Consider the following 63,699-nt stretch of genomic DNA (forward strand, 5'->3'; position numbering starts at 1 on the left):
GTCCAAGTTCTACACGGCATTAGTTAGGTTCAAACTATTGTGGTCTAGTGTCAAAATTTAGATTTAGGATTTGGGTTAGATCTTGGATCATAAGATCTCAACCTCCGGGAAATATAATCCCAAATTTTTAATAAAACATTCAACTCAAACTAAATCTTCTTTTAATCTAAAATATAAAGTCCAACACTTAGATTAAATTGGGACACTTCTGGATGGTTCTGGAATCTCAAAGTTTCCCCTACTCTTCGTCCCTCAACTATGTTAATAAATGCTCCAATTTGATCTGATCCCACTTGAAATTCAAAAATTCACTTCCTTTGATATCACTCATAAAAAATCTTTAACAAAATTTTTTCACTATTTTAATCAAGAGTTTTCATAGGAGACTGTATCTTCCTACGAGGGCTTGCACTGGTAGGAGATTTAGAATCACATACACCTGATTTTAAAATTGATTTTCAAAACTTAGTTTACATTTCTTTTGGGAAATCTACTTCATAACGTTTGTTATCGTCATAATCATATAATGGCCAACGGATGATATTCTCTTTATTTAAAGAGATTTATCATATGTTAACATCAATTCAAATATGAAGCTAACAATCATCTCCTCTTGGTTATTGTGGTCCGATTTTAGATTGAACCGCTTGATCTTCTCGGGGTCATATGTGGTCTCCCTTTAATCAGGCTACGATAGCCTAGAGAAAATTTATAATTATGGACCTGAACCCATTATGAGATTTTATCTCAGCCTTTTGAGGCAGTATATCATCTATAATAGTCTGTTCGACTTCAGAATTGAAATTTAAACTTAGTTCCAAATTTCCCAAAAGAAAATTTCAAAGCTCAAATTAGCATTCTTTGAAAAAAAATCAACCAACGACAATCGCTATCGTCATGACGAATAATTGTCAAACAATGATATCTTCTTCCTTATGAGAGACATATCATTTGTCCATAAGGTTTTGGGCATGAGATCAACGATAATATACTTAGAATATCATTGCTAGAAATTAGATCGAACTCCATTTTGACCTTTTTAGGTCATATGCGGTTCTATCTCGGATTTGGTTATGATATTCAAGGTAGTATTCGTAATTTAAGATTTGAACCCCATCTAAAGTCTTATTTCCACTTCACGAAGTGGTATGACTCTTCTAATGGGACGTTCTATCTCAAAATTCGAATAAAAAAGTTGATTTTAAATTTTCAAAGAAAACTGATCCTTTTCAAAACCTGTTTTCAAAAATTCCACCAACAAGGTCAACTTAGAGCTATAGGCTTTTGTTTGAGTGGATCTAAAAATGAATATATAGAGTGTAATTTTAATAATAATAGATCTAAAGGGGGAATTGTGACTTTGGGTGATCAAGTCATTAATAAGAGTACATGTTTTATATATCTTGGTCTATTATTCATAGTAATGGTGAAATAGATTGGGATATTATTAGTAGAAATCAAGTTGGATGCTTGAAGTGGAGGAATGCATTGAGCTTGTTGTGCAATAGAAAAGTCCCTTGCAAACTTAAGGAAAAATTCAAAAAGATGGTAGTGAGACCTGCAATGCTTTATGGTGTAGAATGTTGACCATTAAAGGAGAAGCATAATATTAAGTGTTGCAGAGATGATGATGCTCAGGTGGATGAGTGGCTTTACTCTTAGAGACAGAATACAAAATGAGAGAGAGAGAGAGAGCTCTTCGGGGCTTGTTCATCCGTCTCTCATATTACAAAAATTATTATAATCATTGTAAGCGACCTCTACTCTGCATCTTTTTTTCAATATTTTGAGTTTGGTATATTTCTTCCTCCTAAAAGATAAAAATATGATATCTACTATTTTAATAAATTTTCACCACATAATTTTTATAGATATCGATATTCAAAATATTTTACTGGTTTATATAAAAATTTCACAAGGTAAAGTTACTGGTATGATTTTCTGAAATAAATGAATAGTCTTCAATTTTTTCTTGTATTTCATTTAAGCATGAATATGGATATTGAATTACATAGAGAAAATGATAAGACTCATATATGACATTATCATTGATTTAGTGAAAGTCGCCTATTAAAATAAATGATTTATAGAAGTAATCAAAATATATGATTAATCAATGGTTATGGATAGATATGACATATTGAAGGATGAAAACACTATATTAAAAGCTGGACGTTCTAGCTTGTTGAATTCATCATTAATATGCATACATTATAACATACATAATTGCATACATGATATGATAGATATAATATATGATAAATATGATCGATGAAAGATATGATATATGACAAATATGACAGATGATTGATTAGACAAATGATATATGTAACATATGACAGATAAAATAGATAGATTGATTATGGATATAATTGATGATTAATAACTAAGAAGATTAATTATGCATGAGATACGATATATGGTGACTGATTGAAAAATGATATAATTGATTGATTGACATGTAGCTAGACTAAAAGGGTAATGATATAAACATATGATATATGACTGATATGTATATGATAAGATAATATATGAATTATATAATATGTTAATAGCTACATGTTTCTACAATTATACGTGACTATTTTTTCTATTTAATACATTGACTTCAATTGCATATATTGGTTATTTGTTGGACAATGCACTTATTACGAGGTTTTTATATATTTTCATGTAAGGGTAAGGATTTTATAGATTGAGATTATTTTGGGATGTAGGTTAGAGTTTCTTTCTACATCCATTAGTATTTCTCTTTCTTTTTGTAGTCATGATGTATTATTTGCAGTGATATACTATTATTTGTCATATATCATGACTATGGTATATTTCATTTTGGACACTTGGTTAGGGTATAAATATTAACTATAGAAATGTCTTTATGTTTTTCGATGTTTATATTATCTGGATGAAATTTGTAAATTCTGATTGTTGATTGAAAAAATGATAAAATGATGCAATTCTTTTGATTTAGATCATGGGGCATGACACGTATTTGTATCAAGATACAAATTAGTTTTTATTTATATTTAAAGCTTGCAATCTCATGACTAATGTCCTAGGTTTAGAGTTCATAGTGCAAAAGTACACTATAATCCGAGACGAAAATATCACCAAATGTTTATCATCACTAATCTTCAATGATAATCATCGGCTAGTCAAAGACCGCCTTGAAACTTTGCCTCAAAAATATAACCCATGAATGAGAATCAAAGGAGAAGAAGAAACCGCTAAAAATAAGAAGGGCCAAGTAACTTTTTGTTCAAAAGATTGCGTATATGACGGTCAATCATCTTTTAAAATTTTAGTGGGATTTAGTCCAGACAAAACTTTGAACATATGTTTCCAATAAATAAAATAGTGGACGTATTTTTTCCAATTTCAAACATTATGGAGCATATAAACTATAAAGTCAAATTTTCTCTTAAATCATATATCCATTTTAATCTAGATTTCATAAATATCCAGGTTTCATTTCTTTTAATCAGGCTAGAATTAGAAAAATTAAAAATATATGATTGTCACATGGCAACTCCAACGACAATGAGTTATATGCTCTAATTTATTTTCTCATAACATTTTTAATATATATTTTTATACGAGAAGATGTTTAAAAACATTAAAGAAAAAGTTTTATAAATTTGATATCATAAGTATGTTTGAAAGTCATTTTAAATTTTAATGAAATGTAATAAAATATAGTAGAATAATTATAGTAATTTTTAAAGTAATATAAATATTCTTTTAAGTATTATTAATTAATTTAAGAGGAACATATAAATGAATTAGAAGATTCACATCAAAATATTGTCCATTTTATGACTCGTCTTATTTGGTTTTGAATTACATCCTTTTCACTAAACATTTTAAATAAATCTAAGTTATGCATTAGTGATTATGACTTGTATTGCATGGTGTTGATTTACATTAGAATGTTATCCATTTGACCAGACTATATTGATACATTGAATATCTATTAACAATATTTTTTCATGTCTTAACTTTAACTTAGCTCACTAATGACTTCCCCAACCACCATATCAAAGTTATGTAATTTTTCTATTAAAATCTAGAGAGTTTAACTAATAATCATGTTTGTCATATTTAATCCTCACAATCCTTCCCTCACCAAAGAGACCACTCTGTCCTCTCAACTATGATACATAATGTGCGCTTACTATGAATCAAGAAGACCATAAATTGGACCATACTCTTATCAAGCACCGCAAACATGCAATTAAGATGTTGCGCACTAACGACCACGTTCGAATCACAATCCACGACAATATTATGCTTTAGAAATACCACCTCCGAATTATTATCTATTTTGGCATCATTCAGATCCTTGCTTCCATATTCACTGTCTCATCAACTTCTAAGTTTCCATGATCCTATTTTTAACGGTCATGGTAACTTATCCTTTATAATGACATATGGCCATGAAGCCACGTCCCACCATCATAATCCTAGTTTCAAATCACTACTATGTAAATGAGGTCACATGGGGAGCATCGCTGAAAGGAAAGTAATGAGCTCAAGAGCACTTTTAAAGGCAAAAAGACATAGGTACACAAGGACATGAGTCTAAGGAATAGCTACAATTAGATATTAGAAATACATAAGGGTTAAAAGAACTAGGAAGTTATACAAATGAGATACAAACATACATACATTGATGGAAGGATACATAGACCAGTACAATGAAAGATTCATGACATCAAGCTTCTTTGTTATCCCAACGAAAGCTCCTGGACCACCCTTATATATATTTTCTTCCTTCTTATAGGAAGGAACCTTTATAGCCCAAACTATAGGGGCATCTTCTCTCTTACAACTACCCACCCTATAATTAGTTCTCATATAAGTAACAACCTTTATGTTGATCACATAATGGACACAAGGCACTTTATCAAACCATAATAAAAATATCTTGCCCCATTTAGCTTATTATTCTCATCATTTTTTCTCAAATCTTGTTGTTTATATTTTAGCACCGCCCCAAATTTAATAAGTTTCAGTGGGCGTCTCCTCTCTTGAAGTTTATTTCCATTTTTTTAAAAGTAACTTATGCCCCAATTTTAGCTCATCTCAAATAATTTTAGTGGCAATATTGCCAATGTCAATGCTTAATACAACTAATATTATCACCCAATGCTAAAATTCTTATTTGATAATACTTGAAATATAGAATAGTAAAAAATTATAGAATATTATAGAAACATATGGATCTATGAATTCTCTTTTCAACAACATCAAGTACTCCAAAAAACTCAATCACTTGATTATTTAATAAGTTTTTTCTTTACCATAATAATAAAATGCATGAATTGTAGACCAATAATTACTAAATAATAATACTTGGCAAAATTTTCAAATTTTTTTGCCAAATGTCTACACATTCATGAGAACTTTACAAAGAAATTTAAGCTCATTTTGACAAATATGCAAGCCAAAGAAAAGTCCTAAAGTCTTCCATTAACAAAATGATTGATTTTATAAATTTGCAGCCTATGAATTTTCTACCATATCAAATGATATATTTTTAACTCGAAAAATTTTATAAAGGTTGTTGAATATGTTATTTTGACTCAAAAAGCGCAGTCAAAGCGCACAGTCAAAAGCGCAGTCAAAGCGCACAGTCAAAAGCGCAGGTAAAGCGCATGCAAAGTGCAGGTAAAGCGCAGTTAAAGCACAGTCAAAGCGCACCTAAAGCACAGTCAAAGCGCACAGTCAAAAGCAGTTCACGTGACAAGTTTTTATTGGATGTCCAGACTTATTTCTAGTTCAGGTGACCGGACCTAATAATTCCTCACATGGGAGAGCCATGCCTCTCCCTCAAACCCATAGGGAATAGTTGTAGATCGAAATGTGGAGGTGGAGGAAGGAAAGGATAAAACAATTTTTGGAAAATTTTTAAGTTTATTTTGTTATTTTTTTCTTTCTTTTTTAGAGGAATTTAAAAAGGAAATAACTAGTTATTTTAAAAAAAATATTTAGCTCCTAAGAATATTATGTCTGTGAATCATGTGCAATGAATGAAAGAAAGAGCCATATCGTACCATACATTTATCTTTGATGACTTAAGTATATGTGTTGGGACCCTCCAGAGCTTGCTGGTACCATTGTTGATCAGCTATACTATTGGCCTTCCTAGCCTAATCTAAGCCAAATTTGAGCTCAATATTCTACAATTTTTATGTTCCTTGGATTATTATTTTTATATTGTATGCTTAATTTGAAAATTTTGGAGCCCAACAAAGTCTTACGATCAATATTTAGTAATTTTGAAAAGTTTAGAATAAAATTTCTTAGAAAATTTTGATTTGATCAATGAGGTACCTTTATGGAAACTAAAATTGGACAGACTTAAAATGTCAAAAAAAAAAAAGATTTGATTGGGAATAAATACTGATGCGGATTTGAAATATAAATTTCTAAAATAAACTGTACTACCCTATGAACTTCAATTTTGACAAATTTGTAGTCAAGTTGAATATCTCATTAAATGAACCCATGAACAGCTTTGCTTAAATTATTTGAATCCAAATTATCTCAAATCAAGTACTTTAAAAATATTTGAAAACTTTGAGATGCTAATTGAATGATCAAATGATCTCCAAATCTCATATGCTTATAGTCGAACCAAGCTTCTCGATGATATGAATAAAATGAGCTAAAGATCACTTAGTTTTGACATCACTTAAGCACCCAAATGCTGAAAGAATAATATAATATGTGGGCCATCTGATGGAGTTCTTTGGATCTCAGAAATATTTATGTTGAGTGCCACTCTTCAAAATAATAAACCCCCACTTCTTACATGAATGATAGGGAGGGGAGATTATGCTTGAGCTTGGATCTTGATATGATATCAAAGAGAGTTCAATCATCATATCATCACCATCCAACCACTACTATTAGAGTATCATCATCCAACCACCACTGATGGACTACCTCCAACAAATCAATGCCATTTGATCATCATCGAGCCACTTTGCTCCAACTAACCCTATTAGACCATCATTGTCAGGTGACTATAGTGCGATCACCTCCTTTGAATCATAGTCGTTTGACCACTATTTACTTCTACCCTCCTTTATCAACTACAATCATTTGATCACCATCACCAAACTACCATTATACAATAATCATTTCTCGACTATGGCCATCTAAGCAATGTTTCTTAACTATGATTACCCAACCATTATTGTGTGATAACAATCATCTAGCCATCATCTCTTGACTACAAATTTATGTCTGTCATCATCCGACTATGATCCTCTAATCACATTTGCCTTACTATGATCCTCCAACCACTTTCACTCGACTATGATCCACTAACTTCCATTATCCGACTAATACCTCCCAACCACTATCACCCTATTATAGTCTCTTGACCATTGTCTCCAGCTACACCAACACTAGGTAACTTTTTTGTTTGTCATCACCAACAACGTCAACGCACACCATCGCCTATAAAATTAACGTGCATCATCACCATAATGGCTAGCACCCGCCGACTTCACCATAATTAATATTGATGCACGCCATCGCTTATAAGATCAATATATGTCATTGACATTAAATTTGACTCTCAATGTCAGCACCAAATTTATATTAGAGTTCGTAGTCTTTGGTCTCCCATTCTTAAAGGAGAATAATAAAAACATAGAGCAAATAATTAATCTTTTGAAGATAACTCATATACCACAAGGCTTTTACAACTTTCGTTATAGAATCACATATATACATCTTATGTCTATTACATTGTATCAATGACTTTACTAAATTACGAGGAAAGATATCATTCATAATCGATAACATAAATTGATAGAGATATTTCAACTATGCTCATGAATTTTCCTTATTTTTGATATTTCCCATGTAAAAACTAATATTTCTTGCAATCCTTATTTATCAATGTATGGGTGCTAAATATTCATACAAAGCTCAAAATGTCAAATATTTGTTTTTTTTATCATCATAAATTTCTAATGAACAAAAATATTAGTTAAAACTTGGGATGCCATAGTTGAGGGAAGATAATATTAGAGTCCTAATTATGATTATTGTTTTGGAGGCCGGTCCTTATTATGATTTAAATTTTTGTCTTGATAAAGATGATAATATTTGTGCCTCTTCCCTGTTTTACATTCGGAGAAAAATTAGAGAGGTGTTGAGGGGAATGCTAGTGTGCAGGCATTGGCTATTTTGGGTACTTTGTTTAATGGCCTTAATGATCTTTCTCTTGTTCAGTTGCCCGTTCATGTGCAGGGTCTTGTTAGACTGGATCAAATCGGTTTACCTTATATCTTCCATTAATTTTGGTGGTTTTTCTCTGTTATGGTGGCTGTGGGTCTCCTCTTTTTTGTGGGGCTCCCTTGCTAATTTGCTTAGCTATTCTAGTGATTTTCTTGTTATCTGTAGCTGGTTGTGGTTTTATACCTTATGCTTGCTTTGGGGTGTGTGTGCGGCTATCATGCTCACTTCTAGTCTTAGCCTGATCAGCCTGTGGTTTTACTGGTTGGGGCATTCTGTTTCTTCGGGTTCATGTAGTGAGTTTTATTTGGTCTGGTTGATGCTTCTTACTGAGGTTGTTTACCCTGTGGTTTTTGGCTTGTTGCTGAGTTGCTGATTGTGGTGGCTCTCAATTTAGTGGGTTGTGCTCATAATGATTTTGGCTTTTTTACCAACTTCATTTGGTGCTTGCAGCTTTGGTTTATTTGCTGGATCTTGGATTCGAGCACTCATACTACTTGTCGGATGGTTTGTTTGCTGTAGCCTTGGCATTATATTGTTAGTGGGGTTTGTGTTTCTTTGGCGGCTGAGGATTATTTATATAATTGGTATCTGCAGCTTTTTCTTGTGTGGAGTAAGAGTATTTTGTCTTACAAGCTGGCTATGTTGTGGGTTGTTTCTGGGAACCTGTTGGTTATGGTTGCTTCCAACTGTTTATTTAAGCTTCTTTAAGGTTCTAAGAACCTTAATTTGGCCGGTTGGTTGGATTTCCCGTGTACTGCCTTACGGTCTTTATCTGCTCACCCTTCGAGTTGGTGTTTTACTCTCATCCAATGGAGGTTGTCTTACTTTTGCCATCAGAAACTTACTGGTTATATCCTTGGGTTTACAATTTCTTTACTTTTTGCTATTATAGTACTTTTTTCTGTTGTTTGGTGGGTTATCTATTGTTCTTGCAGGTTTTGATTATGCAGGTTTTAAGGCTTATAGGTTTTTTGATGGGAAGCGGATCGTTCAAGCTCGTTTTTCTTTTCTTCCCTCTTTTTAGGTGCTTGCGCTTAAGCACCATAAAATGTACCTAGGTTTTCTTGTACTTTTGTGTAGTAGGGACCTTGTGCTCGTAGGCTTTTTGCCTTTTAATTTTGTAACTCTTTTTAGCAGTAGAGAGCGTGAGGTCCCTTTAAGGATTTTGTACTATTTTTCCTTTAATTAACGCGTAGGCCCCTCCATGGGTTGCCCCTAAAAAAAAGATAATATTAGAATCCTAGTCAAAATTATCTGAAAACAAATTATCAATAAGGTGTTGCACATTTACACGAGATTGATTTGAAGAGATTCACATTTGCCAAAAAGGCGGGCCACATCAATCAAAATTGACAAAGGGAGAATGATTTTTTTTAAATTGTGCCAAGTTGACTAAGATAGAACCAATAACAAGAGGCAAAAATAACCATAGCTTAAGGTCAAAATAAGTAAAATCAATATTTCAATGGCATTAAATAAATCAATCAAACTTGACATTGAATTTTGTTCTTAGTGTTCCCATTTGGTATAAAACCAATCAAAAAAATTCTACTATTGTCGCATTAGATAACACTACTACAATGCTAACAAATATTTTGGCAAATACAACTTTTCTATGCCTTCTCATTTTTGGGAATGAGACAAATAAAGCTTTGTGATGCCTTCTCATTTATCTTGAAGATTGCACAATTCCATAAAATGGTAAAAGTGAATTTGAATAATATATGAATTAGACTAAAAAGTATTTACATGAAGGCACAATTATTATTAGAGAAATAGTGCAATCTTGTGTATCATTGCAGCATTGTTAAGAATTAAGATTTCATTTATCTTTCTTATTGTTTTCTAAAACAATTTTATAGTACAAATATTTCTAGTTCAAGACATTTGTATACTCAAAAGCTATTTTAGAAAACAGTAAGAAAGCTATCACAAACTAAGCCTAAAACTACTACCTTAGTGAGTAGCCAAGTGACATAACTTGGTTCTCACACAACCAATGATGATTATCTATGTGGTTGTTAAAGAGCTCAGTCTAATCAATTCATTAATGGTGCTTGAAATTCACTATAGTCTAATAAAGTTTAATTATGATGAAATATTAGAAGACTCTTTTTATTTTCTTATATATAATACATGATGATTTACCCACAGGGGCTTTCTTATGATTGAAAAAAAAAATCAAAAACTTTATGAGATTTTGTCTTTGATTATAAAATGATCATTCTAAAATTGTGTAGAAGTTAATTTTTGTAATGAATTTTAATATTTACTATTTCATATGATATAGGGTGCTAATTAACATAGAGGTTCCTATGAATATTTTTATATTGCTAGCCTAGATCATTGTGGTCACTAGTGGTCTTATTGATGATTGGAGTAAGAAAGACTAACTTGGGTTTAGCTACTATATGAGCTTGGGAGAATATATTTAAAAAGTATCTCTCATGTATTTGTATAGCCATGCATGCATGATATATGGTGTTATTAAGCTTATTCAAGTTAGAGTTATAATTTGTTTTTTTAATATCTTGTATAGAAATTGGCATTATTTTTATCAAACAATGCACGCATAAATAAGAACTAAAATGTAAAAACTACTTGCCATTTTTCATTCATAAAATCATAAACCATTTCAAGGTTCTAATAATTAAAGAGTTAGTAAGAGTTTCAACATTATACACCCATATTCTTTTGGGGCTAATTAGTCAAATTATTATGAGGGTTTGAATTGAATTTAAGAAGTCTTTGATTTCAAACTACCAACAACTACGAACTTGTGAAGTACAAAATCACCTAAATCCTCAGGTTAGCCAGAACGAATCTGATATAAGTCACCCAAGAGTTAGGTAGGACTCAACCCTCAATTTGACTGTTGAAATGGCCTGCGATGCTCATTCTATCGTCCATTAATCAAGCTAATAAGTCAAAAGAATTCATCAACTCACAAAATGATTAGGGATTTCATAAGGTGAGCCCACTAAGGGTACTTACCCTCAATTTAAAAACTTGCCTAAATATTTCATGAGTGTATGCAGGCTACAAGTATAACTCGTTTACTAAATTGCTAGCTATAACGACTCTATTGTATACAGTTTTTAAATAATTGTAATATGCAACAATTTCTTTAAAATTAACCTTTGTCCTATCACTAGTTAAGCTTGTGCATAAAAAATAAGATCCAAAAAATTTCAAGTAATCACATGAAATCTCACTAGACTTTGTGAAATCTTTTCTCCCAAAATTATCTCTTTGTAGCTAGATTTCTTAAACACTTCTCTATCTCAAGATGGCATAACATAGTGTCCTAAGAAAAGTGCTACAAAGATTCTTCCGCTCAATATCATCCAAAGCATTAAGCTCAACCGACAAATGCTTTCTCCATCTTTATCATGAAAGTTCAACCCACATTGAGATTTATGATTTTAATGTTTGGCTCCTACAAAGGAAAGCCAAACCCTATCAACCCCACCACTTGCTTTGTGTGAAAATTTTCTTAAACAATCAACTCCCTAGCTAACTTCAAGCACCAATTTATATCTCATTTTACAAGCATCAAGAAGTCACTAAAGAACTCGCAGGCTCTCTTGAGTGTGAGATAAGACAAAGGGGAGTTATTATGCATTTTATCCCCTTAGTTCATGTGCAAGATATTAGATGTGCAAAACCTCGAACCATTCATATCTCAACTATCATTTACTCAAGGCCGTTGAAAATGTTCTTTTCACAACACAATTAGCTTGCATTAGCCAAAGATTTTGGCGAAAACACTAGAGTTGGCCAACAATCAAATTAATATAAATGAATAAATTTGCTTGAAATTTGACTTTCAAAAAATTTCATTCCTAAACCTACCAATGAGGGATTCACAACAACATCCCTAGTATTAATGGAGAGATAAATCATAGGAAAAAATGCATCACCAACAACATTATAAAAGATTTCATCCACACAGACAAGATAAGGTCTTATGACCTTTGATCTTTTAAAAAAGGGAAAAGTCACCTACGCATTAGAGGTGCCTAGCCTAAATTATGCCGCCTAGCATGGCTTTGGTTAGAAGTTTAAGTATTCCTTCAAAATGTCTTGAATTTGAAGTTTATATATATATATATATATGAATTTGTTATTTAGATTTTGTTTGTGACAGCTTTTTTATTGCTTTACTTTTTAAATCATAACCATATTTCCTATTTTGTCACTGCTTCTTTTTCAAAATTTTAACTAAAAATCAGTTTTTTACAATAAATTTTAAAAATTACTTTCTCTACATCAATTTTATAAAGCATTAAGGCTTCATTTGCGACGGATTTTTTACTGCTTCTTAAAGCAGCTCTCTAGTACAACTTTTTTTATTTTTTGTACTAAAAAACAACTTTAAGAAGTAATAAGAAATTCGTCCCAAACAAAGCCCAAGAAAGTTGTTCCAAATAAGACCTAAGGATTCATTTGAGACAACTTTCTTTCTGCCTTACTTTTCAAACCGCAAACACAATTTCTATTTGGCCATTATTTTTTATTATTTTTTTAAAATTTTGAATTAGGAAGTTATATTCTATAATAACTTTTAAAAATTATTTTGTCAATAATATCTTTATGAAACAATACAAAAATTGACCTAAAGGAAGTCTTAATTCACTCAAAACCTCAAATTAATTATAATAAAAATTCTATTTTGCGATATTTTTTATAGAAGAAGTTCGAAATATCTTATTTGTTATTTATGAAATGGAATTTAATGCATTGATTGATTTGATTCCGTTATCTTTTTTACAAAATATCCGACAATATTGTTGGGTTGATTTACACCCTGAAAGCTATACGGACGTGGATTTTTTTTTTTTTTCATTTAATATTTATCATAATTCCTTAATAATTTGATCCCCTTAATATTAGAAAAAAAAAATTCCATCTGAAGCAGAACATAATTATAGTAAAATTATAACAACAAATATTGAAAATAATTTGTTTCTTCATTATAATGAATCAATATCTTCTAAAATTATTAAAACATATTAAATATGCAAAATTATTTTATACTCAAAATAATTTTTGTTCAAAATAATATAATTTTTTTTTCTAGAAGTTAGTCTTCATGTCAATTATTGGAGAATATTTCTCAATGTTTTATTTGCAGTTGCTGACTTAAATATTAAATAATCATATTAAGTTTAGAAAAACAATCTGTTGTTTGTTAGATTAATTTAAAAAATAATTAATAAAATTTAATAAATTATATTTATAATTTTTATGTTATTTTACATAATATTTAAAATTTTTAATGTAAAAGAAGGGGCGGCCAAATATATCTTTTGTGGGAGTTTTTAAGGCTTCATTTGAGATATCTTTCTTATGATTTTCTAAATTAATTTTTTAGTACAAAAATTTCTAAGTACAAAAATTTTTAATACTAAAATGTTGTTTAAAAAAGAGTAAAAAAGTTATCCCAAATAAAATCTAAATATAATTTTTTTAAGTTATTTGATCACTCAGAATTGAGAACTCATAATTATAATAAAAAATAATGATAATCTTTGTCATAAAAAAGAGACTCAAGCTTCGTTTGATATTGCTTCTTAAAATATATTTTTAGTACAAAAGTTTTAATTTTTATACTAAAAATTTTATTTAAGAAACAACAAAAAAATCGTCCCAAATGAAGCCTCAATAATCTAAGGAGGCGCCATCACCAAAAGTATCAAACCTACCATGGGAATTTCTTTACCAATATTTTAATCCACCAAATCATTTTTTATTTTTTGAGGACGATATCTTATACTTTGGCCTTGTTTGGTTCCCCCTGACAATTTTTTCATTCTTAAAAGAAGGCATTACCACGGAGAAGCAGTTTTTTTTTTCCTTCTCAGATCGGCGAAAATACGGAGGTGTAGCAAAAGATATTTTAAAAAAGTCGCTTTAAATAACAATAAAATAATAATTTTTTCACCGATTGAAATCGGAAATGAAGGCATTACGACGGAGAAGGCAGTTTTTTTTTTTCCTTCTCAGATCGGCGAAAATACGGAGGTGTAGCAAAAGAAATTTTAAAAAAGTCGCTTTAAATAACAATAAAATAATAATTTTTTCACCGATTGAACTCGGAAATGGAGAACTTACGGCCAGCCAAACGAGGCCTTGATCAACAACCCTTCTACAAATCAAATGGATGCTCCAAAAACTACAAATACTCCACCATCCATTCAATGATTCAAATACATAAATTAATAACTCTCTCACTTTATTACAGCGCGTCACTTACATGAAACACACTATTATTAACACAACATATTAAAGAATTCATGTCATGATTATTTGATAAATTTTATTCAGGTTGTCGACTATCTAACACATCCTTTCATTATTCGCATACAGAGCTTTCAAAATGATAATTATAAAATTTTTACAATATTTTCATAAGTAGAGAATAATCACAATTAAGTTCTACGAAGGCCAATCAATATACCAACTATAAAGTACTACAACAAAAAATCCAATAAATTATTGGTTCTCATGTTTATGTTATTCATTACAATATTTTTTTAAACCAACGGATAACATTAAAATATAATGTCGTCCACTCATAATAATAATAATAATAATAATAATAATAATAATAATAATAATAATAATAATAATAATAATAATAATAATAATAATAATAATAATAATAATAATTTGTTGCAAAAGAGAGAGATTGGTAGAAATAAAGAGAAGAAATTTAATTTGTATATATTCTGATCAATAATTTCTCGTTAACACGAGAGAATACTATATTAAGATATTTTTTATGATTATGAATCAGATAATATAGCATAACTCTATAGCCTGAAAGTCATAATAATTAGTAATGATAAACTATGAGATTAATTGAGCTCACTTTATGCTTATTTTAAGTTATTTATACTTAGATAAGAAATTAAAATATATTTTTATCTTACAATATAAGCTTTAATTTATTGATTGTTGTATAAACCGAGTTATTCTCTCTTAGAGATAGGATACAAAATGAACATACACACTTCAATGGAAGATGAGATTAGAGAGAGTCATATTTAGATAATTTGATCACATAAGAAAAAGGATTCATATAACCAACCCTACATAGTCAGTTAAAGGCTTGATGTTGTCGTATAAACTGATTTATGCAAAAATGATGATATGTCAACGAGCGTGTCTGAGATAGGGCGATAGGAAAGTGGCAATGACAATGATAATAGGGCAATTAGCAATAAGGCAACCAGGCGGGCGTAAAAAGCGTATGAGGCCGAAGAACAATGGATAGGGCAATAAGTTAGTAATAGCTTCATGTTTCATTGAATATGACATGCTTGGAGATGGAGACCCATGGAGACCAATGATATACGGCTAAAAATAATTCTATCTACATTAAATGGTTATCCAAAAAAAAAAAGTTTCTTTTTTATTTACTTATATATATAAACATCTTCAATTAGGCTAATATAAATATCGATGTGTTAAATAATATCAATCAAACTAGCTCAACAAGCCAACGAGCTAAGGCTAGCTCGAACTCAAACTCGTACAACATACGAGCTTGAATTTAAGCTCAAACTCAAGTTTATGGCTCAATATGTTCTACTCATGAATATACGAGCTCGAATTTATGCTCGAACTTGAACTTGTGACTCAACAAATCCGACTCACTACCTTGTCAATGAGTCAATTATGTCTCTCTCTTTCTCAATAAGTTCGGCTCATGAACTTGAGGACCCTCCAAAGAAAAACTAATGCTATCGAAATTATTGTTATGATATATGATATTTTTCTGATTACTATTGCCAGTGTACCTCAAATTTTCAATCCCGTTTCATCATAGGATCAAGTTCTCTTAGTCTTTATTTATTCCATGAATTTCAGAGCCTCCTCCACATGCTTGTGTGCAACAAACACCAAGTTACTTAAAACAGTTAACGGGATATAGATTCACATGCCTTACAGAATAAAATGGTAGAAGCTCCCAATGAAAGATCACTAGTCTTGTTTAGCGTCATCCTGAAGGGACTTACTCTGCTCTGACTCTATCTGTGGGTCTCCTACATGCTGCGAGGTTCAGGAGAAGAAGATCAAATGAGAAGAATAATATTATAAGATCGAGGGTATGAGGCTTATAATGCTGATGTAAATGGCAGAATAAGGATTCGCGGTGAATAAGGCTTTGTTTGGGACGGCTTTTTTATTGCTTCTTAAAATAGCTTCTTAGTTTAAAATTTAAAATTTTTATACTAGAAAACTGCTTTAAGAAGCAGGAAAAAAGCTGCCCAAGCTATTTAATGCAGAATGCCTAAGAAGAACGGCAAGAATAAGAGTTTACTTGGGCACTTTTGTTGCCAGCAGGCTTGTATGGACAAGCTGGAGGGACCCTCTCTGGCGTTTTGTATTCCCATCCGAAGAGTCTGTACACCTTAGCCTGTGATAAAGAAATGTATAAGCACAAATAGGTTTGGCAAGCAGAGAGCTGCGTTGGTTAGTAAAGCAGAATTGTATTTCACTTCGATAATATAAGCTGCCATATTTATATCTTTAAAGAAGTAAACTTTTTATACTGTTTTTATATCGTTTATGTTCTAAAATAACATAAAACCATGTTCAGCACGCTTATAATTTTCTCATCAAGAATTTGTGAGACCGGTCCAGCCGGTCCGGGCGAAACAGGTGAAACGGATCCTGTACGTGCCGTTCGCACCGCCTAAGTCAATTAGGACGGATTTTCGAGTTAGTTTAGGAGGGAAATTGAATGTAGGGATTATTTAGAGGTTTCCTTTTGAATTGTAACTTGTAAGCATTAAATAGTTTATTTTCCTATGGTTATGGCATCTTGAATTTAGATGAAATTTTAGATTTCTTAGATTTAGGTTTTTTTTTGGGCTCTAGCAGCGTCTAGAGATTTGGGAGAGAAAGATACTCTTGAATAGAGGATCAATTGTATCTTGGTATTTTTCGTTTCCCTTTCATCAAATAATCAAATAATACAAATTATCTACTATTTCGTGATTTTGTGTGGATTTTTGTGGAGAATTATCGCTGTTTTCTAAAGATTGATAGGAAATACTTGAGATCTACACGTGTTTCCTACCAGAATCATCAATTGAGAAAATTCAGCTCCAAAGATCAATCATAAGGCGCCCAAAGAGAAAGCCAACAAGCCCGCTTCCCTAATATTATCCTTTCCTAGGCTCCCAGCCCATGTTAATTCCAGCTGTGACCAACCACTGCAATCCTCCCATCAAACACCAACATCAAGAATTCTTCACAAAAATTCACAAAAAAACACGAAACAGTAGATAATTATATAACAAAATAATAATAATAATAAAGAAATCATAAAAGAGTCACATAAACCTTAATTGGAAATAAGGGAGTCACAAATCAAGATAACACAAGCCGGATACATAGGAGTCATCGAGAAGCCATAAATCCCTCAACAAAATAAACAAAATTGCAGCTGACAACATCAGAGAATCAATCAAATAGATGAAAGCTGCAAGTAACCAAAATAGGGGACCATTGCAGGTAGCCAAAACAGGGTATCAACCACAAAAATCAATATTAGGTACTCTTGGCAACGGTAAGAAAGGGATACAGGTACAAATCAAACTTTCATAACAAGGAGACATCTAAAGCATATCCATACAATCCACTACCGAAATTTAAAACAGTAAAATAAACTAAATTTCAACTAAAAGTTCAACTTTTTTATTTACCATCAAAGCTCAAATATTAAGCTTTCAAAGACACTACGCCATATTTGCATACGATGTATTAATGACAATAAAAAATTGCTTGAGCTCATTTGTAAAGATTTCTCATTGGGCGATAGGCAAGGTTCTAAAGTAATTGTTTACCTACATCTTTGGGTGATCTTGGAATACACAATCTCAACCAATGGCGAGTGACTTTATTTGCAAAATTAGCAAACATACTAATAGGAAATACTTGATTTCAAGTATTTCCTATTCACTTTTACAACAAATCTCCAAGCAAACTGCTGTTCACGGCAGGAAAACAGCAAAAACAGAGGGAAATCCAGGAAAATCTGCGAGAAAACTTGAGAAAAAACTTGTATTTTACTGGTAGATGCAAGGAAGATAGCAAAGATACAAGGATCCTCTATTCGAGAGGAGGATCGCACTCTCCCAATCTCTACAATTCGATCTAGAGCCCTAGCCACCAAAGAAGAACAAGAAAACTCTCATCAAAATATGACATAACCCTCATCTATCCTTTTCTCCCTCCTTAATGCATACAATTCAAAAATAACATAAAAGGACCTAATTGCCCTTGCTTCCACTCCTTTTGGCTCCAAGATTCAATTTGAAAAACAAGTGGACCCCACCTTCCTCCCTGTTGTTTCCGTCGGCTTCCTTCTCTCGTAAACGAACTGAGCCGGCCCAATGGATTGGGCCAGCTGGACTGGTCCTCTATGGACCGGTCTAACATTACCGCCCTCCCAAAGAACCACCTTGTCCTCAAGGTGGAAGTCAGGAAACTATCGCTTCATCCGCTCGTATGACTCCCACGTGGCCTCGTAGTCAGGGAGGTTCTTCCATTTGATCAGGACTTCTGTGGCTCCATCTGCTTTCTAACGAACCTCCATGAGCTCCAAAGGTTCCAATATCATTTCCATTTCATCTGTTAATGTCCCTTGTAACTCAGAACTAGTAGCATAATCTCCAATGGCTCTCCTTAGCTGGGATACATGGAAAACCGGATGGATCGTCGCTGTCGGTGGTAACTTCAGACGATATGCTACGGCTCCAATTTTCTCCAGTACTTCATAAGGACCGAAGTACCTTGGAGCAAGCTTCTCATTCCTCCGGTTGGCGATCGTTTTCTATCGATATGGGCGGAGTTTCAAAAATACCTTCTCTCCCACCTCAAACTGAATATCTTTCTGATGCTCATCAGCTTGTTTCTTCATAATCTGTTGAGCCCTCAACATATGTCTTTTTAACTCTTCCAGTGTTTTATCCCTCTCCTCCAAATACTCCTCTACTGAAGACACGGGTGTGCTGCTACTCCCAAAATGCACCAAGTGGGGCGGATCCCTTCCGTACAACACCTTAAATGGGGTCATCTGAGAGGCTGAATGAAAAGAGGTGTTGTACCAATACTCGGCCCATGATAGCCATTTAGCCCATAGCTTGGGTGTTTCTGATGCGAAGCATCTCAGATAAGTTTCCAAGCTCCGATTGACTACTTCTGTTTGGCCATCCATCTGTGGGTGATAAGCCGTACTCCTCTTTAGCACCGTCCCCTGCAGTTTGAACAATTCTTTCCAGAAATGGCTGAGGAACACTTTATCTATGTCTGATACTATCACCTCTGGCACTCTGTGTAGTCTGACTATCTCCCTGATGAAGACTAACGCTACTGTTACTGCGGTGTATGGATGACGTAGAGGAATAAAGTGAGCATATTTGCTCAATCTATCCATTACCACCAAAATCACAGTGAATCCCTCAGAGTGGGGTAGCCCATCAATGAAGTCCATAGATATCTCCTCCCAAACTCGTCCTGGTAACGCCAATGGTTGTATTAACTCCCCTGGTGACATAGCTAGATACTTATTTCTTTGGCACACCTCGCATCTGGATACCATCTCTTCCACATCTCTATGCATACCTTTCCAGTACAGCTCCGCCGCTAGTCTCCTGTAGGTTTTTAGTACTCCTGAATGACCTCCTACTGCAGTTCATGGAACTCCTGGAGCAATTATGGGATGTGTACTAATGTTCTGGGTAACACAAACCTCCCCTGGTACAACAATCTCTCCCCCACCAATGAGTATCCTGAATGGCTGCCCTCTTCCTTCAGTAAGTCAGCTCTGATCTTGCTTAGTTCCTCGTCCTTGGCACTTTCATCCTTTATGGGTTCCCAATCTAGAATCATTGGGACTGACACAGCCACTGTCTGCAGCTCCCCCATGCACCTGGACAAGGCATCTACTACCTTATTTTCTACCCCTGGCCTGTACTGAATCTCAAAATCATACCCGAGCAGTTTGGATAGCCACCTCTGATGCTCCTCTGTCACTATGCACAGCTCCAGCAAATATTTCAGGCTCCGTTGGTCGGTTCTGACGATGAAATGTCTTCCGAGTAAGTAGAGGCGCCACTTATGGATGGCCAAAGCAATTGCCATCAACTCTCTCTCATAGACAAATTTCAACCGGGCTCTGACAGTCAACACCTGACTGAAATATGCAATGGGCCTGTGACTCTACATCAGCACTACTCCTAGTTTGTATCCCGATGCATCTGTCTCCAATATAAAGGCCTGGCAAAATCCGGTAAAGCTAAGACTGGAACTGTGGTCATAGCTTTCTTCAACTGCTCGAATGTTGTCGTAACTGCCTACCCCCATAAGAACCCATCTTTTTTCAACTGCTCGGTGAGTGGCCAATCTATGGTGTTGTATCCCTTCACAAATCTTCTATAGTACCCTGTAAGCCCAAGGAATCCCCTCAGCTCCTTTAGCTTTTTGGGCAGTGGCCACTTAAGCATGGCCTCAATCTTGGACTGATCTGCTACTATTCCTTTCTTGGATACCACATGCCCCAAGTATTCCACACTAGCTTGTGTGAAACAGCACTTCTTCAAGTTAGCCCTCAACTGGTGCTCCTGGAGAACCTCTAACACCTTTAAGTGTCCCCAATGCTCCTCCTCTGTTATGCTATATATTAAGATGTCATCGAAGAATACCAACACAAATCGCCTGAGATACCATTTGAAGATCTTATTCATGAGAGCTCGGAACGTGGCTAGAGCATTGGTGAGGCCAAAAGGCATCACTAGGAACTCATAGTGGCCCTCATGAGTTCTAAAGGCGGTCTTGGGCACATCTTCTTTCTTCATTCGTATATGGTGATATCCTGATTTTAAGTCTATCTTGCTGAAATCACTGTTCCACTCAACTCATCCAGAAGCTCATCAATCACTGATATGGGAAACTTATCAGGTACAGTTTCCTTGTTGAGTGCGCGGTAGTCTACACAGAAACGCCAGCTGCCATCTTTTTTCTTCACCAATAGAATAGGACTAGAGAACGGGCTAGTGTTGGGCCTGATAATCCCTGCTTCCAGCATTTCTCTGATCAACTTTTCTATTTCATCCTTCTGAAACTGAGGGTAACGGTAAGGTCGTACGCTGACAGGTGACACTCTCTCTCTTAAGGTGATGGCATGCTCCTGCTCCCTGGGTGGTGGCAACCCTAGAGGGAGTTGAAAAACCTCCTCGAACTCCTGGATCAAAGGCTGCACAGAGAGAGGTATGTCTCCCCCATCCTCCACACTCACTCCCTCTAATCAGTGTAATTCCACCAAGTAGCCTTCCCCCTCCTCCTGAATTGTTTTGATTAGGGATTTAAGAGAAACCCCTGCCTTGGTCAGCCCTGTATCCCCTTGAATCACCACCCTCTTCCTTCCACCTTTCACCAACTCCATCCGCAGCGTGCCCCAATTGACTTTGGTTTCCCCCAAAGTCTGCAACCACTTCATCCCTAAGATGACATCCGTACTCCCCAATTCTAGAGGAAGGAAGTCTTCCTTCACTTGTATGCTTTGGATCATCAGTACCACCCCCCTACAGGCTCCTCTTCCCATTTCCACCTTCATCGTGCCCATCATCACCCCATAGCCTCCAGTATCTACTAACTTCATCCCCAGCAGCTCCACAATCTGGGTGGAATTGAAATTGTGGGTTGCCCCACTATCAATCAACACCACTACTCCACGGTCAGCTATCTCTCCTTTTACGTTCATAGTGTGACTCGGAGTAAGTCCCACTACGGAGTTGAGAGAGACTTCTGACACATCCAGATGCATCTTTTCCTCCACCTCAGAATCGCTTCCCCCACCCTCTTCGTCTTCCTCGTCTTCACAAACGAGGAGAACTTGAAGAGTTCGATCCTTGCACTTATGCCCTAACATGTATTTTTCATCGCATCGGAAGCACAGCCCTTTTGTTCTTTTCTCCTGCGTTTCTTTCTCAGTGAGTCTCTTGAACTGCCCCCCATTTCCTCCTCATGTGGCTTTCTCCTTCGTTTCTTTCTCCTTCGTTTCTTTCCTCCCCATTTCCTCCTCATGGGGGCTAGGTGGGTAGTCGTCCACCTGTAAGTGCCTCCTGAGCTGCTGCTACTCCTAGCTCCATTCTCCAGGTTCTTTTGATTTTCGACCAACTGTGCAAGCTTCATGGCCTCCCCCAAGTCCCTGGGCATCAGGACCTTCACCGCTGCTCGAACCTCGGCCTTCAACCCCTTCATAAAATTCCCCTCCAGCACCGTCTCGGACAAGCGCTCTACCATGCTGGTCAGATGCTCAAACCTCTCTCGGTAGTCCGCCACAGACCCCTCCTGTACTAGAGCAAAGAACTGCTCATAGAAGTCTCCTCCCCAGTCGGTTTGGAAACGCTCTAACAAACTGTCCTTGAATTCTCCCCAGCTCCGGATAGGTCTCCTCTGATCTCTCCACTGGTACCAAGAGAGTGCATTCCCTTCCAAATACAAGCCCGCTGCCGATAACGATGGATTTCAGAGTTGGTGTTCTTCACCGCTGGCCCTTTAGCATCAGACGCCGCCGATTGGGTTTGAACTTCAACATCTTCTTCATCATATCTCGTAGATCGGCCACTTGCCCCTCCATGGAAGACATTCGTTCCTCCACGGTCTCCTTGATTTGATTTATTTCTCCTTCAATTCTCTCCTCCAAAGCATCCACCTTCTTAGCCGCAATCTCCTACGGCTTGCAAATTATGAGAAGATCTCAGGATTTGAAAAAAATTTCAGCAATTTTCTCCTTCGCCGGTGCAATTTCAGCCGCTGAAATCGGACAAAAACAGCCCACGATTTGTCCCAAGACTTGCTCTGATACCAATTTGATAGGAAATACTTGATTTCAAGTATTTCCTATTCACTTTTACAGCAAATCTCCAAGCAAACTGCTGTTCACAGCAGGAAAACAGCAAAAACAGAAGGAAATCCGGGAAAATCTGCGAGAAAACTAGAGAAAATACTTGTATTTTACTAGCAGATGCAAGGAAGATAGCAAAGATACAAGGATCCTCTATTCGAGAGGAGGATCACACTCTCCCAATCTCTAGAATTCGATCTAGAGCCCTAGGCACCAAAGAAGAACAAGAAAAACTCTCACCAAAATATGATATAACCCTCATCTATCCTTTTCTCCCTCCTTAATGCATACAATTCAAAAATAACATAGAAGGACCTAATTTCCCTTGCTTCCACTCCTTTTGGCTCCAAGATTCAATTTGAAAAACAAGTGGACCCCACCCCATTTCCTCCCTGCTGTTTCCGCCGGCTTCCTCTCATAAACGAACTTTGATTGGGCCGGTTGGACCGGTCCTCTATGGACCGGTCTAACACATACTTATTTTTAATTCATAGAGGTGATGAGGCATATTGTGACTATTGGGGTTTTAGACAGAAATGGGTATTCTTGGACCTAGCGTTTGATCTATTTTGGTTCCGCAGTTGTGCATTTCTAAACTAAGAGAGAGATGTGGGGTGATTAATAGTTATTAGTATTTATAGATGCTTAGATTTTTTGTCCTTTCATGCTGCTGCTTTTGAATTAAATAATGTGAAATCGAATGAGAATGAGTTGATTAAAAATTTGCCTTATTTTTATTCCAAATAATGTCAAGGATAATTTTAAAAGGTATATGAAAAGATATATGGAGCGAATATAAAATATTTTCAGGCTGGTTCATAATCATATTAATTATAATCAAAACAACTCAACCCATATTGATGCAGCATATAAATCACATCAATTCAGACACAAGGAACTAGCCCTCCCCTTTCTCTCTCCCTCCTTTTAGTTCCTTTCCTATTTGTGCATGTAAGATTTTCCAAGAGACCTATTTATATGTTATTTAACTAAATGAATGAAATTATTTCTGATTGAAAAGAAAATTTGGAGTTCTTTCAAATATGTGGAGGCTATACCATGCAAAGAGGAGACTTGCTGGTCTTTGATAGGAAACAAATGCAGAAATTATAGAAATCTTGGCTGAAATTTGAAATTTCAGTTAAGTTTCAAGCAGGATTTTGAGATAAATTCCTAGACAAAACACTAGGGAGCTTGATAATTGATAAAAAACATAGAATAAAACAAACAAGTTATGATGGATCTTCAATTCGAGAGGAAGATCCGGCTCTCCCAATCCCTAGCTGGTGGCTAGAGCCCAAAAACCTAAAGATAAAACTCAAAAATCAGCAAACATATCACATAACCCTAACCCCTTCCCCCCTATTTAGAAAATACAAATAAAAACATAATTTCTAACAGTCCTTCCCTGAATAATTTCCCTCCTAAACCGCCCCCTCCTATTTGAATTTTCCATCAATGCATGGGCCCCACAAGGGGGTTCGCTGATCCCCTATTCTGCCTGGAATAAACCAGAAGTCAACCTTGTTGTTGGGCCGGTTATCAATACCCCCCTCCCAAAGAACCATCTTGTCCTAAAGGTGGAAAGACGGAAATTGGTGTTTCATCCGCTCATACGGCTCCCAAGTAGCGTCATACTCAGGTAGGTTTTTCCACTTAATTAGCACTTCCTTACTTCCTCCCTCCCCCTGTCGTACTCCTACCAACTCCAGCAGTTCCAAAACCACCTCCAAGTCATTTGTCAGCGTCACTCGTAACTCTGTAATTGAGGTGTGATCCCCTATAACTCTCCTCAACAGTGGCACATCGAATATCGGATGTATGGTCGCAGTTGGATCCGTATGGACTCACTATTGTTTGACACAACCAAAACCCGACGCAAATTTGAAAACAAGTCGAAAATTTCAACCCAAACTCAACCTGTCTGGTTTTTAGGTTGACTCGACAACACGAAAGCCATGGGTGGGAGACAGCAACAAAGAGCGTAGCACAGCTGCAACACGAGAGCGGGAGTGTGGGACTTCGGACACCACACAAGGGCGGGCTAGGCCACGTGCTGGACTACACCTGTGCAAGTGCAAGCAGAGGCGCGGGAGTGCGAGACTTCGAGTTTGGCCGTTCAGGCTAGGTCGCTAGGGTTATATGCCCGTTGCATGAATGCAAGTGACGGCGGGCGTGGCAGTGCTGCGCTTAGATCTCCAGATCTCTATTGTGTGTAAATGACTGAATGAGCCGTAGCAATCATCGTGTACCTTAGTGCGAATCAATCGCATCGCGAATGGCAACTATGTGCGGTGCGGGGGCGGGAGTGCCTAAGCAAGGGACTCGTGTAAAATAAAGTTTTCAAGTCAACCCGAACCCGACCCGATTTTACAAATGGGCCGAAAAAAGAAACCTAAACCCGACCTGTAAGGCAAACTGGTTGACCCAAACCGGGTCGGGTTTCGAGATGGGTCAAATATGGACACCCCTAAGCAAAACCATATAATGGGTTGCAAATGAATCTTTATAGTGAAATATTAATTACATGGATCTACAAATAGATACAAGACTCAACTAGTTACAAAAAAATTCACTCAAATATTTGGAATAGGCTATTAAGTAAAATTTGCTCTTGTTGCTAAATTTAACACAATTCAATATTTCCTGTCCATAGCTATAGAACTAGATTATCATCCTCAACAGATTGAGATATTTTGTGATCGAGCACGGCATAAAAAATTTATACTATCTAACTATCCCAAAGGACAAAAAATATTATTTCATTATGAACTCAATAACAAAACTTACAAAGTCACAATTTTAATTTTAACAGAGATTTTTCTTCATTCAATATTTGGTTGAATATAGTTTATTTTATTTTGAGGTACAGATGCCCATAGGGGCAAGCCCTTATAATTAATTACATCTAAAGCATTTGTTACTTGAGAGTTGAGAATACTTTAGATTAAACTAGTAATTTCTTTTTTAGAGTCATCAAAATATTGTCTAATTTTTCATTTTAAAATTTATGAAATTCTTGTTCAAAGATTTGGTTTTTGGAATTTCAAGAAAGATGTGATCAACTCTGAATCAGATTTTAGGAATGAGAGCCAAATAAATGAAATGTAGGAGTACTTGATCCTGAGGAAACTCAAAGGTACTTAAATTATTCTATGTTAGATTTTATATCTTAAAAATTAATTTTTTTATTAAAGTTGACCAATTTGATTTAGAATGTTAGGGCTTACATTCCAACAACATATGTTAAAGAAAATACCCGGAATGTGAGGGCTTATGAAGTGACTGGAAGTCAACAGCAACCTCGGATCCTAAAATTATGATGAGGACTATTGAGGGTAGTGCATCGAACCTAAGTATAATGGAGTGCAGAGGGCTTACGAACCTACACCTCACATGAGACATAAGTCAACCTAACTACAAAATTTACAATCCTACCTATAAAGGGCTAATAACTAAACCCACCTAACTGATTTTAAAATCATATAATTCAGTCTCAATGCATATGAAGATTAGGGATGTTTTTTTATATAGAAAATACGGCTTACAACTTGACTTTTAGACAAAGATGCCTGACTCTATGATTATACATATGATGACTCACTAAAATGCAAATTTTTATTACCGGTCTTTAAGTGAAGGCTTTCTACAAGTGATACACTGGTCATGCATGATCATCTTAATTTTTGAAAACTTTGTTCCTTAGAGTGAGTCATGCAATTTTCTTTTTTATTTAGAAAATTGGTTATCCTATGATTAATTTTAGATTGTTTATATGTTAGTTGATAGAAAAATTAATTTTATTCTAAGAGTCTACCACATAATAAAAGTTCATGCCACGCCCAAACAATGAAAGTGAAGAAACCTAAAAAAGTATGAATTTCTAATGCGCACTCAGTAAACAATCAAAATATGCTTATATGTATAAAATCAATCAAAACTGAAAAGAAAATAATGTCCAAATTATTATAATCATGGTTGTTTGCTAAGTTGACCATCATTATACAACCCAGTAATAATTACATACTTGACCTATAGGGAGTTCGAGCTTTGGCTTTCTATATAGGTCTTGGGCTTCGCTTATGGTAGATTCATCCTTCTAATTCACCCCTCTTGTAATTGTATCCCACTAGCTTAAACATGCATCCTAAGTTTAACAAAAACATTTTGAAATGTAAAAGACAGTCTACAAAATAAAAAGAAGATTAATCTACAAAACAGAAAGAAGATTAGAAGCAGTTTATATGACAGCAATAAACATCACATAATTGCTTGACACTTAAAATGTTAAACCTTGTTTCTATCATATTAATCATGCCTCCTTGGAGGGTTTAAGCAGTGCTTGCAAGCAAACAATGTTAAATAATCATGACTTATTTTTATCCCCTCTTGGACATGACAAGTTGCAAAAAAAGCAAGTATATCTCTATCCTATCCACTTAAAGACAAGTCCCAACAGTGCAGATAATTCAATAGGTATCACACCACAATATCAACCACATGCGCAGAAAAAGAAAAATCATAATCTTAGCATGCCTAAGGGCTATGCACACCTAAGTGTGTGTCAGCTGTGCAGTATGTCATACTACAAATAGTGTCTTGTTTTATTAAGGAATAAAAGATGTTTAATTTTAATCTATGGGTGGTTTCACTTTAAGTTGTTTGTAACTTAAACTTTTATTTGATTTTTATTTATTTCATATTCAGAAGGATTGTGGAGAACCTATAAAGCAGCCACTATTTCTTTAAGGCAAGCTTGCTACTTGTAGAATCCTAAAATTCAATGATGCGGGCATTCCACCTTTTAGGGTGGAATGATTAATCATTGTATTAAAGAAACCTAAATAACTTTTTAATAATTTTGAGATTATCTTGATGTTTGGATAAGAGAGAATTGTCTACCTAATAGGATAAGATAGGTATTTCAAAGGATTTTACTTAGGACTTTGTAAAATTCTCATAAGAGTAGGAAAGCACTTGTTTTATTAAGTGAAAAGATTATTTAGAGATTGGGTCTAAGGTTGGAAATTTTCCTAAGACTTTTAGAGCCCATAGGGAAGAGAAATGACTTGTAACTTTAGAGTTATAAATCATGAAGCAATAATTAAATTTTGTATTCAATGATGCATGATTATTTGTCTAGTTTAGATTAGGAAAATATGAAAGGGTGACATACAAATTTAGGCTACAAGTCACAATGATTTTTTATTGAACTTTCAGGTGTTCATAGAGAGAAGTACACCCTTCCAACTTGGGTTGGAAGGACAAAATAGAAATAGGATTTTAATTCTGATGCTAGAGGTGGATTATTTGTTGATCTTGGTTCAACAAGTAAATGATTTAGTGTGAATTTTCTACAACTTTGAAGTTGAGGGGGGAAAGAGAAGGAACCTATAGCTTTTGGGCTAAAGTGAGAATTTTCTAGGACTTCTGGAGTCCATAGAAAAAACAAGTGACTTATAGTTTTGGCACAACAAGTCAAGAAGCATTCATTGAATTTTGTATTCAATGATGCGTGATTATCTACCTAATGTGGTTTAGCTAGATGTGAGAAGCAATATGCAACCTAGATGTTGCAAATTGGAGGAGTTTCTTAGAAAATTTGGTGTTCAAAGAGAAAATGATCATTCACTTAATTTAGGCTAAATAAATGAAGGAGACTAGGACTTGGATCCCATGTCTAAGGGATTATTTGTTAATTTTATTTTTAACAAGTGAAGTGGAAGAACTTAAAGTTTGGTCTCAAGTTCAAGGGCTTCGTACAATGATATGTTAAAGTCTTCGAATATTTTAAATTATCATGCATGAAAGAGGGAATGATAGTTATTTGTTGATTTTGTATTTAAAAAAATCAAGTAATCTAGGATTTGGCCCTAAGAGTATAGTGTTCATGTAATGATATGTCTGAAGTCTTCAGAAACTTCAAGTCAGCATACATGAGAGAGGAGAAAAGTTCATTTGTTAATTTTGTGTCTCAACAAATGGAGAAGGCATAGAATTTGATCCTAAAATCCAATGAACTTATGGCAGGATATATCTAGGATTTTGGGGAAATCCAAACATCATGCACAAGAGAGGAAAAACTACTAAAAGAGAGCTTTTATATTTCATTTGAGTGTTTTGGACTCATTTGGACAGGGAAGATTCATTTGGATTCCTCTAAATAAATTTTGCAGATCAATTTTGGCATGATCTAAGAGAAACTTAGGAGTGATGCATGAGAATATTTATTACTCTAAAGCTTTAAATTTTGTAAAATGTCACATATGAGTTTGATTGGCCCTCTATATTACAAAATTTTCAACATAAACCTTAGGGGGTATGTAAGAAGTTTCACAATGATTTAGAATTGCTTTAGACCAATTAAATTCACATATGTGCTTTTTCCAAATATTGCAAGGAGCTACAAACTCCAACGTATGCAGGCTTCTACAACCTATATCAACTTTGTCATGATACAAGCATTGGGTGATTTGCATTCTAGAGGATACTCACTACCCTCCTTAACCATTTGAAATAAGAGATGCAAAGCATGCTTAAATAATTTAGAAACATGTGAGGATTTGGTTTATGGGTCCTCGAAAAACCCACATCTACCTCAAATTTGCTCCATATTAAATAAGCATGTTTAGCAGTTCCCCAATGATTATATAAGTGTAAGAACCCTAGAGAAAGAGACCTACAATGTTTTCTAAACTCTTAGTATCATGCAATTTGTTTGATCAAGTGCATAGCCATCAAAATTAAATATGATGACTACGAAGCCTAGGTTTCTCATAGGCGATGGATTGGAAAGCAACACAAATGCTAAAACATGCATTTGGAGGATGTTGGACATCAATCCAACAACCCTACATGCATCGGCATGCTCTTTTGGCTCTCAAATGAGGACAATTCAATGAAAATCACCAGATTTTCATGAATTTGCTAAGGGAGCAGCAAACATGGGATTTATCTTGGGTTTCAAAATTAAATGCAAGGGTTTTCTAGGTTCCTAAGGCTTGGGGAGCATCATACACACATCCATTGGACAATATACCTAGGCTTTGCTAAGTTTTGAGGGATTTTACCTTGCCAGGTCCAATCACCGCGCTAATGAAATGTTATCGCCTTGCAAAAAGCGAGATGGAGGAAGGAGGTCGCTGTCCAAGGAGTTCCGGAAGTCGCTTTCCACGGTCATGAGGCCGGAGTTGGATATATGAGGAAAAGAAGCCTTTAAACTCCTTTGGCTATAGAAATATGGAACTACAATGGTCTAGTCATCCAACAATGAAATTCTTCTAGCCCTTGACTTTAGTTGGACAGCACCGCAAATGAAATCGGAGAACTCAATCACTTTTGCACGCACAGAGAACTCAATCACTTGATTCCCTCTCGATCGAGACTTCCAGTAACGAGCGTGAGAGGAAAAGCATCGATTCCTCCTGCATTCGACTCGACTCGTATACACAAATGCATGGGAGTTACCCCGCTCGGCTTCTACTCTATCCGACTCCAGACACCCAGCCGCCTGATTCATCCAAACTGCACGCATGCGAGAAGGCTCCCGCTCGCTCCCTTCAGCCTCGTAAATCACACGAAGCAACGAACCACTCTGGAAGGGAAGCATGAAGGAAGAACAAAGCCAGAGAAGACTGAATCCCCTCTCTGCCTTGTACACACGAAAACAAAAGGATATCCCGATCGAATCCCCTCTCTCCCGTTCTCTCTCGGCTCGGGACGCACATAGAAGTGAGAAGCCTGAAGAGGAAGCCTGCTCCTCTCGATTTCGTATATCCATAATATTAGATATCCCACTCTATTGCCTACAGGATTTGACGAGAAGCAACGCACGCAGACAACCAAAATCAAGGAGATTGAGGTCGTCGATTTGATTTCCTGATTTATGGAAGGATTTGAATTGATTTGGAAAGTCAATTGGGCTCATATTGAACCAATTGAACTGAAATTGAGCCCAAATCAAACTCAATTTGAATCGATTTGCGTCGATTCTAGTTCGATTTGGCCCGATCAAGTCAATTTGATGAAATTAAACTCGAATCGGCGGCGCTGATTTGAGTCAATTTAGGGTTCGACAAGGCTGATTTGGATTGATCGGGTTCAATCAAATTGATCAGGTCTGATTTGACTCGATTTAAATCGAGTTGAAACGAAAAATGCGTCAACAATGGGGAATGCATTGAAAACCCGTGTGCTTCCCTCATATTTCATGCTACCACACCCCTAGAATTTCTCCTTACCTGTCAACATGTGTTTCCCTCAGATTTCGTGCTACCACACTCCTAGAATCTCCTCCTCACAAATCATTCATTGCTAACATAGTGGCAATGCTATGGGAACCTTGGGATAGTATGTTATTCTCCTCAACTACATTGAAAAGGTTTTGAATCCAATGATAGATCACAAAGTCTCGCATTCTGAGCACTCTATTTTCTCTCCTATGCCTATGAGAAAATTTGGAATTTTTGCAAGACCATGGACAGTTATTCCTGTTAAATGCTTTTTTTTTTTAAGATTTCCAAGATTGTCGACAACTATTCTTGTTAATTGCATTTCCGGTTTTGTTTTCCTTATTAACTATTTTCAGTCAAGCCACATTAATATAATTACTTCTTTGATCTTTACTTATAGCTATGGTAAAAAAAATTCAATTTCTGCTGGTTCTTTTTTTTTGTATAAATATCTCAACTTCCTGCAGTAAAAAACAAGTGGAATGAAAACAGAATTTCTCTCTCTCTCACTAGCTTTATATATGTAATACAAAGTCATATACAAGCACACAAAATCTTACTTTAAATTATTATTTGCAACTTTTGATGAAAATCAAAAATATGAAGGAAATCATTTCAGAACATATTAGAAATGATGCTTAGAAATTCAGGGAAGCACCAACATGAAATCCATGCACTCTTTGAAACCTAGCTTATATCAACTTTGAGTAATATAAAACACGAAATTAATCCACAACAACAACAAGCCTTTATCCCACTGTGGGGTTGGCTACATGAATCTTTTTTCACCATTGTGTCAAATTAAGAGTCAAATTATTATTTAACTATGATAGAAAAAATCATTTTTAAAACTTTCTAACCAAGACTTTTTAGATCTACCTCTATCTTTCTTAACATAAGTCAGATCTAATACATCTACTCTCCTAATAGATTCATTAGAAGGCCAACATTTTATGTTACCAAACCATTTAAGGTGAGTCTCTCTAATTTTATATGAAATTGGAACTGCAACTTTTTTACATATATACTTATTTCACATTCTATCTTTAAGTTTAAAGCCACTCATCCACCTAAACATCCTCATCTCTGCAACATTTAACTTAAATTTATGCTTCTCTTTTAATAAACAACATTCAGCGCCAAAAAACATTGCAGGACTCACCGCCGTTTTATAAAATTTGTCCTTAAGTTTGAGGGGCATTTTTCTATCACACAACAAGTCCGAAGCATTCTTCCACCTCAACCATCAAACTTGAATTCTACTAATAATATCATCATTTATTTCACCATCTCTTTAAATAAAGACCCAATAAAAATATTTAAAATAATGAATTGTAGAGGAAAAGAAGACATTGACAGCAGAAAACTTATGCCTCGTGCATATACAAGGAGAACATCTACTCAAAAATATTCTAAGTAATCTATTTGATTAAGTACTTGACTCTCAAAACTATAATGAATACCACAACCGGTCAGAACTTCATTAAGAATAAAATTGAATAATTTTTTTAGATACCTCAAACCCCTATTTCTTATAACTGGGTTCTTTTCATAATTATTATATCTAATATCATGAATTCACTGAAGAAGCAATTATTAGAAAATGATAACAAACTATGACTTAATTAATTTGACTCCGCCCATCAAATATTGCCTAAATTCTAATGTCAATTAAGTTTTATTGAAAAGATATTCCATACTTGATTACTCACTGATTTTCCAAGCCAAAAGTTATAGAACACAAATAAGTAATAAAATTATGTTTTCTTCCGCAACTACAGTGTCCCAATAAAAGAAAAGGGGAAAGGATTGCATTTGGTGTCAAGAGCTCTTCACTTTCACATGACATGGTCTGGTAGAAGATCCAAATTGAATCCTTTTCTCCTCAAAATTGGGCAATATATTCTCACCTCGACCAGCAAAGTCACGGGAAGAAGCTCACGGATGATATCACACTGACAGGCACAAGAGGAGCAGGATTGTGGAATTGCAAAAGTGATAGGAGCTCACAAGAGAGCAAGCCGGCACAACGAATGTCACGCGAACTGTTAAATTCAACTTCTCCGGGATTTAACTTGGCAGTATAATTTAGATGCTGCAAAAAATTGCTCGGCGATAATTAACCTAAATCCTAGTTAAATCTTCCAAATTAAAATATTATTTTCTGCTAAGGATTTTGGAAATATTTATCAGCTGAAATTACGAATAGGGGGGACAAATATAATTCCCTTTTTTACTATTTCCATGGAGGTCCTCCTGCCCCAGTTCTAAATTCATTGGAAGGAGCAAAGAGAGCACTAAAAAAAAAAAGAAAAGGAAAAAAGAAAAAGAAAAACAAATCTAACATTATTCCCCTCCTTCAGCTATTTATAGTCTAATAGAACTGCAATGGGCCAAATTAAAATGCATCCATCCAATCAAAATTTGCGCTGGGTCAAATATTTGAAAAAGTGAAATAAAAGTTCTGCTTCAGCAGATATTCACTTAAGATCCCCCCAGAATAAACCCTAGAATTGAGAAAATTATTAAAAAAACGGAACTTAAAAAGCTTACCAGGATAAAATTGACAAGCAAAGGCAAGGCGTTCACCACCGGGATAAGGAACAGCGGCAAAAGGCAGGCTAAGCACACCTATAGATTGAAGAAGAACGGGCAAAAGAAAGGTTAATCTATTTTGCAATCGAATTTACAGAGTTTTGATCGTAGTAGAATAGATGAGCCCAAAGATGGAGAAGAAAAATGCAAATTTTAGGAAGAAGAACAAGCGAGGAATTACCATTTTCGAAGGGGTTTTGCTCTCGTTGCTTGACCTCCTGCAACCCTGTTCGTCTAGAGGAATAATCGATCGATACTCGATACCCGACGAGTCGTCTTCCTAATTATGGCTTGGAAATTTAACCAACAGTGGTTGGGAATTTTGATATTGTAGTCGAAAATTCGTAGGTGGTCAAATGTTTTATTTTTTTCTTTTTTTAATAATGAAATATGCTTAAAATTTGCATTCTAAGTTCTAACAAAATTAACCTCCCTATATTTAGAGATTATTTATTAAAATATATTAAAATTTTTTGATTTGATCAAGTTACAAACAATATTTGTATTAAACTTCAAATAAATTTAAAGAATAATTTTTTTTTTAATTGCTTGACCTCCTGCAACCCTGTTCGTCTAGAGGAATAATCGATCGATACTCGATACCCGACGAGTCGTCTTCCTAATTATGGCTTGGAAATTTAACCAACAGTGGTTGGGAATTTTGATATTGTAGTCGAAAATTCGTAGGTGGTCAAATGTTTTTTTTTTTTTTTCTTTTCTTTTTTTAATAATGAAATATGCTTAAATTTTGCATTCTAACAAAATTAACCTCCCAATATTTAGAGATTATTTATTAAAATATATTCAAAAAAATTATTTGAGCAAGTTACAAACAATATTTGGATTAAACTTCAAATAAAATTAAAGAATAAGCTTTTTTAATAATTTCAAAAATAAGCTTAAGGCTTCATTTGGGACAGCTTTAATACTATTTTCTAAAATATTTTTCTAATACAAAAAATTTGGGTTCTAAAAATTTTTATACTATAATATTATTTTAGAAAGCTGTAAGAAAATTACCTCACTCAAAGCCTTAGATTCAAATATATCTAAACAATGTTTAATTAAGATTTGAACAAAATTGAAAATTTATTTGAAAAGTTTGAAAAAGATTAAAAATAATATTTGAATAGGATTCAAATAATATTTGAAAGAATATTCAAATAAGGTTCAAGAAATTCTCGAAAGAAAGTAAAAATAAAATTCAATTAAATTTTAAATCATCCAAATATGATTTGAAGAATATTCAAATATCATTGATAGAAGATTTGAACATCATTTGAACAATTTTCTAATAAAATTTTAATAATTCAAGCATAATGCAAACATGATTCAAACAGCGTTATAATACAATAGAATTTAAGATTAATCTAGTAGAGTGTAATCACATCAACAACATAGTAAAGATTATAAATTAAAATAGCATATTGTAATCATCATAAGTAATAAGAAAATATACTTGTTGGATCCAAATATGTCCATTAATGACACCTGACCTTGGCCAACCTGCAAGTGTGCGACTAGGAACCTGTGTGAAAATTGAGAAAATGGGGGAATGCTCAAAAAGGTTGTAGTAAATACTCAAAATCTCAATAAGTTAGAATACGACTTGGTATCATAAGCTTCAAATATCCAAAAAAAAAAGCGTCAAATGATCCTCATCACCTTTTATTTGCAGTTATAAGGGCAATAGGAAATTTTACACCAAAAAAAGTAAAAAGTACGATGTTACACAGACTACCCAAAACATGTTTCATGTTCTAATTGATTAAGGGAGAGTGGGGATTGTAGAGCTCAGATGATCTATCTCTAAACAAACTCAACAGTGATGAGTATGCCCTATGTGAGCTCTATAGTATGGGCAAGCTTGGTTGTGCTGAGTTGGACTAGTAGATGAGTCAGCTAGCGAGTTTTGAGAAAAGGTGCTTGATGATTGAGTGATGTCTAGGGTTGTTGGTGAATAATGTTGAGCCTTGGATTGCTTGTAAGAGAAGGTGAATGAGCTAAGGGTGGGGAGAAGATAACCACAGTGGTCAGCTGATCACAATAGTGTGAATTGGGGGGCTCTCTATGTAGACACTTTTTTATAGTTAGACCTGGATATAAGAGGATGAAGACTCCAACCTCAAGTGAAGGTGAGTCATTATCATAATGAACTTACTAAAAGATCATCCAACTATTTCTTAGAAATACTGAGGTCAAAATAATTCGTTGTTGTAAGCAACATTGGATGTGAAACCTTAATAAGCTACTATGGAGACTAAATGTGCAAACCATGAAAACGTATGGTGATCCTACCTCACATGGATGGAAGTTAGTGTAATAGAGATTTAATGGGATGAATGATCATTCCATTGGGCTACATTTCATTTAGTTGAGAAAACGTACAATTTTATAGTCTAAGTTAGGAATTGAAACACATTATGCAAGTGGTGAAAAGTCAAGTTTAAATCATATGCTATATCAATAATATGATTTATCATGTGACATCCTACTATTAAATTTATATGATGTCATGACCCAAAATGACACAACCCTTATATTGAACGGGTCATGTTTATGTTGGATGTGCCACAATTAATACCTAATATCTATTTATAATAATTTTTTCATAATAAAACAAAGCCACTAGTATCATTAAAAATATAATAAATAAAACCATTAATATCTTTTTTGTTTATGCACATGACTATAGAATAAAAAATATTTATTTTTAACAATCATGGTACACCTATCTCTATCCATTATCATATAATATCACCATGCTTGCAAAAAAAACATACAATAAACTAAAATTATAAATACTTAAAAAAATGAATCTATCACAGCTATCCCTACTCAACCTATTCCATTTTTTTCTTTTTATGTTCTCAAATTAACATATGTAAATAAAATATGAATGAACATCAACCCTCACTAAGTTACCTAAAAACTACCCAAGTTTCCAATGCACAAAAATAAAGCCTTCTAATATGTTAATAATTATTTAGACCCTTCTCTCTCTCTCTCTCTCTCTCTCTCTCTCTCTCTCTCTCTCTCTCTCTCTCTCTCTCTCTCTCTCTCTCTCTCTCTCTTTCTCTCTCTCTCATATATATATATTTACATAACTCACAAAAACTTATAGATCACATAGTATTTTCTTACATACATGCTTTATAATATATTGATACAACTAAAATGTCATTTACATAAATTTGAGTAATTTGCATAAGTATATGGCATTGTATAATAATTTACAAATAAAAAATAGGAAAATTTACATATTTTACTAATATACAACTTAATGTACATAAATCATAAAACATGATTACATACAATATTTACAACATTCTAAAAGTGCTCTAAGTGCATTTCAAATAATTTTATGCAATTTTAAAAATTTATAAAAATACCCAAAATATCACATAATCTCAAATACATGGTTAAAATTAAAAATAAGTACACATATATACAAAATGACTAGAGTAACAACATAACAAATGTTACACAATAAAAACTTCAAATAATCTGAAGACCCAGCAAATGAAAATATTTATAAAGAATGTTCAATTTAAATGCATTAATTCAAAAAAAATTTAAAAAATTAAAGTTAGGTGAATGAAGCTAGGGGTGTCAATTTTTGACACAAAAATGACCTGAAAGTGACACGAAAAAATCCGGGTTCGGGTCAACCCGAACCCGAAACGGGTCGGGTTCGGGTTGACCCACCTACCCGAAATTGACACAAAAATGACCTGAAAGTGACACGAAAACTCATATTTGACCCGAAAACCTGAGGTTGACCCGTTTTGACCCGATTTTGACTCGATTTTGACCCAAAAATCGAATATTGACCCGATTTTGACCCTAAAACTTCGGGTCATTCGTGTCGGGTCGGGTTCGGGTCAGAAAACCTGACCTGTTTTTAAAAACGGGTCGGGTTCGGGTTGACCCGAACAGTGCCGGGTCAGTTCCGGGTTCGACCCGAACCCAACCCGCTGACCCGAATTGACACCCCTAAATGAAGCCTACCTTTAGTCGAATAAATTTCTCATTTGGCCCAACAAAAGAAAATAGTCTGAAGACCTGAAAAAGACATTCTCTCTGTAAAATATCTCTTTTTTATTGTCCTTTCTCTCGCAAGCCTCTCCAAATTTGGAACGAAGAAAATGACACAAAATTAGTTATATTAGTGGAATTATATATTTATAAGATTTTTTCAACTAATTAAATTAAGAACATAATGGTATTTATTGAAATTATTTAATTTTAAATATAAATTTAAAAAAATGCATTTATAAATCATAATCTTGAGCTCTAAAAATTATGAAAAAAAAATCTATAAAATATAATTGCATTATGTCTAAATACTCTGGTAAAAATAATATGCAAAAATAGTTATAACGGCTCCAAAATATTTTGAATGTTATCGATCAAATATTTTTAAATAAAAAGATAATTGTATTGCTATCTTTTGACATTTTTTATAATTATTTAAATATTCAACACATTTTAAAATATGTTTAAGAGCTATCTTAAGCACTTTATTAATCCAACATGTATTGGTATTGAAAAAAATCAAAACATCAAACATTTAGAGGATATTACTAAAATTTTACTAGATAAAATTGTATTGGCATATATTACATATGATGAGTTTATGGACATAACACTATCTAGAATAGGGCTTCATTTGGGACGGCTTTCTTCATGCTTCTTAAAGCAGTTTTTTAATACAAAATAAAAAAATTTGTACTAGAAAGCTACTTTAAGAAGCATAAAGAAAGTCGTCTCAAACGAAGCCTAAATTGACAACAAATATAACATCGATTTGAGTATTCTTTACATTGCAGTCTGTCACAAGATCAATTTTAATTTCACATGCATAAGCTGCCTAATAAAAGAATTATAGAACTTGAAAAATAATAGATAACATTCATGTTTGGATTGGATGACCTCTTTTCTATTTTTATCTAATATGTCTTCTATGTAATTTATTATTTTCTTCTAAAAATACTTTGTAAATATGAAAATATAGAACCACACTATATATATATATATATTTATCATGTCATAAATACATTATAAATTTTAGATAATAGAAAAACCAGTGCTTTAGTTTATATCTATGTGGTATAACATCAAATCCTGTGTGTAATGATCTAAGGCTCATAGTATACGTTTTCATAGCCCATCCTTTAATGCTAGTTAGCCTCACATTGAATTTAGTATTTAATTGACATTGACATTTTTCAAATATGTACTTCTCTTTCATCTCTCCTCACTTTTCTCTCTAAATTTTTTAAATAGCTCTCTATTGCCTAATATTAAGAGGATGACGAGTATGAGGTTGGTCAAGATTCTTCCGGTTCTATTCATTTTTGTTTTGGTTATTTTTTTGTACTCAAGACAGAGTAGTTATAACATGATTGTATAGATCTTGAGTAGTGTATATGATTTTTAAGAATTGAAAACAGATGTATATATATTGATGTTTTGATTGATAGTTTTATTTATGTTGCTATTCGATATTGATAAACGAAATTAGATAATTTTGGTGGTTGTTTATTAAAAGATAAAAAAATAATTCATCCAATTAGATTTTGGGCATCACATTCTGATCTGATCGCAACGAAGAAATTGACAAGACGAAAAACAAAATGCTATGGAGAGGATAGATATAGTTACCTTAGCCGCAAGCTCCGACCTGTACTTTTGATCTCAATAGTGAAGAAGAAATGGAGTAGACAAAAAACAACCTGTGAAACTGAAGAAGATGCAAATAGTCAGGATAATAGGGGGTTTTCCTTTGCGGCGAGCTCCGCTCTACACTTCCGATCCGATAGCAATGAAGAAAAAGGAGAATATGAAAAACAAACCGTGAAACCGAAGAAGATGCTAGGGGTGGAGCAGATAGGGGTTTTGTCGTCGCGGCGAGCTCCATCCTATACTTATGATCTGATAGCACCGAAGAAGTGAAGAAGTTGATGAGCAAACTTGCTCTCACTACGAAGACGCTACGGATCGGACAGATAGGCTAATGGTGTGATCATTAGATGTATTTGAGTAATTTGGTGGTTGGTATATGAATAATATATTTTGGATGTTATATATATATTCTCTTGAGTTAACTCCACTTGCAGTCAAACAGCCCCTTAATATTTAATAATTTTAATGTTTCACTGATAAAAAAATATCTCCCATCTCGTTGGTTCTTCTTCCTTGCAAAGCTCTCGAATACAACTTCCCTATTGCCACAAAGCCATAGAACCCTCTCTCTGTTTTATGGGCAAGCTCTCTTCTTTCCTCTTCCTTTTCTTCCTTTTCACCTCCTTATGCGCCGCCGGCGAGATCGCCGACGACCTCAGCCTTCCCATTGACGTTGGCTTCCCGGCTTTCACTGCCAAGAAACTCATCCGCGCGCTCAACCTCGTCCCCAAGGATCTTTCTCCCGATCACGCAACTGCTGCCGATGTCTTACCGGGTTCGATCATCGAGAGGCCGCTCCGACTTTCGGGCTTCTCGAATGAGAGCTCCGTCGAGGATCTAGGGCACCATGCCGGTTATTACCGCCTCCCCCACTCTCATGACGCCAGGTAGCTAGTGTTTATTGGGTTTAGTGTTTCCGCATGTGTTTTTTTCTTAATTTTTTGTATTAACCTATTCTATTGGAGAATTTGATTGTTGATTGGTTGTTTTTAGGCTGTTCTACTTTTTCTTTGAGTCGAGGCAGAGTAAGAATGACCCTGTTGTTATTTGGTTGACGGGTGGACCGGGTTGCAGCAGCGAATTAGCTGTTTTCTATGAGAATGGACCTTATAAAATAGCTGACAACTTGTCATTGGAGTGGAACGAATTTGGTTGGGATAAGGTATTACTGAGCTCTCTCTATTTCCTTACATAAATTTTAACTCTACTGTTATGCTTTTTATTCCTGCTGGAAATATTACTTTATTGCGAGTTTATATTGGAATATTATTACCGAAGATTGATTCTATTAGTGATTACAAGTTGACTTTCTCTTCTTGAAGAAGAAGTTATTTGAAGGAGCTTAATGTAAGATAATGAGATATTTTATGGATTTTTTCTTGGAGTTAGTTCTAATGAAATTGCCTGAAAGTAAACGTTTAGGTCTAGATGATATTCATATTGAGATTTGGAGAGTTATGAGAGATATTGCATTAGCTTGGGTGACAATTTATTTTTAACATAATTTTTGAAGATTAAGTAGGTGTCAAATGGTTGGAGAAAAAATAATTTGGTACTAAGGGAGATGTTCAAAATTGTTTTAATTATGGAGGATTTAAATTTAGGAGACATACAATGAAGCTATGTGGCTATAGTGATGCTTACAATAGATATTCAAAGCGAGGTGCATTAGTGTATATTTTTAGCATATGACATAATTGTGATATGTGAGATATTTATTGAAATAAGTGAAAAGTTAGAGTAATTGACAAAACGTGTAGAAGACAATTAACTTGAAATTAGTAGGTTAAAATTTGAGTATATGGTAATCAATTTGAGTGAATGTGATATTATCAATCAATATTATTAAAAAGATGCAATAATACGTAGATGTAATGGGTTGGAGTATATTGGATCAATTATATAGAAATTATGTCATACATTGGAATATAACTTCTACAGTTAAGTCTAGGTGATCAAAATAGACAAATGCATTAGGAGTATTATTCGATAAGGGGATATATTGTTGATTTAAAGGTAAATAAAATTAACTATAAGTAAATTGGTGATGTTTTATGGATTCCAATGTCGGGAAACCAAAAATTGGTTGCTAGCTAAGTAGAATGTGATAGAAAAGAGAACATTAAAATGATGTTTGATAACATTTGGAAAAATAAAATAAGGAATAATTGTATTAGAGGAATGTTGGAGTGACATATATTTCAACAACAACAACAATAAGCCTTTATCGCACTATGTGGGGTTAGCTACATGAATCTTTTTTTTTTTTTCCGTTGTGTCTTGTTAAGTGTCAAATTCTCATCTAAATCTAATAAGGAAAGGTTATTTCTAATATTTTCTAACCAAGTCTATTTAGGTCTACCTCTACCTTTCTTAACATAACTCAAATCTAATACATCTACTTTTCTAACCGAGTCATCGGAAGGTTGCTGTTTTATGTGACCAAACAATCTAAGGCGTCTCTCTATTGTATTATCTTCCACTGGAGCTACTCTAACCTTTTCACGTGTATGCTCATTTCGTATCCCCTCATTTTGTATCCTGTCTTTAAGTGTAAAGCTACTCATCCACTAGAGCATCCTCATCTCTGTAACACTTAACTTAATATTATGCTTCTCATTTAATGGCCAACATTCTGCACCAGAAAACATTGCAGGTCTCACTACCATCTTATAGAATTTTCCCCTTAAGTTTGAGAGAGACATTTCTATCACACAACAAGCATGATGCATTCCTCCACTTCAACTGTCCAACTTGAATTCTACTAATAATATCCCCATCTATTTCACCATCACTCTGAACAATAAACCCAATATATCTAAAACGAGTGCTCTTATTAATGACTTGATCACCCAAAGTCACAATCCCTCCACTAGGTCTTTTATTACTAAAATTACAGTCCATATATTTAGTTTTAGATCTACACAACCGAAAGCCTTTAGACTCTAAGGTTGACATCCATAATTCAAGTTTACCTTCATATCCCTCTCTAATATTATCAACAAGAAGAATATCATTAGCGAAAAGCATACACCAGGGTACAACCTTGTTCAAATAAAATTATACAAAAAATAAAAAGAGAATGCTTGAAGATGTCTCAAGGGTCTTACAATTATGAAGAGGACAAGAAGAAGTGATCTTTATGTTCTCTTAAGTGTTGATAGCAACCAAGGACATGTTATCGATAAAACCAGGAATTGGCTGCTAACAAATATAGTTCCACATTGAACATGATCATTTGAGATGGAATTCAAGTGCAGAACCCCTCTGTTCCCTTGAGCCCCACCCCAAAAGGGGCGGAATTCAATTGGGCAGAACCCCTTTGTTCTGCCTGCTGTAAGATTTGGCCGGTCGAGGAAGGATCGACCCAACCTTGACTAGTCTAGGATGGATCGATCCATTAGATTTGCACTTTTCAATAGGTGATCTAGTTATGGTCAAATTACAACCATTTTGATAAAATTCTATCATTAACCGTACCCATTCTAAATTCGCTAAGAGATATTTTGGCCCTTTCACAATTCAACAGCATTGTAGTCTATCGCTTACAACTACATCCGGATAGTAAAATTTATCTTGTTTTTCATCTCTCTTCTGAAACCTTTTAAAGCTTCCCCTCCATTAGCCCCTTCACCACTACAAAATTTTAGTTATAACAACCAATCCTTTCTTTTGCCATATGTTATTATATCTTCACGCATATTATACAACTCTGTGGTCTACCCCATTGCCAATACCTGTACAATGAAAATTAAATTTACCTGATGATTAGATCAGAGTCATGCTTTTATCTATTCTTTAGGAAATTACAGTTTCTTTTTATCCATTTTTTATGTTATACTGTCTTTATGCAAAGAAGCTGTGACGCCTAATTCAAGCCCCTGTTAAGTATGCATATATCGATCAGATAATTTAATGAACTTATCTTTCATGCAGGCTTCCAATCTTATATATGTTGATCAGCCTACTGGAACTGGGTTTAGCTACAGCTCAGACAAACGTGATATTCAACACGATGAAGCTGGTGTTAGTGGTGATCTGTATGATTTCTTACAGGTATGGGCTGTTAATGGTGCAATATTGCTATTGTGTTCCTTCAGTCAATGAGCTTGTACGGTGCTTATTACTGCTTGATGATCAACAAATTATTTATAGGAATCTGCTTTTTTTCTTGTTCTTCTTTGGGCGATAACTTTTCACATGTGACAAGTGTGTTCCTATGCCTGAAGCCTGACCTAGGATAATAAAGAGAAGTCATGGGAGAGTGATAGAACGAGTTGCTAGAAAGCGATTGAGAGAAGGTTGGCTGGTGGCTTTGAAAAAAAAGATTGTGAAATATTACTCAAGGCTCAATCATTTAAGCTCTTTTAATACAAGATTGGAGGCCCTATTACAGACCAAGACACACACTAATTGCTTAGAAATATATGAAGACGAATATGGAAGGAGGTATAAAAACATATGTAAAACATGTTACATGTAATGGTCATATCCGGGTCATGATAATTATGCTAATAATTAATTAAAATAAAATAAATACAAGAAAAACATAGACTCATGGCCACTTTCATTACATGAATTCCCTTGGTTGCGAAGAATGCTATTCCAAAAAGTTTAAAGATTACCGGTAGGAGAATTGGAACTCTTCACTTGTGATTTATAGAGCTAACAAAATTCATCATGGGCATCAGAGATGAGACCATCTTAGAGATGAGGTGATGAATTGGAAATCCATCTAGATGAAGAGAGGCGAAGGGCGAGAACATCATTATATCCATCATATCAATAGAAGATTGTTATCCTTAGAAAGATATGTGGAAGCTTTTGTGGTTTTCATGCATGTGATTAAACTAACTCTAGCTTATTGAAGAGCTAACTGACCGAAATTTATTTTTTTACTATTGGGTTAAGTTGTTTGGGTTTTGATGGATTTGTCATTTGCAAAGATATGATTTAGGTGAGTAGGATGACATGATGCTAAGTGGAGAGATGGGCTTAACATTTGTTATTAGCTAGTAGATAATGCAGTTGGCATGAGCGAGCAGGCACGGATGCGAAAGAGGACGCAAAGAAGCACCGAGTGTGTGTTTGTTAGTGAAACACATAAGGGCATATGGGGCGTGGGGATAGAGGTCAGACTTGCGGTAGTCATGTGCAATAGTTTTGTTGAAAGGAAGACATTGACCATTCATAATATGGAATAGTTTCAAGAGCAGGATGTAAATACATGCCAACGAATGAAAAAAAGAAGATCACAAGCTCCCATTGCATGGGATGTAGATGAGTTGTAGGTCGAGGTGGAGCAGTGCAATGTGATCGTGAGCAGTTGCAAGCGAGTTTGCTGGTGGATGCACTAGTGGAAAGGATGTAGAGAAGACTCAGTAGGGGTTAAGATCTTAGGAAAGATAGTTGCGAGCCTGAGGTGAGTGAGCGCATGCTATTAGGGGCTACGCATGATTTGTGATTTCATGTGGGATGATGACATTTAAGGTTGGAAGTGATGTCAAGAGCGACGATGAAATTGCAGGGAAGAAGCTTTGGGTTGTCAGGCTTGGACTTTCATGCATAAGCAGGTTAAGCAAGGTGGGCTTGGCAAGGATTTTGTATAGGAAGTCGTGCATTGAAAACGTAATTGCTAGGGCCCTATGTTTGCATTCAAGATGGAGATTAGCAGGGATATTAGGTTTGTTCTAGTACCACATAATGAAGAGAAGGAAAATATAGATAGAGAGAAAAGGAGATGCAAAATAGAGATATAGAAGTTTAGTCAATGGCTTAACGATAGGATCTTAAAAAATTATTCAATACTCATTCAATCAAGTTTTTTCAATAAAAGACTAGAATCTTTTTTATAAACTTAGGGTTTACAATACTTTAATAATAACATTTTAACTATTAAGGCCTACTTGTCAATGGCGCAAAATGGTGCTGCGCATTCAAGTTGGCGCACACAATGGCGCATGGCACATGCAATTTGAATTTTAGAGATTTTTAAATATAATTATAAATAATTATAAATATTTATATATTTTAATTTCTAAAATAATGTAATAATTAATTTTAAAATTATTTGATATGATTAAAATAGTTTAGTTAGGTTTTATTAGACTTTATTTAGACTTTATTTTAGTAGAAAGTTTGGACGAAGTTGAATCTCACTATAATGGTTTGGATTTTGGACCACAAACATATTCATCTAAGCCTTACCCGACTTGATTGATACTCTAAAATAGAATCTATATAAAGATTTTAATAATTTTTTTTTTAAATTTTGTGCCGTATTCAAAATAGCACAAGCCACGCCGTGCGTTATACGCCATGGCTCAATGGGAAACTTTGCGCCTTGCTGTGCCATTCGCCGAGTATGTGTTATGGAAATAAATCATGTGTGTGTAGAATATTTAAAGCATCAAAACATGTTAAAGTATACCACATATGCTATATACTAATTTGGTAAAGAATCTTGACGATCATATTTATTCAGCTTCATTCACTTGAGTTGAAAGAAGCTCTTCTCTAAAGTGTTAAGAGGTGACCATTTTAGTTGTGGGGTTGACAAATTTGTGTACAACTCTAAGCATGCCCATCAGTATGAAGAAAGTGTGGTTTTGTGATGGTGGTCAACAACTTGGATGCACGTACACAGATATGGTGATACTGACACGGGACAAATTAGTTATTGAAAATTTAAGACACAAATATAACTTGCACACAACATTATAATTTTATATCTTAAAAACAGTGCATTAAAATTAAATAGCACAATATTAAGAATAATAAAGAAATGATAAATCATTAAACTCTAACATTAATTTTGTAAAGTTGAATGGCCTATAAATAGTAATCTAGCTTTTGATATAAAAAAATAAGCATAAATGGTCTAGAACACATCAAGATTCAATATTCAATAGTCAACTATTCACTAAAATGATTAATAAGATTAACTTTTTCATCATATATATTTTCTTTTTGTCTTTAATATCACGATCATTAAATAACATTGCTCTCCAACTATGGCTCATGAAGAGAAAGATTTGTAATTTTCAAAAAAATCATATCATCATGGGACTCAAAGCCATATTCAGAAACATTTATCAATTTCTATCGCCTTCCATATAATTTGTGAGCTTTCTTGAAAGAAGATGAATGTTTGTATACACATAAAATACATCTTCAACCCATTGTGGATTAATTTTATTTTTCTTCATTGATTAAATGAAGGAGTATATTCTCCAATTTCTTTATCAACAAGAGGATGAAACTTGGCAAAAAAATTTTTATGTCAATTATTTGAAGTACATATACTGAAGAATTTTGAATCAACTGCCATATTTTTTTATTCATGCTCCACCTAAGGCGCATAGATTGTTGATCTTTGAAATCTAATGAAGTGCATACGAAGAGGAGAAATCATCTGACAATTCTAAGGATGAATTCCTCGGTGTAAACCGTGTCCAACAATACACTCATGGACAAAAATGTGAAGTAGAAAGGGTTGAATGATGATGACTCTTATTCTGTTAGGATATGACATCAAATAATGAGTGATTTGTGGGCAATAAAGTGGGAGGTAATACCATTTGAATTCCAAGATGAAGATTTGAACATTGATTTGTTTTTTTTTTTTTTATGGTGGCAGGAACAAAGCTTTTGCATCCTCCACAAGCTGACTGCAAAAAGAATTAAAGAGAAAAGGCATATAAAAAATTTATTTTTGTAAGCTTCTTTAATTTGGAGTAGTACTCTCATCTTTATGTTGATGACAAATATTTAGAGAAGAGGAAGATAACTAAAATAGATGAAGAAGTAAATTTGGAGGCATTCAATTGCATAGGTGATGAGGTAGGGGAGAAAGCAATTCATTATGAAGATGACTCAAATGAAAATCCCCTCAATGATGCTTTCAGCTCAATGATGACAATGAATATGACTTATGAATTGTTGTCATACTATTACTATTTTCCGTAAAAATTAAATGTGGATGAGTAAGGAACTAGGAAAGAAGAAACTTGGAATTGAACTTGATATCATACGTTACTTTTACACAATTCTTATACTTTATGTTCTTTTGCCTTTATGATATTTACATTTCAATTCTATTTCATGCAATTTATCATTTTATGCTTATGTCTTATGTAATGTTTTGTTTTATATGTACGTCAATTTATTACTTCATAGTACAATAAAATATTAACATGTCATCCTTTTTATATATTATTTAGTTATTATACAAAAATATCACTTCTAACCTTCATTTTCGCTTTACATATTTTTTGAATTTTGAGGCTTACATCTCAAAACTCCTTGAGACTTACGCATCGCATCACAGATGAAAAATACTCAATACCAGATTGTGCAGTTTTAAACATTGCTTCACACTATATCTTGCTTCCTAGTGTCTGCCTCCTGATCTGTAGTTGGTCACTCAATCTCACAAATATATTCTTGATTTTTAAGCATTTTTGCATCACTTCATTATTCTGTGAAAAGGTTATTCCCTGATATGATTTAAAATTTTTAATTAAACAGCTATTGTGTGCACATAATATATATGTATATGATATAAAACTCATGAACACTTAGTAAAAGCGTAACTTCACTTTTCACATTGTAGCAAAAAAAAAAAAAAAAAACCACCCATTGAGCTTCATGCTTGGAATACGCTGGGTGATTTGTTAAATGACCTTTAAATGACCTTGATATTTTGCCCACTTTTTAAGCTGCATGTTGATATAATCTAATGTATGATACCACTTTAATGTAGTATGGTTAAGGGTCTAGGATTTGTTAATATAACCAAGGATGAGATACAAAATGAAAACACACAAAAATAAGAGGTTAGCAGCTATTAGTTCTTGCAAAAATTAGTCACTTTTAATGTAAAAATAACGAACACTCTTCTCTCATTTCAAATAATAATTTATTAATTACCAAAATCTGAAATTCAAGAAAAATTGTGAAGAATTATGAAATTCGATCAACGATCAATTTCACACATAGAAATTTAAATTATTGGAGACCATAGTCTTAAAAAGAAGACAACATATTGGAGATCATAGGCCGTTCTCAGTGGAATCAACATCATAGGAGCACATAAGCTGAAAGTAAGAATGTAAGATACGTTGTAAACTAAGACATTATGCAATTTGAAGTTAAGTTTTTGTGATTATACACTCATATTTCCATCACTTAATCACTGACATACCTTAATAAATTTTTAGAATAGATAAAATGTAGATCACTTCTTATATTGACTGTATGGCGGACTTTGCTTGTGAATGAGAACCTAGAGGGTTTAATTTGCGCTTTTGATTAGGCGTCCTCCCTTATTTGATACTTTGGCACACCTTTTCTAGACAATGGATGCTTGTTAGGCAGAAATAGCCACATTATTTCATGATTCCTCATATATCTATGTTTCTACAGAAATTGATGCAGAGTGGTTTGTATGCTATAACAATCAGTAGAAAAACTTTAGAAATCGAAATCATTAATTATAATGTAAAAAATTTCACTAATAAATAACCATTTCTTGTCTTCTATCTCTAACATGTTAAGTAAATCTGCCTTGCTTATTCAAAATTTTTGTTTTTCTTCAGGCATTTTTCTCTCAACATCCAGAGTATGTGAATAATGACTTCTACATCACGGGGGAATCATATGCTGGGCATTACATTCCTGCTTTTGCTAGCCGTGTTCACCAGGGAAACAAAGCTAAAGAAGGCATCTACATTAATTTGAAGGTGCAACTTAGTCTTCTTTTCTTGAAGCAACCTGTTGATTGATTTGTTGATTTTACTTGCTTGGGCTTGATAACGCAGGGATTTGCAATTGGTAATGGACTTACTGATCCTGCCATCCAGTACAAAGCTTACCCGGATTATGCATTGGAAATGGGAATAATAAAAGAGTCAGACTATAAAAGACTCAACAAAATAGTTCCAGTTTGTGAGGTGGCCATTAAGCTCTGTGGTAATGTAGCTAACTGAACCTTGTAGAAATTCAAATTTAAATTTGATGCTCATTTATAATAATCTAATTTGCATCAAAATTTTAAACATATTTTTATCCAAGAAGATTATTAAAATAAATTGGTGTTTACATATAAACTATCTGTTTTGAATTTTGGGAGTATCTTCAAAAAATAAAAATTGAGCTATGCCATAATTATAGTCTCTTAGTTGGGATCAAAAATTTTTTTATTGTTGCAATAATAAATATGCACATAACCAAATAATTGATATTTATGGGCCAAAACATAAAAGTAAAAAAAAAAAGACGACGAGCAAGTGCTATTTTGATGTAAGTCCAGTCCGATGAATGCTCATAGCCAAGCCTTATTTCAAAATACGATGATTAGAACCACTGAATTTGGTTGCTAAAGCTGAAAATGATTGAGTAAAAATCATTAAGCTAAAGGAAATAAGGCCAATAGCATCTTAATATATACAAAAGGATGGGCTAAGACTAATTGGTCAGATATTGGCACAACTTCAACTAACAGCAAATGCATTTCTTAAAATTAGCTGACAAATTGCTGTTGTTGACACTACTAATGACAATTTTAACTTCTGAAGTCTTATACTTAAATTAAAACATTGCTCAACTCATACATTCTTGAAATAAGCACAATTCTCTAGTAGTCATGACTCCTATTTCAACATTGAAATGGTTGGTTTGAGATTCCATACCTCATATGTTTGGATGAAATTTAAAGTATTGATAATTTCTTACTATAATTGTTAGGAGTGAAACGTGAAAGCAGTGGATTAATTTTGTTGCTAGGTAAAGAATGGCAAAATGAGGCAACTCTTATAGATTGTGCTTAATACATTCAATATAACTCCAGAACTGAACGAAAAAAAAAATGATGATTGGCATCAAATGGAAAGATCACAATCATCTTCTGTTGCTTGGAAAGCAAACACGGACTCAGTTGTTCAATGATCTTCTTGTAATAGTGAAGCTGATCTGCTTCAACAATTCAATTGTGAGTTTGATCAAGAAATAAGAATAATCGTGCACAACTTTATGTTCGTTTAAAGCTTGAGCTTGATTTTGTGCTGATACTCAAGACATCCAAACTAGAGTTGCCAAATATAACTGATAAAGGTTTACGAATAAAACTGATGAATATATATATGCATCATAAATAAAAATATATTACACCCCATGTTGGCAGTAATCCAAATCCCGTCAACCACGTCCTCACCTTCATCAACACGTTCGTGAAATAATTATGTGTATAAAGACATTGAGAAACAGAAAGAGGAGACACACGATTTCCATTTTCTTTGGCTCTCGGTTTTGCTTACTGTTCTGGTCTCCCGTTCAACTCTCTTGCAATCCTCATTTCCGGGACCAAACAACGTCCCGAAGTCCTCGGCCGTTGAATCCTATCCTATTGGTAGGTTTGAAAGGGCGAGTGCCCTCCGTCCCATCGCAGGGAGGGGACGCCGGGAGGCAGCCGAAATTCCCTCAAAATAATTAGACTTTGTGGATTTTGGAAAAGATTAAAAAATGCTCAATTTATCAATTTGATTTAAAATTGATTAATTAATAGTATTAAATTAACTAATATATTAAAAATGACCAAACAACTAATTGGTTAATTTTAAATAAAATCAAAATCCATTCAATTAACTAAAATTCAACCTAATTGATTAATAACCCCTTTGAAATAAAATTGAACTGAGTTAATTAAGGAAAATTAATTTAAAAATAAAACCAAATTTCTAATAATTGATTTAGCTAATAAGAAAAAAAAAACAAAATACAGAGACTAAAAAAATTAAATTTAAACTTGAAATTCTAAGTTATAATTTAAATTGATCTGATTAATTTCAAATTAGATCTCTAATAGTTCATTTAAAACAAATTCAAAAGCTAACTTAATCAATTAAGTAATTTATTCTAAAATTGAAGTTCACTATTGAATTATTAAACAATTGATTAACTTAAAATGTAACTAAATTAATTTCAAATCAAAACTTTAAATTTTATTTTAAATTAAAAAAAATTAATTAAGCAATAAATTTTAATTTTAAATTTAAATCAAATTAATTGAGCAATCAATTTAAATAATTAAATAATTTTAAAATACATTTAACATTAAAAAATTTAAAATAATGAATTGAATATGTTAACTTTAATTAAATTAAAATTTAATTAATTAATGTAATTAATTCAATTAAATAAAATAAAATGCATAAATAAATGTTTCAAGTAGTTGACTATGTGCATCATACGCTAAAACTCAAACTCCTAAAAAAAAACAAAAAGAATGCTCCAAAAATCCTCTCTAAACCACTTTGTGTCTGCAAACTACAGCCCTTGCTGTTGCAAGCTCCAGCTATTATAACTACTGGTCACGAGCACCTGCAAATAAGTAGACAAAAGCCAACACATAATAAATGAAATTTGTGCTGAAAGGAATAAAGTTAAGTACTACAGGCATAACTAGTGCTAAAAAGTAAAACTAGCAAGTAAAGCTAACTATTGTAGATAGAACAAAGTGCTGGAAAGCGGGTAAAAAACAAACAGTAGTGTTAAAGTGTAGTGACAAACTATTGTAGTAGAAAAAGCTATGAGTACAAAACAACAAGTACACCGATAAAAGCTAAAGTAGAAAATAACTAATAGCTAGTAAGTGTTAAAACAATGAATGCATGCTAGTATTGAAGCAAAACTGGCAAAACAAGGCGCTGACATTGGCGTCAAAACTGTGAAGTGTGTAAAACTAAATCTCTATTAATCCGTCAACTTTTAATGAAAAACGTAAGTCCGACTTTAGGGAGAATCTTTAGGCAAAAATTACATAACTCATAATCTCTGATTGACAGACCGACAACTTCTAATAGAAGCCGTAAGTCCGACTTCTGAGGAAAATGGTTATGTAATAACATAACCCTTACCCCTCAGATGGGCATCCTAGTTTATAGGGCTAGGTTGTAAGACTCACCGTACGGGCCATTTAGCTTACATGGCTAGGTCGTAAGACTCGTCGTCAGGCAACGTCTAAATTCAGAAGTCATAAGACCTACTTGAACATCCAAAATCATTGGACATCTTAGTCTATAGGGCTAAGTTGTAAGGCTCGCTGTTTGGGCACCTCTAATAGAAGTCGTAAGACCTACTATTAGGGTTACCTTCAAATAAAAATCGTAAGTCCCTACCCAAATCCAATCACAAAGATAACTCTTAAGCAGAGTCATAAGCCCTAACCCAAACCAAACCAGATTAAAATCCACATTTCTCAACTTCAGTTTACCTGGGATCCATGAGAGGAGGTAACCAATGGCTGCCAATCAGATTCTCTGGACACTACAATTAATAGTTGTTAATGTTGGTAGATTGAAACTCACAGTGTACCCAGGACGAAGGAACCATGAGATCTTGATTGAGTGTACTTTCATCCCACATAATTAAGATTAGCCCCCATAAATAAGATTAACCCCCATAACTAAGATTAAAATACTGTTGCACATTTCTACACTCCTTGCACATACTAAATATAATTTTATCTTTAATCAAGAGTATTCTTCTAATAAGTTAGAAGGGGTAATTAACTGAGGGCTTGCACTCATAGGAAGTAGGACCTAGATCTATATAAACCCTGACATTATTGGTCCTATTCTTCTTGGGCGAACATATATGCTTGTAGAAATTAACTATGCGACACCTCTAAGTTATGCATGGAGATTTATAGTGACTTTTTATAAGCACATCTTTTTAATTTTTAGATCCTTTAATTTGTTCAATTGTAAGGCTCCCTCTTTAACTCACCTTGGATTAAATGATATTTAAATTGAATATGCAATGTTTTGAAATGGAACACAACTTTTTTAGTTGGATGCATAAATTCTGACCATCATAAAAATAATAGTTACCTATGCTGCACATATATGGACACATCGACATTGACACCATATGACACGGGATCCATCAATTATTGAAATATAGGACATAGATACGAGTTAGACACAACATTATAATTTTATATTCTAAAAATAATGCTAAAAATTAAGTATAATACTAAAAATAAATTAGAAATAATAATACTTAAAATGATTAATATTAGGATGTCGAGAGTCGTGCGTTGATGTCATGTATTAGGCATCGATAAAGGAGATTTTTAAGTTTAAATTTAAATCAAATTAATTGAGTTATCAATTTAAATAAGTAAATAATTTTAAAATACATTTAACATTAAAAAACTTAAAATAATGAATTGAATATGTTAACTTTAATTAAATTAAAATTTAATTAATTAATGTAATTAATAAAATAAAATAAAATAAAATGCATAAATAAATGTTTCAAATAGTTGACTATGTGCATCTCACACTAAAACTCAAACTCCTAAAAAATTAACCAAAACAAAAAACAAAAAGAAATGCTCCAAAAATCCTATCTAAACTACTATGTATCTGCAAACTACAGCCCTTGCGGTTGCAAGCTCCAGCTACCATAACTATTGGCCACGAGCACCTACAAATAAGGAGACAAAAGCCAGCACATAATAAATGAAATTTGTGCTGAAAGGAGTAAAGTTAAGTATTGCAGGCATAATTAGTGCTAAAAAGTAGAAGTAGCAAGTAAAGCTAACTACTGTAGATAGAACAAAGTGCTGGAAAGCAGGTAAAGAACAAACAATAGTGTTAAAGTGGATTGACAAACTACTATAGTAGAAAAAGCTATGAGTACAAAACAACAAATACACTGATAAAAGCTAAAGTAGAAAATAACTACTAGCTAGTAAGTGTTAAAACAATGGCTGCAGACTAGTATTGAAGCAAAAATGGCAAAACAAGGCGTTGATGTTGGCGTCCAAACTGTGAAGTGTGTAAAACTAAATTCCTGTTAATTCGTCAACTTTTAATGAAAAACGTAAGTTCGACTTTAGGGGGAATCTTAAGGCAAAAATGACATAACTCCTAATCTCTGATTGACAGACCGGCAACTTCTAATAGAAGTCGTAAGTATCTAGCATCAATGTCAAGAGGGCGTCCGTCGTCGATGTTGAGAGGGTGTTGGTCGTCGATGTTAAGACGACACTAGACAAAGATGAGTTGTCAAGTTGTGGGTGTATAAATTGATTGCATCGAGCATCAATGTTAGGACAATATCAGACTTTGGTGTTGAGATGGTTTTGAAATGTTGATGTTGTAACGACGTTAGACATTTATGTTGGGATAACATCAGAATTGTTGTGAAGGCAAAGTTACGACCCGCTAAAGAGAAATGAAATAAGAATATTCGATGAATTGGGTATTGAGTGTGGACGATTGATTTAGAGTTGTGGATAAGAAAAAAAAAATTTAGTTTTATATTTTAAATAAATAATAATTTAAAATACGAGAAATTTTATTTAAAAAAAATTATAAAATATTTAATACGCATGTCCGATTTGTATTTAATATTTTTATAGTTGGACACATTTTCGGTGTGTCTGACACGTGTCAGATGCATGTAGTGTCGGATATGTGTCGGCATTCCACGGCTCTTTAAGGAGAAGTGTCGGTACATCATAAATTGTCACCCTCTTATTTTCCTAACTGTTTCAAAAAATTCTTCAGCCGCTTTATTTCTTTGCCTGCCTCAATTTTTGCAACGCATCTTACTGCTGTGGTAGCCAAGTCCAACAAATTTGTTACTATAATACGTTATTAATATCAATTTCACCTAAGGTATAAATATCTTCTATTGTACTTCTTTGGGTAGTCGAATCACCACTAAGATATGCTTCATCAAATCCTGTAGTTCCATACCACCCTTTTTAAAGATCACTGAGGAGTTGATGTTGGAAAAAATATCTATTTGTTTATAACAAAGAGGCAAACCACCATGGGAAGATAAAAAAGATTTATGCAGTTTATCCGAAGTAATATCCTATAGCTGTAGTGAGAAAAGATTAATTAAACTACTATAAATTAACAGCAGAGGTGTACAAACAAATATGGATGATGTAGGGGTTTTTATTTGAAACATCATCAAAATTGATATTTCATGGCTACTTAATTTATATTTATTATGTTAGAATGTTATAATTTGAAAAATACCTTTTTTTAGAGGGCTCTTTCATGTAAGGCTTATCTTTTATGAAAGGTCTGATTTCTTTCTTTTTGTGCTAATTTTAATTTCTTCATATGTTCAGATCCTTCTCATAAAAACAATGCAATGGTTGAAATTCCAAAACAATAAATCTTGGCTAAGAGGCATGTACAAAAAAAATCATTAGAATCAAAGAGTCATGTAGATCCTGGAAAAGATTGCACATGATATGTTGAGGATGCATATGAAGATGCCCATGGTTTTGCAGATAACTATGGAGCACTGACACTAACAAGATGATACGGATCCAAAATGAGCATGACATGCCATAATTTTACAAAGTAGGATGTGATACCCAATGAACATAATGTTTTATTTATAAATTATTAATATAAAATATATAGTTTATAGTATTTTATAGTAAAGGCCTAGAAATTATAATACCAAATGCGTATACTACAAAAGAAACTTACAATAACAAAAGAAAATACTATTAATAATAAAAGAAATGCCTTATCACTTGTGATATGTATTATTTGTTATCTACAGTCAAATATTAACATTCATTAATCATTGTCTATTGTTCCATATATTGCAAGTATATTAAATTATTAATATCTCAAAGGGCAAGTGATGGGGACAGCAGATTACGACACATGTACCTTCAGGAGATGCCGGAGATCGACGGCCACGATCATGATCTTTATTTTCATCATTTTATGTAGTAGTTTAATTTTATTTTATGTTTTTCAATTTTTGCCCTTATGGGTATTTGGTAGCTATTGTAGCCCAAGGGACATTTTAGTCTTTTGTTTTTCTTTGTCATTGTGAGGCCTATTTATATGGTCCTTCTCTTGTAATAGTGTATTGATGAAGAAATGAAATTTTCTGTTGTTTGTTCTCTTTGTGAGTTCAAAAAGATCTCTTAGTGAGTTCTTCACATGAGATCTCTTTGTGAGTTCTCTTAGTATTAGCATCCATTGATCTTCTCCTCGTCCACAAACGCCACCATCCACATCAACAAGTGGGAAGAAGCCGGCCTCCTCCACACTTGCCGTCACCTTGGAGCCCCACCCGTCGGCCACCACAATCCCGCCGGCCAACCACTTCTCTCACAAAAAAACGCCTCAAATTTATTGGAGTTTCGGTAAAAAATCGAAAAAAAAAATAGCTTGGACCTTTCAAATTTAAAGTGACATATTTTGAATTCTGTGCTTATTTTATAGAGAAAAGTTGTGCTACATTAGAATTAACACTAGGCTAAGAGGTTGTTTAATTTTGTTTTTGTTTATTTATGCCCCACTACTTTTGAAAATTTGTTAGCTAGATATTGTTTTTGATGCATCCAAGACTCATTGATTTCAGTATCCGTAAATGGTTCTGATTATGTTGACATGATGGATCAGGTACTTCTGGAAGAGTTGCTTGCTTGGCTTCATATTTGGTTTGCAACATATTGTTCAATTCAATATTGAGGATTGCAGGAAATATCAATGTAAGTCGTTAATGTCCTGTGCTTGCAAATTGGAACATCTTGGCCCAGAAAACTAGCTAATGCAGGTAACATGTCTTTCGAATTTGCACAGTATTATGACATCAGAAAGGAATGTGAAGGCAGTCTGTGTTATGATTTCTCAAACATGGAGAAATTCCTTAGCCTAAAACCAGTCAGAGAATCCCTTGGAGTTGGTGAAATACAATTTGTATCATGCAGCCCCACCGTATATGAGGCTATGCTTGCTGACTGGATGAAGAACTTGGAAGTGGGCATCCCTGCTCTTCTTGAGGATGGCATCAAGCTGCTTGTTTATGCTGGGGAATATGATCTCATATGTAACTGGCTTGGTGAGTTTTTTCGTCACCTATTACTGTTTTATATTTCTTCTTGCGTGATGCATAAAAAAGGTTGATTACGTTAACCTTTTACTTTTTTCGTCCATCAAAATGGGTGGATTGTTGCAGTTTGCCCATCACTGCTAGTGTTATTAATAAATGCATGTTATTGGTTGATGATGAACTACTGAAAATGAACTGCTTGGAACAGTTTGTTAGGAAGTAATTGAAGATTTCAAGTAATCCTTAACAAGAGAGGCAAAATCAGCAAAAAGCTCCACAAATTCGATGGAAAAATCAGCAAAATAGTAATTTTTATTGAAGAAATCAAACTAACGGAAGAAATAAAGCAATATACAATTGATCCTCAATTCGGGAGGAGAATCGTTCTCTCCCAATTCCTAGAAAAATCTAGGGCCCAAGACACCAAGAACTCCAAAATCAGCCACAAAACAAAGCATAACCCTCATTTAGCTCCAAAACATTTGAATTTGAGTTAGTGGGCCCCATCTCCCTCTCCCTCTCTCTTGCTGCCCACCTCCTATACACTTGAGCCGGCCCTTGGCAAGAGCCTGGCTGGACCGATCCAATAGGGACCGGTCTAACACAATTTTACCATGTGATCAGATTGGAGTGACCAGATTACTAACGAATAAATACACCTGTATTTTCCTGTGCTTTTATATGATAATGTTAATATAGATGTTTGTCTGTAAAGAAGGTAATTTTTGTTTGTCGGAAATGAAATTGTTGAAATCCTGCTTCAAGCACATTAGCCATTAACTGAGTTTATAAGCTATAGCTTGAGCTTAAGTTTGGGATTCTTTGATTTTTTTTTGTGCCTTCTCTCTCTAAACTCTAAAATACATTGCAACTTGATTTTTACTATTATTATCATATTGCTACATTGTTTGGTTTTGTGATAAGTAAATCATTGACATGTGAGTGGACTATGTTGGAATGAGGTGTTACTCTGCATAATTTAATTTCTCCAGGTTAGACTTTGTAATAGTATGCCTTTTAGCGAATATATGGTGAATCCACCATTGGACACTATTTATGAATTCATTCATTTTAAATTTTGGTAAGCTTTGGTAATCATTGTGAGTTTCATGGCTGAATTTGGTAATGTTGATCAGGAAATTCGAGATGGGTTCATGCCATGAAGTGGTCTGGTCAGGAAGCATTTGTTTCTTCATCTGAGAAGCCATTTACTGTAGATAGCAAGGATGCTGGAGTGTTGAAGAATCATGGTCCTCTCAGTTTCCTGAAGGTAAAATTATATTTTAGATAAATATGATTTTAATGGTATTTTTCACTCAAATCAAAATTACTATGGAATCCTAATATCAATTCATAAATTGTTGAGATGTTATTTAATTTTGTTTTTAATTTTCTTTCAATATAAACAAGGCGTTAAAATTTTTTATGCCAAGGAAATACTTGTAGCACATGATTTCCTTCTAACATGTTGCCTGACAGGTTCACAACGCTGGACACATGGTACCAATGGATCAGCCAAAGGCTTCATTAGAGATGCTGACAAGATGGATGAATGGAGACCTGGCTGAAGTTACGTCCGAATCTCAAGGCCTTGCTTCCGATATGTAATGTACAAAACACAGCATATTTCTACATTACAATTGCATGACATTTTATTAATACTTAGCTGATGGAAATGCTTGCAATTCATTTGAATGCTTGCACTGTCATATGATGAACAAAACCCATGCTTTTATTCCAGTCTTTGTACATTTCTTGTATAACCGCATTTCTTGTGGTGTTCTCTCCTTGTGTTATAACACATTAAACTGCTTCACCTAATAATGTATTGTGAAGCTATTTTGTATAATGGACTAATGGTAAATATAATTTTATTAATGTTAAAAAATGAGGAAGGACCATATATTTGTAGAGTAAACACAACGAAGAAAACAATCTTTGTAATTGTTGAATTCATTAATCAACTGTCATCATCCAACCCGAAGGCTCAAATTAATGAGGCAGAAATAGACGGCAAGATAGTTGATTACGTTTTTGTTTACTAGCTAATTCCAATATAGTGAAAGAGCCACTAAAATTTCAAAAATTTTAAAGAAAAATGCTATAAATATCTTTCTCGTCGAGTGTCGCGCCTACGATACATGTTTTCTCCTCTTTTGCACTCGCTCGGTCCCTCACTCCCCCGCTATATCTTTTTCTCTGTTTCTCCTAGCCTCATCCCGTCTCCCTCTCCTCTCTTAATTTATAGGAACGAAAGCCTTACAATGGAGACAACACGTGGTTCTTCATCTTCTATGTCCTTAAATGGCATCGACATTCTTCGTCTTCATCAAATCGATCGCGAGCTCCTTTGTCTCCGTCGCAATGTTGGCTGCTCCTTAGTCTTTTCGAACATAGTCCCTCCGTCTTCCTCACATTAGGTATCAGACAAACTCATTTGTCTCCCCATCATCTTCCTTTTGACTTTCGCTCCATTGCGACTCCAAAGCTTCGGCTCCATTGCCTTCTTCATGATTCTAGACAGCTCCAAACAACATAATGAACCATCATCTTCTTTGTCCCTATTCATCTTCACGTGTTTCTAATTACGAAACCGACCTAGTCAGTTCGGGATGTTCATATCTTCCCCACTTATAAAAATTTCATCATCAAAATTTACATATGACTTCTATTACTATATATCATCATGAAACATGGTAGTTACATACGTCATCTTAATTTCATTTAGCATAAAGTTTTATATGGAGTACATAACTCGCCAAAACAAAACATCGAAAAAAAATCATTAGCTATTACAATCATTTTAAATATCTTTGACAGCATCAATAAATTTATCAGGCTCTTGTTGAGTCAAAGCATAAACTCACAGTCGAACATTCTGCCTTGGTTGATTTTCCGTTGGAGCTAAAATTATTGATTGTATCATCTTCTATTTACTAAAATTCTTTTGTAAAGATGCTTCAGTTGATTTCATCTCTCCTAATGTCCTCCGACCTTACATAAGACAATATTTTGCTTTGTGATCAAGCTGACAACACTAGTAGCAAGTGTTGGAGCCCATAAAAACCTTTCACACTTAGTACAAGCTTCGATGACTTACTAGTAGCACCACTACTAACTCCATTAAGGTTGAAATTAGACTTCTTCTCATTTGATCATTCTAATTATTGTTGATATCTTCTTCAATACTCTTCATTTTATACTGATCTCTCCGCTTCTGAATGATTTGAAAGTTGATCTCCACCCTTCTATCTCTCTCTACCAATACAATATAAGCTTCTATTCATAAAGGTACTCACGGTTCCCAAATTGTATCTCTTAGACCAGATAGGAATTGATAATATTTCTTTTCTGCTGTTGCAACCAACTATGGTGCATATCCGGATAAGGTTGCAAATTTCGCTTCGTATTGCATCACCGATTTTTCTGCTTGCCCTAATCGTACTGCATAAGCCTTCTTGCATAAATAGCACGAACCATTCCCTGAAAATTTCTACAAAGTCTTCCAAGTTGACCAACGTATTTGAAATATCACCCAATTTGGCCTAGCTTCACACATTTCTCACTCCCCAACTATTCTTTCTCTATGTTTCTCCTTGTCTCACCCTCTCCCTCCCCTCTCTTAATTTATAGGAATGAAAGCCCTACAATGGACTCGACCCATGCTTCTTCGTCTTCTATGTACTCAATTGACATCGGCACTTCTTCGTCTTCTTCATCAAACCGATCATGACCTCCTTCATCTCCCTCGCAATGTCGGCCGCTCCTTGGTCTTCGCGAACACAGTCGCTCTGTCTTCTTCTCACAAGCTATTGGATGAACTCCTTTGTCTCCTTATCTTCCTCCCTTCAAATTCCGGTTATTTGTGACTCCAAATGATTCGGCTCCCTCACCTTCTTCACGATTACAGATGGCTCCAAACCGCCGAGCGAACCTTCGTCTTTTTTGTCTTTACACGATTATAGGGGTGTCAATTTTTGACATGACCCGAAACACGACATGAACCGACCTGAAAAAAATTTGAGTTAGGGTCAACCCGGATTCAAAATGGTCGGGTTCGGGTTCAACAAATCTACCTGTTTTAAAAATCGGGTCGGGTTCGGGTTGACCAGCAACCCAAAAAAGACCCGAAATTGACATGAAAATCCTATTTGACTCGGAAACCCGAGATTGACCCGTTTTTTATCCGATTTTGACCCGAAAACTAGCAATTTTTGGTCAACTTCGGGTCATTCGTGTCTGGTCGGGTTGACCCGGACCCGAATCGGGTCGGGTTTGGGTCCGAAAACCTGACCCATTTTTTAAAACGGGTTGGGTTCGGGTTGACCCGAACAGTGCCGGGTCAGTTCTGGGTTCTACCTGAACCCGACCCGTTGACCCGAATTGACACCCCTAATGTTACATCAACCATCTCTTTAGAGAAATAAAAAAGGCAAAAAAATAATTAAAGAAATATCAACAAATTATCAAGACTGAAAAAAAAAATGCCATAAAGCTGTTAAACTGCCCTAATATTGCTAATGATTAGCCTTCATTATTGCTACAAATAGACACTGGGTAAAAAAAAACAAAAAAACCCTGAACAAATGCTTTGGTCTTGGACAACACAGATTAACTTATTCAATAATTTAATAAGATTAATTTCAAAGCACCTCCCTTAAACAGGATTCTCCTACGTGCAAATTGAAAGCTAGCTTTTGAATTGTTAGCAGCTTAAGAGGCTGGTAAAATTAACTGGCGAACAACTGAATCCTTAATTATGTAGTAAATATGATAAATGATTCTTTCCTTAGTTCTCTTTAGAAGTATAACTTCACATGTATTGTGCTTTTTGGGAAACAGCTAGCGGAAGCGTCCGACGCAGACTTTTCTAAATTTCACCAGATAGATGAATCCTAAACTTTGGCCTCCAATATCTCACCCCTCTCTCTCTCTCTCTCTCTCTCTCCATTTTTATCTTTATATAAACTCTCTTTATTAGGAACTTTTATTTGGTCCGGTCACAGGACGTAGCTCTACATTCGGCCGCCAGTAGAATCGCGCCACGCGTTCTCACTATTTACCGCGTGCCCCAACAATCCGACCCAAAACGGACCCAGGATGGCTCGGTATTTCTCGATTTTGCTAGATATTGCTCGGTGTTGTTAGGTATTGGTCGATTTTGCTCGGCAATAACCAATATCGAGCAAATGCCGAGCAATACTGAGCAAATACCGAGCAATACCGATCAAATACCGAGTAATACCGAGCATTACTGAGTTGTACCGAGTTTTTCACAGACGGTATTGCTCGGTATTGGTCTTCACGGAGCGGTATTTCTCGTTATTGCCAAGCAATACTGAGCAAATACCGAGTAATACCTCGCAATACGCGAACATAGCAATCCTGGGTTCCGGTCCTGGTCAAGTCGTCGGGCTGCGCGGTAAAGAATATGAGCACGTGACGACATGTTATTGACGGCCGAACGTAGCTCTACGTTGACCGGACGTAATAATTGTTCCTTATTAGGGTTACAAGTGGTTGCTCTATGAATTCTCAATGCACAGAAGTTTCTCTCATATTTAGAGTTTAAAACTAGCTTATATATCAAGTGCATGATTCAAATAAAATCTCATTTTAATTAAGAAACTAAGTATGGGTTGATCATATATTACAATTATAATATATGATATGATTAGTTAATTGGACTGTCTCAGTCTTATAGCACGATAAATATCATTAATCATCTTACACGATAATTCAAATTTTGATATTTTTTCTTTTAAGGATTTTTTTTTTTGGCTAGTTAGATTGAATTAATCACGTTGATTGTGCGGTATGATGTATATCATATAATATAATTAATTTAAAATTTTAAAATCTTAATTAATAAAATTTAATCTACCAAAATAAGATATATTATATAGTACTATATTAATCTATGAAGATTTAATTACAAAATCAAGCCTACTATCGTTTAAGCATTATTACATAAAGGTACATAATGATCTACTACTACAATTGCATGTAGAAGTTATGGTATAAAAGAGGTAGTTTTTTATGGATTCAATTTTTTTTTTAAGGTTTTTATAAAAGAGGTAATTTTAATTATTTTTTAAAACAATTTTTTTT

The 63,699-nt window shown here is 34.2% G+C and overlaps 2 protein-coding genes across 2 annotated transcripts; one reads left to right on the forward strand and one right to left on the reverse strand.

Annotated features, from left to right (window-relative positions):
- Positions 1-16,008: 16,008 nt before the first annotated feature.
- On the reverse strand, positions 16,009-34,344 carry LOC110108531. The gene is made up of 4 exons (XM_020839208.2): positions 34,193-34,344; positions 33,970-34,047; positions 16,592-16,687; positions 16,009-16,320 (listed from the first exon to the last, which is right to left on the reverse strand). The coding sequence occupies exons 1-4, from the start codon at positions 34,193-34,195 to the stop codon at positions 16,252-16,254; spliced, it is 246 nt and encodes an 81-aa protein (XP_020694867.1). The 5' UTR covers positions 34,196-34,344; the 3' UTR covers positions 16,009-16,251.
- A 5,832-nt stretch (positions 34,345-40,176) lies between these two features.
- Positions 40,177-59,389, forward strand: LOC110108525 (serine carboxypeptidase-like). Its single transcript, XM_020839201.2, has 9 exons — positions 40,177-40,586; positions 40,693-40,861; positions 43,636-43,755; positions 49,299-49,442; positions 49,521-49,671; positions 57,159-57,247; positions 57,339-57,597; positions 58,725-58,858; positions 59,068-59,389. Exons 1-9 carry the CDS (start codon positions 40,276-40,278, stop codon positions 59,194-59,196), a joined length of 1,506 nt encoding a protein of 501 aa, XP_020694860.1. The 5' UTR covers positions 40,177-40,275; the 3' UTR covers positions 59,197-59,389.
- The last annotated feature ends 4,310 nt before the right edge of the window (positions 59,390-63,699 follow it).

This window comes from Dendrobium catenatum, unplaced genomic scaffold, assembly GCF_001605985.2.
Source record: "Dendrobium catenatum unplaced genomic scaffold, ASM160598v2 fragScaff_scaffold_1163, whole genome shotgun sequence".
NCBI lineage: Eukaryota > Viridiplantae > Streptophyta > Magnoliopsida > Asparagales > Orchidaceae > Dendrobium > Dendrobium catenatum.

What these genes read in the sequence shown, in the direction of transcription:
- LOC110108525 (XM_020839201.2), top strand. Translation starts at nt 40,276, where the DNA reads ATGGGCAAGCTCTCTTCTTTCCTCTTCCTTTTCTTCCTTTTCACCTCC. An exon ending in ACGAATTTGGTTGGGATAAG is followed by an intron (nt 40,862 to 43,635) that starts GTATTACTGAGC and finishes TCTTTCATGCAG; the next exon opens with GCTTCCAATCTTATATATGT. An exon ending in GGTGGCCATTAAGCTCTGTG is followed by an intron (nt 49,672 to 57,158) that starts GTAATGTAGCTA and finishes ATGATGGATCAG; the next exon opens with GTACTTCTGGAAGAGTTGCT.
- LOC110108531 (XM_020839208.2), bottom strand. An exon ending in TGCTTGTCAATTTTATCCTG is followed by an intron (nt 16,688 to 33,969) that starts GTAAGCTTTTTA and finishes TCTTTATCACAG; the next exon opens with GCTAAGGTGTACAGACTCTT. An exon ending in CTGGCAACAAAAGTGCCCAA is followed by an intron (nt 16,321 to 16,591) that starts GTAAACTCTTAT and finishes TGAACCTCGCAG; the next exon opens with CATGTAGGAGACCCACAGAT.